The sequence below is a fragment of the Lathyrus oleraceus genome, chromosome 5 (genome assembly GCF_024323335.1).
Source record: "Lathyrus oleraceus cultivar Zhongwan6 chromosome 5, CAAS_Psat_ZW6_1.0, whole genome shotgun sequence".
Classification (NCBI taxonomy): Eukaryota; Viridiplantae; Streptophyta; class Magnoliopsida; order Fabales; family Fabaceae; genus Lathyrus; species Lathyrus oleraceus.
Window position 1 is genome coordinate 124,610,728 of NC_066583.1, and position 72,089 is coordinate 124,682,816.

The following is a 72,089-nucleotide window of genomic DNA, read 5'->3' on the forward strand; positions in this document are numbered from 1 at the left end:
GAATTAAGTCCTAAAATATGATATAATTTCATGTTATCAAACTCCCCCATACTTAGATCTTTGCTTGTCCTCAAGCAAAATACAGTATAAAACTTGTTAAGATTTTTTTTTTAGCCAGATGAAATTTCAAAACACACGTCAATTCGTATTAGGCTGCATGTAAACTTTGTTTAGAAGTAACTTGAGTTAAATCTTGACATCAACGACCACCGCCACAACCTAGATAACCCCACCTTATGCAAATCGGTTCAAGTACACTACGATAGCTATCCTAGTTCCTTCACTCTTATTTCACCCGTTTTCATTCAAGCGAAATCACATTAAGCCCTTTATCTTTTCGCGCACAAAGTGGAGTAACCGGTTAGTGATTCTGATTCCCTTTTATCTAGAAGTTCTGGTACATAAGTCGGATAACTTCGTTATTCAGTCCATTGCAAATTGCGGGGGATCGGACCGTAGTCCGCCCTACCAAGTTCAGTACCAGATACCTGCTGAACCAACTCGTAATGGATCTTTCATCTTATGCTTTTGTATGATCTGCAACCTTTAGATTAAATGATCTGGTAGGGATCACCTAACTTAATTAGTGCATTTCCTGATATATATATATATATATATATATATATATATATATATATATATATATATATATATATATATATATATATATATATATATATATATATATATATATATATTTATTTATTTATTTTTTAATGTTACTTTGGGAATCATTCACTTATATTCATCGGCTCTCCACGTAGTTTGCTATTAGGATGGTGCTGACTTCTTGTATAAACTACTCGGGGTTACTATAAAACTAAAAGTTCAAGGGATTGGTATAATAGGTACTTATCTGATCTAACATGTTGAGGTTCGTTTAGAGTGTTTGGCGGTAGTGGTCTTTGTCTTAATTCGTCTCAAGATCGATAAGGTGAGCAACCTTTATACTTATTGGGTGTTGAATTTTTGTTGTGGCTCATGGAAATTTGAGGGAATAGATAATAGAAATTTGTTCACACTCGGGACTTAACTTAAAATAATAGATTTTTTTTTATATAATTAAAATAACAATGAAGGGAAAAGTACATACTTGAAAAATGGAAATAGAAAGAACATGGTTCCCCCCCCCCCCCCCCCCCCCCCCATACTTAAACTAAACATTGTCCCCAATGTTTTAAGGAAATGAAATACAATATGGAAAGGAAAAAGAAACTACAACTAAGGCTGCCTTCCGCCTCTGGTTCTTGGGCCAGGTGATCTCTGACGTAAGTCTAAGTTGTCGAACCTGCTGAACAACTCAGTAAACCGCTGGTCGGTAATGGCATTCCTAGCATCCTGTTGTTGTTGCATTTGACGCATCATCTGCATCATCTCGACATTCTGTGTCTGCATACCATCAATAGCATCCATGATGTCGTCGTTGGTTGCAGGCCTTCTTCGTCGACGACGGTGGGAGGATGGGCCAGTTGCATTATCGGAAGGGTTGAGCGGGACAGATTGTTGTGCGGGAGGCTGATCACCTTGCTCCATTTCCTCAAACTCGTCTGTGGGCGGGTTTGCTTGTGAAGGCTCGGTGGCTTCGGGAGCATGTAGATCATAGAGGAGGCGGTTGCGGTTTGTGACATCGGTCAGGGCCATGTTGGGTAGGACAACGCTTGGGATGGCCTGGTTGTTCACCATAAGATAATATCCTCCTCCTACTATATTCTTAATCATGCGGCTGGATCGACAGTAGTTAATGTCCATAAATAGGGGAGGTAGGGATTCTAAGGTTTGGAGTCGGTCCCCTAAGTTTAAGCCAAGTGCAATGGTGGTGATTAATCCACCAATTACAAAGGGTTGGCGGCCTCTAGCACATAAGGTGCGGATATGATGAAGTAGAAAAGAGGCAGCGTTTACCTTAGCAGTCGGTTCAAAGACGCATTCGAGGAAGAATAGTTCTTTTGCGTTGACCTTACTGTTGTTTGGTCTTCCAAAAACTGTGTTTTGTAGGATCCGGAGAAAATATCGGATGGTTGGGTTATGTATGTGGGAAAGAAGGAGTTCTTCCCAGTTGTAGGCATCTAGACCGGATATTTTCTTAAAAAGGGTGGAAATGGCAACTGTGCTCCAGTTTATTTCGGGAGGGATTCTGGGGTAGACTTGACCTTCTGTGGGAAATTGTAGCATGGTACTCAATTGGTTTTGGGTTAAGGAGTACTCGGTGTTGAACATTCGGAAGGTTGCGGTGCCGGTTAAAAACTCATCTTCACCGGCGGAAGTGGTGTATGCGTATGAACTTAAGAATTCTAAGGTTAGGGAGGGGTATGTTGGTTGGTTATGGGTGCATAGAAAGGTTAAGTCGGCTTGACGGAGCATCCATTCGATACCTTGGAGTAATCCTAATTGGTGTAAACAAGTAAAATCAGGGTACCTAGGGGAGACGACGCCTCGCTGTTGGAAACGCTCGAATTGCTCCCTTTGATAATTTTCGTCTTCGGATCGGAAGATGATATTTCCGAAATTCTGATTTCCCGCCATAGTGATGAATGAATTTGAAGGAGTAATTTGGAGAGAAAAGAAATGTATTGGATGGGAGAGAATGGTTTGTGGTGAATGAAGGGAGGTTTTGATGGGTATTTATAGGAAAAGAATTTGGAAGTTGGAAAAAAAAGTGGTTGAAAAGTAAATGTGGGTAAATGTGAATGAATGGGGAAGATAAAAATTTGAAGGGTGTAACGTTCGTCTCCAACGGCTATGTAACGTTCACCTAGTCAGAAAGGTGTTACGCTCGTCACAGGGGTGTGACGGTCGTAACAGGCTCTTGGCGTGTCGTTCGTCATAGATTGTGTGACGCTCGTCACACATTCTTTTTGGCAAGGCTTCAGTAGCGTTCTACAGAATTACTTTGGTAATGGATTTATTTTTATTATTTTGTTTTGTTTTTAGATTATTTTATCTTGCTAATTAATTTATCTTGCATGCTATTCTACTTTGCATAATAGTGCATGAATAATTCAATAAGTTATAGGTAGCAACAGTAGAGAATATAATAGCTATTGCATAATAAAATTAAATAAATAGCTTCAATAAAATGATCATAATGTAATATTGGAAAGAAAAAAAAAACAAAAGAAATGTGAAAAGGAAACAAATGCGAACATGAATTCAAATAACATTAATGAATAATCTTAAAACTGAATAACTAAGAAAAATAAATAAATTCTATCCATCTGCACGATCTCTGGCCGGAGGAGCAAAAGAGTTAACACGGTGTAGCAACTCGTGAAACTGATCTGTCATACTGCTCATGTATCCTAGAACTTCGTGTCTCATGTCAGTAAATTCTTCTTTGAGGGCGTCTTGTTCTGACATCAAAGCTTCAATGGCGGTGTTATAATCAGTTCCGGGCATATGATGCCGGAGGTCGGATATTGCTGATTCTTCGGTCTGAACAGGCTGAGGAGGAGGGTCAATATCATAATAGCCAGATGGTGTCTGAGGGTCAGATTCAGCATAAGGGATCTGGTCATTATAAATCTCATAGTCTTCACAAATCTCATAATCCTGGATGGATTCAGTGGATCTAGCAGGAGTGGGGGTTTCGTTCAGATTGTAGAGCCAGTTGTTGCGGTCATGAATACTAGTCCTAGGATCGGGTAAGGTAAATAGGCAAAGAACCTGGTTATTAATAATAAGCTCAAACTCATCAGATCCTAGGTTTGCTATAAACAAGGTGTTGAAGAGGAAGGGTATACTCATAGTAGTAATGCCACAAAAAGGGCTTAGGTCGAGAATCGACTGACGTAACCCGATAGCGTTACCAATCATGGTTATCAAACCGCCTATTCTAATGGATGCTCGCTCATCTTGGATAAGGTGGTCTAAATTTGCTAGCATAAAGGTGGCACCGTTTACTGGACGGTTCTGAGAAGCACAGAATAGGATGAAGAGTTCATCACGTGAAACTGAAGTGCTGTTTGGCTTCTTTCCAAATAAGGTGTGGGTGAGGATCCCATGGAAATAACGGAAGGCCGGGTTATGAATGTTTCCCGGGAGATACTCATGGTCCTCGGGTTCATCTTTTCCAGTCAAACTACCCCAAAAGTGTTCAAGTTCTCTATATTCAAGAAGTTCTTCCTGGCTTATTGTGAATGTGTCGAAGGAGGTAGGAAAACCCAATAGGTTTGTAAAGTCTCTAATATTAAATTGGTACTCCATGTTGAACATTCTGAACTGGATAAAGCCTCTGCTAATTCCTTTTCCATGGCTGGGTAGATAGATTAATGAGCTAAGGAATTCTAGTGTGAGTCTCCGGTAGGTGGCGAAATGTCTTAGGATAGGGGATGTCTCCCATCCTATCTGATTCAGCAAATACAGGACACTTTCTCTTAGTCCAAGGGCAGTCATAGCCCAATCATCAGTATATAAACTAGGTAGCATCTCTCTAGTGGCTAGTTCGTCAATCTTTTATTTCTGAGCCATTCCTCTGAATTTGATACCCATACGATCAATATGTCCCATCTGGTTAGTGTTAGCTAGAGAAAAGAAAACATGAGTTTTAGTTAGGATTTGGCCAAATGCCGAAAGAAGAAAAAGGTTTTTTTTTTTTTTTAAGTTAACATAAATTGAGAATGAATACTAAACGGAAATTAAAAGAATAAAGGAAGAAATAGGAAAATGATAATAATAAAATAAGAAAATAATAAAATAATTGTGGGTTGTCTCCCACTAAGCGCTTTGTTTAAATGTCGCAAGCTCGACAAAGAAACTGTTAAGTATTATCTATTGATCCTGGAGGCATTTCGTCTAAGTGTAGGATTTGCGAATCTTCGTTGGTTTCCGCATAGTGATAGTGTTTTAGACGTTGCCCGTTTATAGTGAACGGTTATGTGGATTTGCCTTTAATTTCTATCGCTCCACTGGGAAAGATGTTAGTGATATGAAAAGGACCTGACTATCTGGATCGTAGTTTTCCCGGGAATAGCTTTAGTCTAGAGTTAAATAAAAGGACTGCGTCGCCTTGCTTGAAGGTTTTCCTTGATATACGCTTGTCATGCCATTGTTTTGTTCTTTCTTTGTAGATTTTGGCATTTTCATAGGTGTCTCTTCTGAGTTCCTCTAATTCGTTTATGTCAAGGATTCTCTTTTCGCCGGCGACCTTATAGTTTAAATTCAGATTTCTAATAGCCCAATAGGCCTTATGCTCTAACTCTACCGGGAGGTGACAGGATTTTCCATAAATGAGTTTAAATGGGGTCGTCCCTATGGGGGTTTTATAAGCAGTTCGGTATGCCCACAAAGCTTCTGGTAATTTTAATGACCAATCTTTCCTTGAAGTGGCGACTATTTTCTCTAATATTTGTTTAATCTCTCTATTGGACACTTCCACTTGCCCACTGGTCTGAGGGTGGTAAGGTGTCGCTATCCTATGTCTCACGCCGTATTTAAACAATAGTTTTTCGAGTACCTTGGATATAAAGTGCGATCCACCATCACTGACTACTATTCTTGGGATGCCAAATCTCGGAAATATTATATTCTTAAAGAGTCTAGTTACTACTCGGGTGTCATTTGTTGGAGAAGCTATAGCTTCGATCCATTTTGATACGTAGTCAACTGCCACGAGTATGTATTTGTTATCGAAAGAGGATGGAAAAGGTCCCATGAAGTCTATTCCCCACACGTCGAAAATCTCTACTTCCAAAATACCCTTTTGTGGCATCTCGTCACGTCTAGATATGTTTCCTGTGCGTTGGCATCTGTCACATTCCTTAATAGCCGCATGTACGTCCTTCCATATAGTTGGCCAATAAAAGCCGGCTTGTAGGATTTTAGAGCAGGTCTTGGATGTACTTGTGTGTCCACCATAAGGAGCGGAGTGGCAGTGTTGGATTATATTTTCTACCCCTTCTTCGGGTATACATCGACGGAAGATACCATCGGGGCCTCTTTTGAAAAGTAAGGGATCATCCCAGTAATAGTGTTTTATGTCGTAGAAGAATCGTTTCTTCTGCTGGTAGGATAAAGTAGGTGGAACTATTCCGGTGACTAAATAATTGACGAGATCAGCGTACCATGGTGTGACAGATATAGCTAAGGTGGTTTCTACTGGCTTGTCAGAGTTATTCTCTTCCAAAGTAGCTATAAGTTTTCGTACGAGAAATCATCATTAATTGATGTTCTTTCCGGTTCAAGGTTCTCAAGTCTAGAAAGGTGGTCTGCTACTACGTTTTCAGTTCCTTTCTTGTCTTTTATTTCTAAATCGAACTCTTGTAGCAACAAGATCCATCTTAGGAGTCTAGGTTTAGCATCCTTTTTTGTTAAGAGGTACTTGATAGCGGCGTGATCAGTGTAAACTATTATTTTGGCTCCGACCAAGTAGGAACGAAATTTATCTAGCGCAAATACCACTGCTAGGAGTTCTTTCTCGGTAGTGGCGTAATTCATCTGCGCTTCATCTAAGGTCCTACTTGCGTAATATATAACGTGAAGCTTTTTATCCTTTCGTTGTCCTAAAACAGCACCTACAGCATAATCGCTGGCATCACACATTATTTTGAATGGTTCATTCCAGTCGGGTGTCTGCATTATGGGTGCGGAGATCAATGCTTGCTTAAGCGTTTGAAATGCTTTTAAACAGTTATCGTCGAATATGAATTCAGCATCTTTCATCAATAGTCCGGTTAAAGGTTTAGTTATCTTAGAGAAGTCTTTGATGAATCGTCGGTAAAAACCGGCGTGTCCTAAAAAGCTTCGTACTTCTCTCACGGTTCTTGGGGGTTGAAGATTTTCGATTACCTCTATTTTGGCTTTGTCTACTTCGATTCCTCTGTTCGAGATGTGTGTCCTAAAACAATTCCTTCTTGTACCATAAAGTGGCACTTCTCCCAGTTAAGTACTAAGTTTACTTTTACACATCGCTCAAGAACTCTTTCTAGGTTTTCAAGGCATTCTTCAAAACTTTGTCCGTATACGGAAAAGTCATCCATAAATACTTCCATGATGTTTTCGAGAAAGTCGGCGAAAATTGCCATCATGCATCTTTGAAAAGTTGCAGGAGCATTACACAGGCCAAACGGCATTCGTCTATAAGCGAAGGTACCAAAAGGGCACGTGAACGTTGTCTTTTCTTGGTCATCAGGGTGAATTGGTATTTGAAAGAAGCCTGAATAACCGTCTAGATAACAGAAATGTGAATGTTTTGCTAATCGTTCTAACATCTGGTCAATGAATGGTAAAGGGAAATGATCTTTTCGGGTTGCTTTGTTTAGTTTCCTATAGTCGATGCACATTCTCCATCCCGATTCGATTCGTTTAGTTATAGTTTCCCCTTTTTCGTTTTCAATAACGGTTATGCCTCCTTTCTTTGGTACTACGTGTACAGGACTAACCCATTTGCTATCAGATATAGGATATATAATGCCTGCTTCTAATAACTTGGTTATTTCCTTCTTTACTACCTCACTCAGGATCGGATTTAATCTCCTCTGGTGTTCTCTAGAGGTTTTACAGTCTTCTTCTAGCATGATGTGGTGCATACAAATAGAAGGACTTATTCCTTTAAGATCGGTGATGTGGTAACCTAGTGCGGTTGGATACTTTCTTAAGATATGTAGGAGTTTTTCTGTTTCGAGTCTTCCTAGGTCTGCATTGACTATCACAGGTCGTTCAAGTTCTGAGTCTAGGAATTCATATCTCAGATTTTTGGGAAGTGTTTTCAGGTCAAGGGTTGGTTTGTTAAGACATTGCGTAGGGTCCGGTGTTATTGCTAAACATTGGTTAGATTTGTCTTCTACAAGGTAGTCGGATGATTTGTCTTCTTCTAACTCTGCTTCTTTTATGCATTCATCGATGATATCCATGAAGTAACATGTATCTTCTATTGCAGGTGCTTTCAAGAATTGGGAAAGAATGAACTCAATTTTCTCTTCACCTACTTCGAAGGTGAGTCGTCCTCGTTTTACGTCTATGATTGCACCGGCAGTTGCTAAGAACGGTCTTCCCAGTATAATGGGTGTAATATCATCTTCTCTAATGTCCATAATTGTAAAATCAGTTGGAATGTAGAATTGACCTATGCGTACGGGAACGTTTTCAAGAATTCCTACAGGATATTTTATGGAACGATCTTCTAGTTGCACAGACATTTTGGTTGGTCTTAATTCTCCCATTTCCAGTTTCTTACATATGGATAAAGGCATAACGCTAATTCCGGCTCCTAAATCGCATAAGGCTTTGTCGATGACAAATTTTCCTATGTGACAGGGTATAGAGAAACTACCCGGATCCTTGAGTTTAGGAGGCATATTTTGGATTATAGCGCTACATTCGGCAGGGAGTGTAACGGTTTCGCTATCTTCAAGTTTCCTCTTATTAGAAAGAATTTCTTTTAAGAATTTAGCATATGAGGGCATCTGCGTAATAGCTTCGGTGAACGGAATTGTAACGTTTAATTGTTTAAGGAGATCAACAAATTTTCTAAATTGGCCCGCATCTTTGGTTTTAACAAGCCTTTAAGGGTAAGGGATAGGTGGTTTATAAGGTGGTGGAGGTACATAAGGTTCCTTCTTTTCTATGGTTTCCTTATTACTCTCTTCCTTTTCCTTAGGTTCACTTTCCTCAGTTGATTTTTTAGGGTTTTGGTTTTCTATCCTTGGATCAGACGGTCCTTCCACTTCCGTTCCACTTCTTAATATGATTGCATGAGCGTGGCTTCTCGGGTTAGGTTGGGGCTGTCCAGGGAATGTACCAGTTGGGGCAGCAGTAGGCGCTTGTTGTTGAGCTACTTGTGATATTTGTGTTTCCAGCATTTTGTTATGGGTAGCCAGGGCATCTACTTTGCTTGCTAGTTGTTTAAGTTGTTCGCCAGTGTGTACATTCTGGTTTAAGAAATCTTTATTGGTTTGTTGTTGGGAAGCTATAAAGTTTTCCATCATGATTTCCAAGTTGGATTTCCTAGGGGCGTTATTGTTAGGCATGGATGGGTTCGGTTTCTGATATCCCGGAGGTATAGTTGGGGCTTGATTTGGAGATTGTCCAGGTGCGTACAAAGCATTATTACTTTTATATGAAAAGTTTGGATGGTTCTTCCAATTTGAGTTATAGGTATGCGAGTAGGGGCTTCCTTGAGCGTAGTTTACTTGCTCTGCTTGGATTCCTGTTAAGAGTTGATAATCCGTAGGAGTGTGACCTTGGATTCCACAAACCTCGCAATTCTGAGTTATAGCAACCACGGCGGCTGGAGGTGATACATTTAAACTTTCAATTTTCTGGACCAAAGCATCCACTTTTGCATTGACGTGATCAAGGTTACTTATCTCGTACATGCCAGTTTTCGTTTGAGGTTTTTCCACCATTGTTCGTTCGGTTCCCCACTGATAGTGGTTTTGGGCCATGCTCTCGATAAGCTGGTAAGCATCAGCATAAGGTTTGTTCATTAGTGCACCACCTGCAGCGGCGTCTATTGTTAACCTTGTGTTGTACAAGAGACCATTATAAAATGTGTGAATTACTAACCAGTCTTCCAAACCATGGTGTGGGCAAAGTCTCATCATGTCTTTGTATCTTTCCCATGCTTCGAAAAGAGACTCGTTGTCTTTCTGTTTAAATCCGTTTATCTGGGCTCTTAACATAGCTGTTTTGCTTGGCGGAAAGTATCAGGCAAGAAAAACTTTCTTCAACTCGTTCCATGTGGTGACAGAGTTGGAAGGGAGGGACTGAAGCCATCTTCTAGCGCTATCTCTTAATGAGAAAGGAAAAAGACGAAGTCGAATTGCCTCTGAAGTGACACCATTAGCTTTAACAGTATCAGCGTATTGGACAAATACGGATAAATGAAGGTTTGGATCCTCGGTAGGATTTCCAGAGAATTGGTTCTGTTGCATAGCCTGCAACAGCGAAGGTTTAAGTTCGAAGTTGTTTGCTTCGATTGCGGGTGGAGCAATACTTGAATGCGGTTCATCTTGCGATGGGGCGGCGTAATCTCTAAGAGCACGAGCTGGTTCTGCCATCTCGGGTATCGAAGGAAAAATGTTTTTGAAATCAGGAAGTTCTACAGGGGGAGATTGTTTGCAACACGATATTCCCGAATTCGTCGTAGGACTCGGAGATATAGTTCGATATCGTTGATTCGTAAATAGAGCGGTTCGCCTTGTGAGCGAGTGCGTGGCATACAAATCAACGAAAGAAAGAACAGAAGAAAAAGAAACCTTAGTCTCTACAGCGTAACGGAAGAGTTACGATATCGATTAAATAAAAGTCCCCGGCAACGGCGCCAAAAACTTGATCGCTCGACTTCGTGAGTCGAATTTGGGGTACAAACTGTAAGTGCACAGTTCTATCGCGTAGTTTTAAAAGATATCGATCCCACAGGGACTTATGAATCGATATACCGTTATCTAAGGTTATTTCGTAAAGCTAAGGTGGATAATGTTCGATTGTTTGGGGGAAAAGCTAAAACTAAAAATAGAATCTAAATTAAATATTAATAAAGCGGATATCGGTATGTAGTTCGTCGTAATTAGGGAATCAATTCTTTGTCGGTTTCTTGGTTTTAAAATAAATCTTTTCAGTTGACTTTATTGATTAAAAGTTTTATCTCAAACTCTCGCTCTGTTGAATAAACCATGATTTTATGTTAATGTAGCTGTCACTTATTATTAAGTCAAAAAACCATTTTTTGAAAGCAATACAGTCCATAGAAACTCTTTTCAAGAAAACACTGACCGTTTAAACACCCTTATCTCAAACTCTCGCTCTGTTGACTTAGGTTATATAATTAAATTCGAATGCTTAACTCTCGTCCTCACATTCAATCTTTAAAAATACTTTTTGGAAAAGATCGGAATTTAATTAACTCTAAAACTTGCTCTCGCCCTGATCTAGAATTAATGTCTAATTTACACTGTCCAGTTAAAACCTCAAACTCTCGCTCTATTGGTTTTAACTTCTTTATGTCTTTTACTTTCGTAAAAAAAAACCTTTGTTATTAACCCTGTAAATTGAGACCGTAAAAAGAGTGATTTTAATTTTAAATTTAATTAAACCGACTTAGATTTTGATTCCTTATTCCGCTTACTTTACATACCGATATCTAAGCGAATTAGCCAGACATGCTAAACAAACTTAAATACTTATCATGCATAAACAGACTCATCCCAGGCAGATAATATAAATAAATAATAAAACAAAGCATTAAATAATAATTAAAGAACCTGAATAAGTTAAATAGTAGTCTTGAATAAGTTAAATAGTAGTCTTGAACACTCCACCACAAGCCGGTAGGATTTGTTCTTGGATTCTTCAATTAAACAACAAATTAAAACGAAGGAAATAAAAACTGGATTCTAACCTAAGGTTAGATCCGATAAAAAGGTACACAATAGTTTCCGGTGTAGAAACTATTGTGCGAAAAGAATTAACTAAATGCTAAAAAGGAAATAGAAATTGCAAGGGAAATAGTGTAAAACTCGTAAAAGCAATGCTGTAAAAATAATGCTTAAGTTGCTGGAAGAGAAAAAGGCAAACGCGAAAACGGCAAAAGGAAAAATATGGAAAAAGCGTGGAACCCTTTTAGGTTTGGCAAGTGGCTATTTATATTGGTGCCTTGAGTAACTGCTTCCGCTTCCAAAAGTCTTCAACGTGCAAAGTACTTAGGCGCGGATATCGGCTTCAACTCTCCCTCAACGTCTCTGAAGCGTTCCTTGCGCCAAAAATGTAGGGGACTGGTGTGACGCTCGTCACACCATGTGTGACGTTCGTCACAGGAGTGTGCAAGGCGTGACGCTCGTCACAGCCTCTGTTACGTCCGTCACAGGCACAACACCTGTGTTCTTGTACTTTGGGCTGGGCTTTGATATTCGGTTCATTTTCTCTCCTTTTTGCACCTCCTTTTCTTCCATTTTTACTTGTGCTTCGAAATAAGCCACCCGAGACAAATAGGAAGAAAATACCGCGTAATATCTAATAAAATGAAGTGAACTGAAATAAATAATGATAAAATTTAATTGAATTAAGTCCTAAAATATGATATAATTTCATGTTATCAGTGATCTTGATAGGGCACAGGCGGATGCACACACTACCTACAAAAGAAACAAAGTTATACAAGGACATATTTTTAGTATTTTGGTTATTAAACAAAGAAAAATAAAGTATGATACAATCAAATATGCTTGGTGATCTCTCCCAATGCAATCCCAATGAATGAGGGGTAAGGAGGATGCCAAGGTGTGATCCCAAAGCCAATGCAAATGATGAGATAGCATGAGGGATATTAGGGTCAAAATTGGGGTCTTACACAAGTCCTTCAACATTTATTGCAATTGAAATTTGTTAATTTGAGGGGCATGCCACCTCCTCCTAAAAGGCTCCCTGCAGGTTATAATCCTAATGCCCAATGCGAGTTTTATTTTGGCGGCATAGGCCATGATGTGGAGAATTTTTGGGCTCTTAAGTACAAAGTGCAATGGATTCTAAGGACATTCAGTTCACCCCGGATAATGGACCTAATGTTACCCAAAACCCGATGCCAGCTCACGCCGGACCTACTTTCAATGTTGTGGAAGATGGTGAGAACTTGAATTTGATAATGGATGTGAACCTGTTGTCTACTCCGTTGCTATGTGTTAAAATTTATCTGATAAAAAATGGTGTTTTTCCTGGGTGCTCCCCAGATTGTTGTGAGTTCCATAATCAACCAGAGGGTTGCATTAGTCTGAAGACTGGGATTCATAATTTAATTGATGAAGGTTTCTTACAGTGTGATAGAATGGTGAAAGACGAGAAAGTTGAATAGAAAGATGTGGCGGTGATTTCCATTTTGTATACTCCTGCAAATATTCCAGCGCCTGGTAGGCCTACTCAATTGAAAATCATGTTGCCTGGTCCTATTCCTTACTCCAACGAGAGTGTTGTGCCTTGGCATTATGGGTCATATGTTTATTATCATGGAATGAAGCGAGAAGGGAGACTTTCTGAAGACAAACCAAGTGAAGACGCAAGTTTGAATGTTGAGAATTTCGCCGGTACGGGGAGAATTACAAGGAGTGGTAGGATATATTCTCCGTAAAGCGCTCAAGATAATGTTGATGCCTTGGAGAAAGCTAAGGGTAAACAAGTGGTGGGTGATAACTCAGAATCTGTGTCATCTAATGCTCAAAATGCAGTGCCTGGAACTTCTTCGTCTCAAGAAGTTGAAGAGTTATTGAGATTAATCAGGAAAAGTGACTACAAAGTGATAGATCATCTGAGTCAGACACCATCTAAAATTTTAATCTTGTCCTTGTTGATATGTTTCGAAGCTCATAGAAATGCCCTGATAAAATTGTTGAGTTCCGCTTTTGTGCCGCAAAACATCATTGTCAACCAGTTAGAAAGGGTTGTGGCCAGTATTTCAGCTGACAATGGTTTGGGTTTTACGGACTTTGATCTCCCTCCTGAAGGACGCAATCATAATAAAGTTATGCACATCTCTATGGAATGCAAAGGAACCACATTATCCCATGTGTTGGTGGACACCGGATCATCCTTGAATGTGCTACCCAAGTCCGCTCTAATGAAGATTGACTATGCAGGAGTTGAATTGCGCCCAAGCGACTTGATAGTCAGGGCTTTTGATGGATCCCGAAGATCTATTTTTGGTGAAGTGGATCTACCTGTTAAAATTGGACCACAAGTTTTTGGTACGACATTCTTCTTCATGGATATACAGCCTGCATATTGTTGTTTGCTAGGATGCCTGTGGATTCATGGGGAAGGCGCTATAATATCCACCCTGCGCCAGAAAATGAAGTTCCTAATTGGTAGTAAGATTGTTACTGTTTGCGGTGAGGAAAAGTACATGGTGAGTCATTTGACATCTTTCCGGTATATAGAGTTTGAGAGGGAAGTACATGAAACTTCTTTTCAGGCATTTGAAGAAGTTCAGATGATCAAGACTCCTCTTTCTGAGGGTAAGAAGCCTGAAGTTTCTATGTCTTTGTTGAAGGATGCTAGAGTAGTGGTTGAGAATGGTCACCCCAAAGGTTGGGGTCGTTTATTAGATCTTCCTCTAAAATTTGACAAGTTGGGTCTCGGTTTCAGTTATTCCCAGCAGGGTTTATCCCCTGAAGCTCCCAAAGCTCCAGGTGTTCTCACTCTGGTAAAGTTTACAAGTGTCGGATTTATCAGTAACGATCAGGCCAATACCGTCGGTGATGATGATGACATTGATTATGACATTGACAACTGGATTAGACCAAGTGTTCCAGGTGAAAGACTCTGCAACTGGACTATAGAGCATGTCATCCAAGTCACGCTCAATCAAGAGTAATTTTCTTTTGTTTCTTTTATCATGCAATAATTCTTGCGCTCTGCCCAAGGCGTAGTGAATCATGTAGGGCCACCTTGTTTCACTTTCAATTTTTATCATAAAATAAAGGACGTTTTGCATTCAAATCTTTTGATCCATGTCTTCCTATTTTTACTTTTATCTTTCCTTTTAAAATGGAAATATTTTCTTTTCACCACACACTCCCTAAAAAAGCATAAAAAACATCATTAACACAGATTTGCATCCACCTCGGCTTCCGTGGACAACGATTATGCTATTGCTCACTATGACTTTGACAATCCGATCTACCAAGCTGAAGAAGAAGGTGATGAAGATTGTGAACTCCCTGAAGAGTTGATAAGGTTATTAAGGCAAGAAGAAAAGGTCATCCAACTGCATCAAAAAGTCGTTGAGGTTGTGAATCTTGGATCTAAGGAAGATGTAAAAGAGGTCATTGTTGGGGCTTCTCTAGAGGAAAGTGTGAAGGCAAGCTTGATTGATCTATTGCAAGAATTTGTTGACATATTTGCCTGGTCTTGTCAGGACATGCCTGGGCTTGACACAAATATTGTGGTACATAGGCTACCTTTGAAAGAATAGTGTCCACCTGTTAAGCAGAAGCTTCGAAGGACGCGCCCATACATGTCTAAAAAGATCAAAGATGAAGTGAAAAAGCAATTTGATGCAGGTTTCCTGGCAGTTACTTCTTATCCTCTGTGGGTAGCTAACCTTTTGTTACAAAGTCATGCCTTTTGGTTTGAAGAACGTATGGGCAACTTACCAGCGTGCAATGGTAACCCTATTCCATGACATGATCGATAAGAAGATTGAGTGCTATGTGGATGATATGATTGCAAAATCCCATACAGAGGAGGAACATTTAGTCAACTTGTAGAAATTGTTTGAGAGATTGAGGAAGTTCAGATTGAGGCTGAATTCCAAGAAATGTACTTTTGACGTGAGATCCGGTAAATTACTTAGCTTTCTGATTAGTGAAAGGGGAATTGAGGTTGATCCTGCAAAGATAAAGGCAATTCAAGAGATGCCTGAACCAAGAACTGAAAGAGAAGTGTGTGGTTTCTTAGGGAGGTTAAATTATATTGCTAGATTCATCTCCAATTTAATAGCCACATGTGAACCGATGTTTAAACTATTGAGAAAATATCAGACAGTGATGTGGAACGACAATTGTCAAAGAGTGTTCGAAACAATGAAATAGTACTTGCAGGAACCCCCGGTTCTCCTGCCTCCGGTAGAGGGAAGACCTTTGATCATGTATCTCACTGTCCTCGACGAGTCAATGGGGTGTGTATTAGGCCAACTTGACGAGTCGGGCCGAAAAGAGCACGTGATATACTACCTGAGCAAGAAGTTTACCAATTGTGAAATCAAATATTCACTGCTTGAGAAAACTTGTTGCACTCTAGCGTGGGTTGCTCGTCGGATGAGACAATATATGTTGACCCACACTACTTTGTTGATCTCGAAGATGGACCCGATCAAGTATATTTTTGAGAAGCCTGCTATCACGGGAAGGGTTTCCCGTTGGCAAATGATTTTAATAGAATGTGCTATCCAGTATACAACTCAAAAAGCCATCAAGAGTAGTATAATTGCTGACTATTTAGCTCATCAGCCTGTGGAAGATTACCAGCCAATGAAGTTTGAGTTCCCTGATGAAGATGTGATGTTTCTCAAAGAATATTACAACCGACCGGATCCAGATGAAGGCCCAGAACCAGGATCGCGATGGACGCTCGTGTTCGATGGTGCTTCAAATTCTTTGGGAAACGGTGTAGGAGTTGTCATTACTTCTCCCACAGGTTTTCATATTCCTTTCACTGCTAGAATCTCTTTCGACTGCACAAATAACATGGCTGAATATGAAGCTTGCATCTATGGTATTGAAGCTGCTATTGATTTGAGAATCAAGTATCTTGAAGTATATAGGGATTCTGCTCTGGTCATCAGCCAAATCAATGGAGATTGGGAGTCTCGCCACCCAAATTTGATTCCATACCGAGAGGACGTGTTGAAGTTGATTCCATATGTTGAGGAGATCACGTTTGATCATATTCCAAGAGAAGAGAGTCATTTAGCCGATGCACTGGCCACTCTGGCATCCATGTCCAAAGTCAAATGGGCGAATAAGGCCCCCTCAGTCAGCATTATGAGGTTGGATGAGCCATCTTTTTGCTACATTAATAATGAAGCACAAGATGATAAGCCTTGGTTTCATGATATCAAAAGATACCTTGAGAAATAGGAATACCCGAAGGATGCATCTATCCCTAATAAGAAAACACTAAGGAAGATGTCTTCCAGGTTTTTCTTAAGTGGTGATGTGTTGTATAAGAGTAATCATGATTCTGTCCTGCTTAGATGTGTGGATAGACACGAAGCAGACAAAATTATTAAGGAGATTCACGAGGGTTCATTTGGAATACACTCCAGTGGTCATGCCATGGCGAAAAATATTCTGAGAGTAGGTTATTATTGGATGACCATGGAAACCAACTGCCACATTCATGCCAGATCATGTCACAAGTGCCAAATTTATGCTGATAAAGTGTATGTTCCTCACATGCCTTTGAATGTTTTGACTTCTTCGTGGCCCTTCACAATGTGGGGTATCAATATAATCGGGCGCATTGAGCCCACTACTTCAAACGGATACTATTTCATCTTAGTGGCTATTGATTACTTCACCAAGTGGGTGGAAGCTACTTCCTACGCCAACATGACTAATCAGGTGGTTGCTCGTTTTATCAAGCAGAATATCATTTTTCGTTATGGAATCCCTGAGAAGATAATAACAGAAAATGGGTCCAATCTCAACAACAAGATGATAACAGAGTTGTGCAAGAGTTTCAAGATTCAACATCACAATTCCTCTCCCTACCGCCCGAAGATGAATGGGCCAGTGGAGGCATCCAATAAGAACATAAAGAAGATAGTACAAAAGATGGTTGTTACCTACAAGGACTGGCACGAAATGCTTCCTTTCGCCTTACATGGTTACCATACTTCAGTACGTACCTCAATCGGGGCAACCCCATTTTCGTTGGTATATGGCATGGAGGCAGTTTTGCCTGTCAAGGTTAAATTCCCTTCCTTAAGGTTGATGACAGATGTGAAACTCGATGAGGCCGAGTGGATACTGAATAGATTTTATCAGTTGAACCTCATCGAAGAGAAAAGAATGGATGTTATCTGCCATGGCCAGTTATATCAAAAGTGGATGAAGAAGGCGTTCGATCGAAGAGTTCGTCCTCAGAATTACAAAGTTGGTGACCTTGTCTTAAAAAGAATTATTCTTCCTCAGTCTGATCCCAGGGGCAAGTGGACTCCGAATTATGAAGGGTCGTACATTATAAGGAAAATTTTCTCAGGCGGAGCCATGATGCTCACCACCATGGACGGTGAAGACTTCCCACTCCCTGTGAATGCAGATGTAGTCAAAAAATACTTCGCATAAAAGGACCCGTTAAGTCGACGTCTTAGGAAAAAAAATGGGCATCTCGACAAACCAATATATATATATATATATATATATATATATATATATATATATATATATATATATATATATATATATGTATATATATATATACATATATATATATATATATATATATATATATATATATATATATATATATATATATATATATATATATAAAAGGTTCAAGCGAAAATTAGGGATAAGAAAATAAAAAATAAGTACACCCGCTAAGTTGAAAACCTGAAAGGGCAGCTTAGGCAAAAAAGGGTATCTCGGTGGATTGAAAATCTGAAAGGACAATCCAGGCAAAAGTTAGGGGTTTAACGTGAACGACTATGTCTTGCATTGGGCTAAGATTTCATCGTACTACTACAGTTAGAAACCCCTAAGGGTAGGAATCAGTTCAATCATTTTCTTTGGAAAGCAAAGGGATGAGAACGTCAAGGTCATATGAGTTATAGTCGAATCAGAACCTGATGGAAATTCGTTTTCACATTGTCAATCTTGTAATAATCTTTTATTTTTGCTTTTTTGCAATCACCTCTTCCTAGGAATTTCCTCCTGATGTAAATGCCTATTTACAGGAAAATTCCAATCAATAAAAGTTTCTTTTCATTCAAAAGTTTGTTCTCTATTTTTTTCTTTTATCTGTTTTGTTTGCAAAAACATCCGAATTTTTGGTAATCCTTGCATTTGAAAATTTTGGGCTTTACGTGACATGATAAAAAGACATTTGAATATGCTTGTGATTCTGTGTGTGGTCGGGTTGGTAGACAAATTGGTCATGCTACACCTGAAGCATTTTGGGTGTGTTTTGTGTTGCAGGAGTGATGTTCACTCGCAGATGTACGATGTGCCAGCACGAAAGCAAGAATCATTGGGATGACTTTTAATATTGCTTTGTTCCCCCAGCAAGTTTTCTAAGAGCTGAGCCTTGGTTGAGAATTTTCTTATTCCCCAGCAGTGGTGCTTATCGGATGATGTTTATTACCAGAACAGAGTTTCATCCATAGTTGTGAGAAATGTCTCTTTCCCAGTCGAGCCTTGGTTGAGATTTTTCTTATTCCTTAGTAGAGTTGCATTGTTGAGAATTATTATTCAAGAGTTTCTCACATCTCCAGCAGGAGAGGTGGATTTTTGAGTTTCTTATGCAAAGTTCACCACATTCCCAGTGAGAATCCATTGGTAATCTAACTCAGCAATGTCCAATCTTCATTGGCATCCCCGCCCAGAGTTTGCATTAAAATTTGAGTTTCTTCAGCAGAGTTTGCAACTTATTTTTTTGAAAATTCCTCCGGAGATTGTGGCCTGTGGTTATCGGTCACTCTATTTGTTACTCCCCACAAAGTTTCAGATATTTCATGGACTTTTCTTCAGCAGTTCCTTATATTTCAGTATTCCCCTGCAAAATCATGCATCATTATACCGCATACATAAAATTGCATAGCATTTCCGTCTTACATGGAGCATTACGCCATAGAAAAATTCAAACATGCATCAAAGCATAAGCTAATGGTGTTTCCTTGCTTCCCCAGTGAAGTTATCAGTCCTTTGGTATATCTCCGTATCCTTTTTATCCTCACGAGATTCATTTGTTTTTACCTACGAGTATCCATGGAGCCTTTGGTTTTCCTTGGTACCATTTTTTCAAATCCAGTTCTATCCTGGTACCTTTGTTGGTGATCTAGTTCTTTCCTGGCGCAACATTGTTTTGTTCACAGAGGTGCCCGATTAGATTGGTAGTCTTTGTGATTGTTAAATCCAGTTCTATCCCGATACCTTTGTTGGTGATCCAGTTCTTTCCTAGTGCAACATTGTTTTATTCATATATGTTCCCAATTAGATTGATAGTCTTTGTGATTGTCAAATCCAGTTCTATCCCAGTACCTTTGTTGGTGATCCAATTCTTTCTTGGAGCAACATTGTTTTGTTCACATACGTGCCCGATTAGATTGGTAATCTTCGTGATTGTTAAATCTAGTTCTATCCTGGTACCTTTGTTGGTGATCCAGTGCTTTCCTAGCGCAACATTATTTTGTTCATAGACGTGCCCGATTAGATTAGTAGTCTTTGTGATTGTTAAATCCAATTTTATCCTGGTACCTTTGTTGGTGATCCAGTTCTTTCCTGGAGCAACATTGTTTTGTTCACAGACGTGCCCGGTTAGATTGGTAGTCTTTGTGATTGTTAGATCCAGTTCTTTCTTGGCGTAACATGTTTTGTTCACAGACGTGCCCGTATAGATTGGTAGTCTTTGAGATGGGATATTTTGCTCGAATACCCCGTAAAACATCAAAACATGCATACTAACCTCTTTCCCTCTTCTCCATAGTGCATATTTTTGGGTTCTTTTGGTATTCAATCCTCTCCCACCTTGGACGGTTGAAAGTTCTCGCTTTTTCAACCTCTCGGGTGCAAGAAGCTTGAATAGGGGCAGCTGTTGTACCCCAAAATTTACCTTCTTATTTTAACACTAATAATTGGCTTATGTTTTGTCATCATATACATTCATGTGTATCATTGTCTCTGTGGTTATGGGATCAAGGCACCTCTCCTATGACCTTCTTCAAGCTTTAGAAGAAAGAGAAGTGACAATCAGTGCAAGGAGTATGGGATATCCTTAACTTCATGACCCCTAAAGCTAAAAGGGTTTTCTTATGGCCTAAGATATCTCACATGGTCCATTCTTTCATCAATTGATTGAGAATGGAAGTTGATCACACCCTCATAGTCTTTTGGTACTTGAGCTAGGAATGTTGATTACCTCAATGTATGGCATATCCATGGACCAAATTTTTAAATCATCTTCATCATATAATTATACAATACATTTTGTTCAAAATTTTCTCCACTTTCCTCAGAGGAATGAGGGTTGTGAAGTAGTGCACTCATCTCTTGTCTTTTTGGGCTGAAATTAGGGTTTGTAATAAAATCAGTTTATTTCTATTTTTAGAAAAAGACTTGATTCCATGATATTCTATGTGTCCCTAAGTTTCTACATTTAGAATATTAGCCATAAATTCTATTCAGAATAAGTTCAATTGCTCAGATGATCAATGGTTTGATTCAATTGGGGAAAAAGTCAATTGAGCGGCTGGAAAAGTCAACTCTTGATTTTTTTGGTCAAAATTATATTCCACATGTCAAATATGGTCTATGGTTGAAATTTGTTCAAGAAAAGTCAAGAGATTAATCAAAAATCAAGAATTATAAAAACTTACCTAAATTGAAAATTAAGGTTTTAGAAACTTTCTATTTTTGGCAAGTTTGGTGTTAATAAGCAGCTACCTTCATGGCCAATGTTCTATATGATCAAGACTCCAAATCAAATTGGCCTTAACATGAAATTTCTTCTCCTTTTTCCAAGTTTTAAGGAGATACCAAGTTTGAAGCATTTGGAGCATCATGTCTCAAGATATGCTCATTGGAAGTTTGGCATTTCAAATTCATCAATTATCCAACACTTAGAAAATTTCTAAGTGTTTCAAGTCAGGATTTCCAAGCATGTTTGTAACATTTTTAAGGAATGTTAGAGGCTTAATTTCAAGTTGCTTTCAACATAAGAAATGTTCCTTGGTCCTCCCTCTTTCCATTGGTACCAAGCTTGTGAATTTTGGTTGAGCAAATACCAAGTTACATTTGTGTCAAGTTAACTGCATAGCCATGTTTGTGCTCAAGTTGAATCATGCAATTAACTAAGTCTTGCACACTTTTCCCCAAGTATCTCAGCAGGGTTCACTCCATCACGCGTAACACCTTCTTTTCCTTTCCCTAAATGGCCCAAACAAACCTTCTCCATGCACATTCTTGCTCGTATGCATTTGGTAAAGAAGAAACGCTTCAAGCAAGCAAACATGTTGGGTTTGTCCTCCCTCACGTGCCAATCCCATGCTGATGTTTTCCACCCCTTTTCCCATTCCAAATGCAGCAAGCATAACCATAAAACATTCCAAAATGCAGCCTTGCACGCCACTTCTCAATTTTTGCACAAACTTCTAATCATGCTCTCCAACGGTTCTTTCACATTGGGAAACATCACACCTCATCACAGACACCATATATAATAGGTACATGGCCTAATTTTGAGCAGGAGGCCATTGAAGAGAGAGAACCTGAATCTGCACTTTTTGAAGCTTGTAAACATTTTCTCATTTGGAAGCTTTATCTCACCATTTGTTCTACTTCATCACTTCCATTAGAAGATTACCAAGCTTTGTTGGAAGGATTTATGAAGATCAAACAAGCTCAAGAGGTAGTAGATCTTCTCCACTAGGTAAATTTCTTCCCACTTCATCTCCTCCATTTTTCATCTACACATGTCATGAACATCTTGATTATGCTACATATAGTTGGTTTAACATGTTGGTTTTGATTGATTGTTTGAATATTAGATGATTGAGTTGCTGAAACTTTTTGAAACTGTTTGTTTTGCTTGACTTTCGTGTTATTTTTCTCCATGATTAATCCATATTTTTGAGGTTTGCTTGACATGATGTTATTCTACTCCATGAGATTTGTATCTTTGCTTTTGATTTCATTCATTTTTGTGAACTATGGACGAAGTTATGTGCATGAGAAGATGTTGTTTGAGTTTGCATGGGATTAGGGCTTTGGATCGTGTTTCATTTTGACCTGAGGTTGAAGACGGAGTGTTGCCAGCGTGTGATTGGTTGTTTTGTTTTTTTCCTTTTGCATTTAAAAAATGCGACCAGTTGATTTGTAGTGTACCACATGAAATAAAACGTGGCTGTAGCGGTAAATTCATGACTATCAAGCTATGGATAAACTTGACGTCAATAAAACCAGAGTCACCACCGTACTTTTATTATTTCCAAATTAAAAGGGAAAAGTACGAACAAAACCCAAAGATAAGAAGTTTTCAAATCAAAACTAATAATATGCCAGAGATTACAGGTAAGGGGGTTGGTTACACAAAGGGAAGGTGTTAGCATCCAAAGTGTCATAGGTACTCCTAGGGAGCCCTTTTTTGTGTGCATATGTTTTTGGTGTAAATGATGTTTGATAAAATATAGAGTGTGGGGATGAGAAAAGAATTCATTGATTATATTTTTGTGTTTGACAAGACCTTCGGTCTTATGCCTACGTACCAACATAAAAATGAGGGATCAAAATCCTGTAGTTCTGGGTAAAAAATTTAAACAAGTTGGTGAATTAATTTTAACAAAAAGTTTAACAAGAAAAGGGCACAAAAAGGCCAAACATTTGAATGAGGTTGTTAGTTCTTTTTGTCTTTTGAAATTTAAGTCAATATGGTTAAGTTTATTTACAAATTTAATTTAAGAAAAAGTTTAAAAATTCAATGGCATAAGGCCAAAGTTTCTAATCCTTAAAACATGTTTAAGTTGGAAAGCACAAGCAAATGAAGTTTTTGAAAAGAGGGAGAATTTTTGAAATTTAAGAAGTGGGAGGAGATGAAGAGACTATCCTAAGCAAAAACTTAAAAGTTAAGAGTTGAAAAGATTTGGAAAATGGAATGCAATCCAACAGACAAGAATGTCATATAGAAACCCATTTTCTTTTGGACTTTGATCAAGCAAAAGCAATAGTAATGAGAAATATCCAGACATCACAAAGATCCATGCATCAAATAAAGATAGCCATATCCAATCAAGCATTCCAATAGCTAGCAGTCTTTAGTGTCTTCCAATGTATCAGATGAAATATTCCTTGATCAACTCAGAATAAAACATTAGACATAGACAATAACCCAAAATAATAATTACGCACAAATACAAATTAACAGATGAATCAAAGAGATCCAAGGTCTTGTATCATATGAAAGTCATTGTCAAAGATAGCTCGGTCTCAGACGTTGGCATTGGCCAAGTCCTTTAGCATAGGGAATGTTGCCTAATTCTAAGTCCAAACCTCAAATCAAGTTCCAACAGTCCACCAAATGTTTTTTAGGGGTTTTGTTGTTATTAGGTGTTTTAGGGCCCTAAGACCACAAACAAAATCAAAACACACAAACAAATATATACAATCACAAGGTATGGCTCAAGTGAGCAAAGTAAAAAAAGGACTTAAACATAAACAAGTTGTATGAAATGTAAATGGCAATGAATGATAAATGACTGAAATTTAAATTGCATAAAGTAAATGACTTGAAAGTAAAAGCATAATGAATAAGAGTTAGTCAATGGTTAGTCAAATGTTAGTGTTGAGTTTTAATTTATTAAGTCATTCTTTGGAGAACACTCAACCATTTATTCACAAGTATGAGTCCTTAAACCAAGACATCTTCCATGAGAAGGGGTCCAACTTGGATAATTCAACAGGTATGCCACTAGCTCTCATGAAAGGAAAAAAGGTCAAGTTTCCACACAATTCTATGAAGAATGGGAGACTTACAATCTCACTTACTAGATTGATATGCCTTCTTGATCAAATCCAGCTCTATGTTAAGCAATCGTAATTGGACTTATGTAGAAGTCACAACTATCTGAGGCAGGGCAATAAAAATATAGGTGTTAATGCATGTTAGAGACTTGGTACAAAGAACCAAACTCCTAAAACATACCACACACTAAAAGAAAATGGGAGGGACCTATCTCAATCAGACTTATATTGATTCATCTAACACAAGGTCATTGATGAATCAATTAGCATTTAGACATTAGAGATTTCATTTGTCAAGTGAGGGAATGGGGAAGAATAGGGAAGAAGATGAATAGGGAGGGGGGAAATAGAAACACAAATTGATCATGAGAGTAATTTCATCTGAACAATACCATCCATTTATTTTGGGAGTTAAAATGTACATTTCATCAATCCCCTATATCCAATGGTTTTGATCAAACAAAAGTCAAATCAACCATGACCAAGTCCTAAATAGAAAGTCAAACATCACAAGACCATAAAAATGGCTCAACATAATTTTTAAACATTTAATCAATTAAAAATGAATTTAAAAGTGAATTAAAATGCATTTTAATTTGGACAAAACCTCAAATCCCTTCAAAACACCAAATAAATGACCAATGAATTTATCCTAGGTCAAACAAGGTCAAAGGACCTTAGACAAAAAATTTCACAATTTTTAGAAAGTCAGAAGCATTTTAAAACAATTAAAAATATGCACAAAAACATTTAATTTATGAAAAATACCAAAATTAATCCAAAAAATAATTTTAATTCAAAATATGAAAGAGAAAAATAGTTGAAGATTTTTGGTGAAAGTCCCATATTTTTTGGATTAAAAATGAAATTTTTATGAATTAAATAAAATAAGTGGATTAAATGAAAACTCAGAAAATACAAAAAAATAAAGGCCATCAGATCTCCCTCATTAATTGAGGTGGCAGATCTGATGGTCAATCGCGCGCTTCACACCATACACCTCAGTCAACGCGTCATAGGGATGGTGATCACAAGGAGGGGTCAAGATTAAAATATTTCAAATGAATCAGAAGGTTGGGAGAGTGCCAACGCACCGCCGGAGCCCTTGCTCCAGTCTTCTTCTCCGGTGGACCTCACCGGACTGGTCCACCACCAACCTTCACCAAAATAAAAAGTGTGGACATGATTTTTGTTGGTTCTAAATGTTGGCAGCAATTTTGGTAAAACAAAGAGTGTTCACAAGATGTTATATGTGATGTCTTAACATGAGATATCCTATGTACCTGCTGGAGTTCAAGAACATAATCATGCAGGATTGTTTCAGAATGTCATACATAAGGTCATGGCATCTGATATGTGTGTACCTGCTGGAGTTCAAATGGAAGACATGATCATGCAGGATTGTTTCAAGATGTCATACACAATGTCATGGCATCTGATATGTTTGTACCTGCTGGAAGTTATAAATGGAATTATGGAATTATGCAGGAATTGTTCTAGGATGTCAGACCCGATGTCATGACATCCTGTACACAGAACATTCAGTATGAATGTCTGGTGTTTTGTGATTGCACAATTAATGGCAATCTATGTATGATTGAAGATTTGATTTGCAGGCGCATTCAATCATGGATTACAACCTGATTTACTTATTTTCCAAAGAGATCTAACCAGCTGTCATGAGAAGATTTAATTGGAAAATAGATTTAGGGTTTTCAAGATGTCCAAGCCAAGCTGAAAGCTTCTATAAAAAGGGACTTGGAAAACCTGATTGAACACACAACCAATACTGAGCGAAATACAAAGAGAGAGAGAGAGAGAGCTAGGGTTTGTGTCTTGTTTAGTCGTAAGACTTGTAAGCCATTCAAGTCATCTTTTGATGATTGAATTGGTCTGATTTGTGGTTGTAATTTGTCACTCTAAAGTTGTTAAGCAAGAGTGTGTGTCTACTTGATCAAAGCTGTGAAGCAAGATCAAGTGTGTGTCTTCTTGATTGAAATTGTGAAGTAAAATCAAGAGTGTGTTATTGAAAAGTGTTTTCTTTTCTCAAGGGATTGTTGTTTAAAATCACATGTATGATTGTAGGGAAGTGAGTGGGTTCTCATATCTAAGAGTGCTTAGGTAGAAATTGCACAGGTAGAGATTAGGTGAGAAAGATTGTAACTTGTTGAAGTGTACGGAGAGTCTTTGAACTGATTCTATTTTAGTGAATTTCCTTCCTGGCTTGGTAGCCCCCAAATGTAGGTGAGTTGGACCGAACTGGGTTAACAATTGCTTATGTCTCTTGCATTACTATTCTCTATCTTTATTCTGTTTGCATTACTCAGATATTAGTGTCGTGACATTACCTTCGACATCTCATATCTGATACCAGAATTTCAATTGGTATCAGAGCGGGCATCCTGCTCTGGTTCTGGGTGAGATCTAGGGGCAACACTTTCTGGTACAATGGAGAGAGATAGAGGATCTATTCACAGGCCACCAATTTTGGATGGATCTAACTATGACTACTAGAAACCTAGAATGGTAGCCTTCCTAAAAACTCTTGATAATAAGGCGTGGAAGACTGTGTTAACAGGCTGGGAACATCCAGTAATTACTAAGGAAGGAGAAGCCACTGCTGATAAGAAGCCTGAAGAACAATGGTCCAAGGAGGAGGATGATCTAGCCCTTGGAAATTCTAAAGCATTGAATGCCATCTTCAATGGAGTAGACAAGAACATCTTCAGATTAGTAAATAACTGTGAAGTGGCTAAAGATGCTTGGGACATTCTTAAAACCACTCATGAAGGCACCTCTATAGTGAAAATGTCTAGACTACAACTGCTCACCACCAAGTTTGAAAACTTAAGGATGAAAGAAGATGAAAATATTCATGAATTTCACATGAGTATCCTTGAAATTGCCAATGCCTCTAGAGCTTTGGGAGAGAAGATGTCAGATGAAAAGTTAGTAAGGAAAATACTCAGATCACTCCCTAAGAGATTTGCTATGAAAGTAACAGCCATAGAAGAATCTCAAGACATTTCAAATATGAGAGTTGATGAGCTAATTGGATCCCTCCAAACATTTGAGATGGGAATATGTGATGGATCTGAAAAGAAAGCCAAGAGCATAGCCTTCATGTCAAACACTGAAGAGGAAGATGAGGAAGGTGGTCAAGATATTGTGGAAGATCTGGCAAAAGAGGTAGCAATGCTGGGAAGACAGTTCAACATACTGATGAAAAAGATTGATGTGAGATCTAATGTCAAGAACATCGCATCTGACATCAGTAAATCCAATAGTTCTGGTAGAAGAACAAGGTCTGAAGAAAAGCCCAAAGAAGTTCATTGCTATGAGTGTAATGGGTATGGTCATATTAAAACTGAATGTGGGACCTACCTCAAGAAACAAAAGAGGAGTCTTGCTGCTTCTTGGTCTGATGGAAGTGAAACAGAAGAAGCTGTAAATCATGTGACTGCATTGACAGGAAGATGGGGTTCTGATGAAGAGTCAGGAGATGATGAAGTAACCTTTGAAGAGTTGGCCACTACCTACAAAGAGTTATGCCACAAAAGTGCAGGAGTGTGCAGACAAGTTGAAACTCAGAGGAAAGTGATTGCTCAGCTGGAAAATGAAAAGGAAGAATATGTGGAAACCATCTCCAAGTTGAAAACTGAAGCAATACTCTTAAATTCCAAACTAGATGAGATGACCAAGTATGTAAGAATGCTTAACAATGGATCTGACATCTTAGACAAGATTCTCCAGACTGGTCAAATAACATGGGACAAATCTGGCATTGGATTCAATGAATCTAAGGCTGAGTGCAGTTATACTGGTTGTAAACCAAAATCCAAACCTAAGTACAGCCATGCTAAAAACAAACCTGAGATGTCACATCATATGTCTCAACATCAGAAGGGAAAACAGCAGAAAGGGAAGCATAAAAAATGGAGATGCCATTACTGTGGAAAATTTGGCCATCTGAAGCCCTTCTGCTATAAGCTATATGGTTATCCTACCCCTGAGCAGACTCAATATCAATCAAGATCTAAACCTCACAGGCCTGTCAACAAAAAGCAATGGGTTCCTAGGACAAAGGTTACAAGTCTAATAGCTCACACTTCCTTCAGAGTTTCAGCCAAAGAAGATTGGTATTTTGACAGTGGTTGCTCCAGACATATAACTGGAAACAAAAATCTGCTAACTGACCTTCACCCTCATGCCATGAGTTATGTTACCTTTGGTGATGGAGCAAAGGGTGAAACCAAGGGAATGGGTAAGCTGGATTGCCCTGGAGTTCCTGACCTTGACAATGTCCTACTTGTTAAGGGATTAACTGTTAATCTAATAAGCATCAGTCAACTGTGTGATCAAGGTCTAAACGTAAACTTCACTAGAACTAAATGTCTGATTACTAACAAGGAAAATGAAGTAATCATGAAAGGAGTTAGGTCCAAAGACAACTGCTACATGTGGAGCTCTCAAGAAATTGGTTACTCTTCAATGTGTACCTTAGCCAAAGAGGAAGAAGTGAAGATATGGCATCAAAGATTGGGCCACATGCATCTTAAAGGTATGAAAAGGATCATATGTGTTGAAGTTATTAGAGGAATTCCCAACTTAAAGATTGATGAAGGAAAAATCTGTGGAGAATGTCATATTGGTAAACAGACAAGGATGTCACACCAGAAGCTCAGACATGACACCACTACCAAAGTTTTGGAACTCCTCCATATGGATTTGATGGGACCCATGCAAGTAGAAAGTCTTGGTGGGAAGAAGTATGCATATGTGGTGGTGGATGATTTCTCCAGATACACCTAGATCAATTTCATAAGAGAAAAATCTGATGTGTTTGAAGTCTTCAAGGAGCTTTGTCTAAAACTACAAAGAGAAAAGGAAAACCCTGTCATCAAAATTAGAAGTGATCATGGGAAGGAATTTAAGAACAACAAATTTGCTGAATTCTGCTCTTCAGAAAGAATTCATCATGAGTTCTCATCTCCCATTACTCATCAGCAAAATGGTGTGGTGGAAAGAAAAAATAGAACTCTTCAAGAATCAGCCAGAGCTACGATACATGCTAAGAAGTTGCCCTACCATTTTTGGACTGAAGCCATGAACACAGCCTGCTATGTTCACAACAGAGTGACATTAAAGAAAGGGACTCCCACAACCCTATAAGAAGTATGGAAAAGAAGAAAACCTACAGTCAAATACTTCCATGTATTTGGTAGTAAATGATATATCTTGGCTGATCGTAAGTAGAGAAGGAAGATGGATCCCAAAAGTGATGAGGGAATATTTCTGGGTTACTCTACAAACAACAGAGCTTACAGGGTCTTTAACTCCAGAACTAATGTATTGATGGAATCCATTAATGTTGTGGTTGATGACCAACAGACTGATGTCACAGACGATGTCGAGACATCTCTGAATGATTCCCCAGCTGACTTCTCAGACAAAAATAAGGAAAGTGAACCTCCTCAAACTGAACCTAAAGATGACAAACTCAACAAAGGACCCTCTATCAGAATTCAAAAGGATCATCCCAAAGATCTTATCATAGGAGATCCAACTAAAGGAGTCACTACTAGATCAAGGGAAGTGATCTCACATGGCTGCTTTGTGTCAAAGATTGAACCTAGGAATGTCAAGGAAGCCTTGACTGATGAGTTCTGGATCAATGCCATACAGGAGGAATTAGGTCAATTCAAGAGGAATGAAGTATGGGAACTGGTTCCTAGGCCTGAAGGAGTAAATGTCATAGGTACAAAGTGGGTATATAAGAATAAATCTGATGAACAAGGGGTTGTTACTAAGAACAAAGCAAGATTAGTAGCTCAAGGATATACTCAAGTTGAAGGGGTAGACTTTGATGAAACTTTTGCTCTTGTAGCTCGCCTTGAGTCCATTAGATTATTGCTTGGAGTGGCGTGTACTCTGAAATTCAAACTGTTCCAAATGGATGTAAAAAGTGCCTTCTTGAATGGTTACTTAAATGAAGAAGTGTATGTTGAACAGCCTAAAGGATTCACAAATCCAAATCTTCCACAACATGTGTACATATTGAAGAAAGCCCTCTATGGGTTGAAGCAAGCTCCCAGAGCTTGGTATGAGAGACTCACAGTGTTTCTCACTAACAATGGATACAGGAAAGGAGGTATTGACAAAACTCTATTTATGAAGAATGAAGGAGGGAAGCTCATGGTGGCACAAATATATGTAGATGACATTGTATTTGGTGGGATGTCAGATCAGATGGTTGAACATTTTGTTAGACAAATGCAATCTGAGTTTGAGATGAGCCTTGTTGGAGAACTGGCCTACTTTCTTGGGCTACAAGTCAAACAGATGGAAGACTCTATCTTTCTATCTCAAAGCAAGTATGCCAAGAACATTGTGAAGAAGTTTGGCATGGAGAATGCAAGCCATAAAAGGACACCTGCTCCTACACATGTGAAAATCTCCAAAGATGAAAATGGTGTCAGTGTAGATCAAAGTCTATACAGAAGCATGATAGGCAGTCTGCTATATCTCACAGCAAGCAGACCTGACATTGCATTTGCTATTGGTGTTTGTGCTAGATATCAAGCTGAACCAAAAGTCAGTCACATAAACCAAGTGAAGAGAATACTCAAATATGTCAATGGCACCAGTGACTATGGGATGTTATATACTCATGGACCTGGATCTATACTGACTGGGTACTGTGATGCTGACTGGGCTGGGAGTGTTGATGATAGGAAGAGCACATCAGGAGGATGTTTCTTCTTAGGGAACAATCGGATATCATGGTTTAGCAAGAAACAGAATTGTGTATCTCTATCCACTGCTGAAGCTGAATACATAGCAGCTGGGAGTAGTTGTTCTCAACTGGTCTAGATGAAACAAATGTTGTCTGAATACAATGTCACACAAGAAGTCATGACATTATACTGTGATAACCTGAGTGCTATAAATATCTCCAAAAATCCTATTCAGCACAGTAGGACAAAGCACATTGATATTCGGCATCACTTCATTAGAGAACTTGTGGGAGAGAAAATCACAGCGCTGGAGCATGTTACTACTGAAAAGCAATTAGCTGACATTTTCACTAAAGCTTTGGATGCCAATCAATTTGAATGTTTAAGAGGGAAGTTGGGGATCTGTATTCATGAGAACCTATAGCAAGCAAAGGAGTTTGTGGTTAATATCCCAGAGGATATTTCTGAGTTGTGTGAGGTATGATGTGGTGAAGTCTGTGATGTGTGTGCTGTGTTTGAAGACTGTTCTGTTATGGTTGATGTTATGGAAGTTGTTCCCCCCTGTTGTTTGGATGCTGAAGGTTTTATTTTATTTTTTTAAATGTGTAATTTGTGGCAGTCCTTATTGATGCCTTTATGTAATATTTTGGGCTCTTAATGAGTTCCATGGATTTGTCATTATCTCAGCTATCACAGCTGTGTATAATGTTGGTATGTATCTCCTGAACAATTATGTTTTAACATGTTATATGTTATGACATATGTGGTGACATTCTCTGCTAGGCTAATTGACATTTATTTTGTCTCATTGGTCACCTTTGGTCAATTTTGACTAAAAAGGGGGAGAAGTGTTTATGTGGAGCCGGGGCTGTGAGGAGATGTATGTAGCTGAACAGATGAACAACTATTATTGGAGAAGATGTGCTTGTTGTAAAACAGAATGCTGTTCTGTTTACAGATGTCACAGAGGTGATGTCTGATGTGGTGCACAGGTGATGTTGAAGCAATGCACAGGTGATGTTGAAGCAGATGTCAGAATGACATTTTGATTGTTACAGGTGATGTGGTAACAGGTGCTATTATTATCAAAGGAGATGTTTGTGATGCACAGATTTAGGGGGAGAAGAAGTACCCTTGTGCATTTGTGTGTCTTACTAGTTGCATCCGTAACTAGTAATTCGGTTTGTGTTGCACAGATTTAGGGGGAGGAGAAGTACCCTTGTGCATGTGTGTATTACTAGTAGCTATAACTAGTAATTGTATTTGCTTCTGCTGCTGTTTAAACTATTGTTTAACTGCTGATAGTTTCTTTTATGAACAAAAAGGACAGATATATGTTTTAGCCAAAATTTGTCAAAGGGGGAGTTTGTTGGTTCTAAGTGTTGGCAGCAATTTTGGTAAAACAAAGAGTGTTCACAAGATGTTATGTGTGATGTCTTAACATAAGATATCATATGTACCTGCTGGAGTTCAAGAACATAATCATGCAGGATTGTTTCAGAATGTCATACACAAGGTCCTGGCATCTGATATGTGTGTACCTGCTGGAGTTCAAATGGAAGACATGATCATGTAGGATTGTTTTAAGATGTCATACACAATGTCATGGCATCTGATATGTTTGTACCTGCTGGAAGTTATAAATGGAATTATGGAATTATGCAGGAATTATTCTAGGATGTCAGACCCGATGTCATGACATCTTGTACACAGAATATTCAGTATGAATGTCTGGTGTTTTGTGATTGCACAATTAATGGCAATCTATGTATGATTGAAGATCTGATTTGCATGCACATTCAATCATGGATTACAACCTGATTTACTTATTTTCCAAAGAGATCTAACCAGCTGTCATGAGAAGATTTAATTGGAAAATAGATTTAGGGTTTTCAAGATGTCCAAGCCAAGCTGAAAGCTTCTATAAAAAGGGACTTGGAAAACCTGATTGAACACACAACCAATACTGAGCGAAATACAGAGAGAGAGAGCTAGGGTTTGTGTCTTGTTTAGTCGTAAGACTTGTAAGCCATTCAAGTCATCTTTTGATGATTGAATTGGTCTGATTTGTGGTTGTAATTTGTCACTCTAAAGCTGTTAAGCAAGAGTGTGTGTCTACATGATCAAAGCTGTGAAGCAAGATCAAGTGTGTGTCTTCTTGATTGAAACTGTGAAGTAAAATCAAGAGTGTGTTATTGAAAAGTGTTTTCTTTTCTCAAGGGATTGTTGTTTAAAATCACAGGTGTGATTGTAGGGAAGTGAGTGGGTTCTCATATCTAAGAGTGCTTAGGTAGAAATTGCACGGGTAAAGATTAGGTGAGAAAGATTGTAACTTGTTGAAGTGTACGGAGAGTCTTTGAACTGATTCTATTTTAGTGAATTTCCTTCCTGGCTTGGTAGCCCCCAGATGTAGGTGAGTTGGACCGAACTGGGTTAACAATTGCTTGTGTCTCTTGCATTACTATTCTCTATCTTTATTCTGTTTGCATTACTCAGATATTAGTGTCGTGACATTACCTTCGACATCTCATATCTAATACCAGAATTTCAATTTTAAAGGAAAAATACTCAGGAGCTCGAATCTGACCTCCATTTCATCCAATACCAAGTATATTGAAAGATATATGGATTTGAAATTTGAGGTTCATGATCTAAGTTGCTTCGATTTGATCTCAAAGCAACTCAATTTTGTTGCCTACATTGGTAGGACTTCAGACAACCAATAATCAAGCAAAATAGTTGAGAAATAAGGGAGGATCGAATAAGAGAAGTTTGAGAAAAATCACCTTCGGGTAGCTTCAATTCAGCTTGATCTTACTTTTAATTTGCCTTGGCTCGACTCTAGAAGCTTGCCGGAAGTAAAAAGGATCAATGAGAGACTTAGATTCTTGGAATTTCAATCTCAAAACAGAAGGGGAATTGAAACTCGATTTCATGTCAAATATTCAATTTTATCTTTTAATGGAGGCTAGGGATGAAAGGGTTCAAATCTTGGGCCAAAGGGATCTGAAGGTGAGAAAAACAAGAAAGGGGGGTTTGAATTGTTTTTGGAAAATAAGCGCTTTTTCATAATAAAATCACACAAGGAATTTATACTGGTTCGCTTATAACACAAAGCTACTCCAGTCCACCCGGCCAAGGTGATTTCTCCTTTAACAGGGACTTAATCCACTAATCTTGAAAGATAGTTTACAACCAACGCCTAAGAGAGGGATCTCTTAGTCCCCTCAAGTATACAGACTGCACAGAGTCACTTGAGGAATTAAAACAACTTAGATAAAACAAAGTTTGTAATCTAGAGTGCTTCTAGGATAAAGAAAATATTACAATGGTAATAGCAAATAGAATGTTTCACGTATGAGCAAAAGCTCGTGAAAAATTGAGAGAGAGAGAGAGAATGTTTCAGTGTGTACTTGCGCGCCCCTCAATGTTTGTTTGCTGTCCTTTATATAGGAGTGAAAGGACCGTTTGAAATTGATGGCAGATAATTTGTCTTGAATAGGAATTAATGCCATAACTCCTGTTGTTTCTTGCCAAAACAACTTTGTCTCCCTGAATAACTTCTTTCCAAATATAGTTCCTTTCCATTTGAATTTGAAATTGATGTTACTCTTTATGCATTAGGAAATCCATTATCAAAGTCTTCGTGACTCTGGGAATCTTGGAATCTTGCTATGTGGATTCAGAGCTTCTGATGTTGATCTCATAGAGTTCTGATGATGTCTTCGGATAACGCTGAGAGCTTCTGGAAATGATATACCAGTTTCAGAGTCAGATCTTCTAGAGAGCACTTCTTCTTCATATGCTTCTGATATCCTGATCCGCTTTTGCTTGGACTCAGATCTTCTAGAGCGTGTTTCTACTTCAGATACTTCTGATCTTTTGATATTTTGTATCTGATTTGATTCTGTATCTGATGATGTCATCAGATCTCTTTCTTCTTTCCTTAGAACCCTGCACACTTAGAAACTTTTCGTTAGGGTGCCATTTTTGGTTTCATCTTTTGTTATCATCAAAATTCTGGAATCTGTTGTAGAACAATTTTTGTTCTTACAATCTCCCCCTTTTTGATGATGACAAAACAAACTCAGATGATAGATGAAATATGAAAAGATTAGAGTTTATCAGATCAGATAGAAAAATGCTCCCCCTGAGAAAGACTTGGGAGTTCAGAAGTTCTTACCAGAGCTTCTAAGAGTTGCGGTTTCTTGATACCTTCTGCAATTTCTTAAGTCCAGTGTTAGATGAATTTATTTTTAATGAATAGTATGTCTGCAGAGTGCTTAAGAATTAGGCAATTTTTCATCATCAGAGCTATATGATTTCTCCCCCTTTTTGTCAGAATCAAAAAGACTTTAAAAAAATCAAGAAAAAACATTATATTCAGATAATAGAGCAACAGAGACAATGACAAGAAAAAAAAAAACAAACAAACAAAAGAAAACAGGGAAGCAAGGCAACAAGCAAAAAAGATTCTAAGTGCCTAAGGGTTGGGAGGAGGAGGCATTCTCTAAAGCAGTTGAGTCAGCAGGCTCTGGATAGTGACGTTCACTGAGTCCTGTTGATCCATTCTGGCACGGAGTTCCTTCTGGTATTTCTGAACTTCTTCAAGCGTCTTGAGAACCAGAGGGATAACGGTCGAGGACTCCCCCTGAGTCAGAGCATTCTGTGCTTCAGCAGCGGCCTTCGCTTCAGCTTCAGCAGCAGCTTGTGCTTCAACTTCAGCAGCAGCAGCAGCATCGGCAAGTGCTTTGGCTTCAACTTCCCTTGCCCTTTGGATTTCTTCTTGTCTAGCTCTCTCTTCTTCTTGTCTTCTGGCTTCTTCTTCAGCTTCTCTGGCAAGTCTCTCCTGTAGTCTTGCCTCAGCATCTCTGATGGTCGTTTCTGACTTGCTCAGAGATGTGCTTCAGTTTGAAAGCCTCAGAGGTCATCCAGTCAATGACTTTGTTCCAGTGTGTCCTTACGGAGTCAGGATCATCACTGATGCCAGAGTTAATGGTCAGAGACTTGACCTTTTGTACCGAAGCCCCTGCGAACAGCATTATGGCTTCCTCTAGGGTAGGCAGGGAATGTTCAGGTTCAGATGTTTGGGGTGGAGAGGTTGGAGGGCTTAGGTTAAGTGTTAAAGGTTCAGGTTCAGCGGAAGTGTTTTGAGGGGTGATGTCAGAGGGTTGTAGGTCAGAGGGTTGAGCTTCAGAAGGTGTGTTGGTTGGTTGTTCTGGGGGTGGTGAAGTTACTTCAGGTTCTGGTGGAGGTTGTTGTGGTTGTTGTGTGTTATGGTTTAGAGAATAGAGGTGGGCTAGAGTGGGAGAAGCGGGGTCAGAAGGTTCTGGGTCAGAGGAGCAGATAAGGTAGGGAGGTGATTCTGGGGCTGAAGATGAAGAGGTGGTTTGATTGAGTTTTTCAGCTTCGGATATAGGTAGGGATGTATGGGCGAGATTAAATTTGGGTAGAGGTTGTGAGGTTCTGGTTGTAGAAGGTGGGGTGTCAGAGGAGGTGTAGATAGGTGTTGGGAGAGGAGTAGAGGAAGCCAACAGTGGTTCAGAGGGAATAGTAGGGGCAGACTTACTAGAGGTTTCTTGCAGAGGCGCTGAAGGTCTTGATTCAGAAGGTTCTCCTAGCCTTGCTTTCTTCGCTCTTGAAGACTTCTTTTCAGATGGACCTCTTTTGAACTTAACGAAGTCTGATTCTGAATCTAGCATATCGTCTAGTCTGAAGTCTGAGATGTCTACTCCTTCATCCTTCAGACGTTGGAGATAGTGGAGGATTGCCTCTCTGGGTTCATTCTTGTAGAACCTTGCGAGACCATGTGGCAGCTTCCTCTGATCTTTTAAAGCGTCCCAAGAGGTGTCCAGCATAGGTTTGACTTGAATCTTCTTCAGAGTTCCCATGCTCTTCAGATTTTTGGAGTTCAGAGGCCTTCCAGTATCTATTGCCAAATCTTCCATGAGTTTGTTCTTCTCCAGATGGTCTACGAGCCCATTTTCTATTAATACGTCAGAGAGAAGTCTTCCCAGAGGGATGTAGGCTCTGGGTTTCATGTTGTTTCTGGTCTCCCGTACAAAGTCTCTGAGATATTTGAAGAGTAGTGCTGGGAGGCAGAGCTTCAAACCCTTGTGAATGCAATACAGAATGCACTTCTGATCTGTATTGATGTAGTCAGAGGAGTTTGATGCTGAGCGGTGATGAATGGTTCCCAGAATGATCTTGAGCCATACCCGGAGGTTCTGATGAAGTTCTTTGTTCTTTGATGGATTTCCTTATGTGTTGAGTTTGAAGATAGTGGGGTTGATTTCCTGAGCAATGCTCCTTGACCTAGGGTTGATGTCGTAGATCCTTCTTCCTCCAACTTTCTCCATGTTCAGTAATGAGGCAATTGACTTTTCAGTAATCACTATCTTGACCCCCAATACATAGGAGACTATGAAGTGGTCGTCAGCGTCAGCAAATCTCCAGAATTCTTTGATGAGGTTTGGGTAAACAGGGCCATAGAGCCGTTGAAAGTAGTTTTCCAAACCTTGTTGACGGAGTTCTTCAGTTAGGTCTACTCCATTCCTCTTCATGTTGTTGAAATCCACAAGTGATTCACACAACACATCCAGTTTATCAAAGGGAGTTGCCAGGTTGATATGAGGCTCACGATCAAGAACATGGGGTTCCTTGTATACTGGAGTGATGGTTACGCCTGTAACGATTGGAGTGGGAATGCTTGTGTTTTGGGCTGTGTTGCTGGATTCCATTTGTTGAGAATAGTTGAAAACTGATTGTTGTTGAGCATCCATTGTTGAGGAAGAACGAGATGAAGATGAAATGCTTGCAGAAATGCTTCAGAGAACTGGTTTGAGAAAGTGAGTGAGAGTGAAAAGTGTGTGAAGTGTGAGAGGAGTGTTTAAATACCCTAAACAAAAATGCATGCAAAACGACACATAAAACAACGTTAGCACAAAAATCAAGTTAGCACGCTTAGAGGGAGAAATGATTATGGCTCATTAATGAATGTCTAATCCCAACAGTATGCACACTGCTCAAGGAGATCTCAAACGTCTGCCCTTTGAATTTCTTCTGGACAGCTGTCTAGAAGTTCCAAGGTTAGACGCTACGTGCTCCACGTGGTTTGATGTATCTGATCTTCAGGAATACCAAGGGATTGGTTCCTGGAGATTTCTAACTCAGATATCTTCTTAACTTGATAGAAGTATCAGAGTCAGAGGCAGAAGCTCATTTGTTTATGTCAGAGTCTCATTTTACATCTTCAGAGGCACAATTTATTCAGGGCAATTTTGAATGTTCAGATTTTCTAAGATAAAAAGAAATCTATCTTCAGCTAAAGGCTTAGTAAATATATCTGCCCATTGATGATCTGTATCAATGAACTTCAATGTTACTATTCCTTTCTGAACATAGTCTCTGATAAAATGATGTTTTATTTCAATGTGCTTAGCTCTGGAGTGTAAAATGGGATTCTTACTTAAACAAATGGCAGCAGTATTATCACAAAAGATAGGAATGTTACTCTCGAAGACTTGTAGATCTTCTAGCTGATTCTTCATCCAGAGCATCTGAGTTGTGCACAGTGATGCTGAGATATATTCTGCTTCTGTAGTTGATAGAGCGATAGTTGACTGTCTTTTACTGGCCCAGGATATCAGATTGTTTCCTAGGAGCTGACAATTTCCAGAGGTGCTCTTTCGTTCCAATCTATCTCCTGCGTAATTTGCATCACAGTAACCCGAAAGTCTATACTCTGATGTTTTCTCATACATCAGGCCCAGGTTAGGAGTTCCTTTCAGATATTTGAAAATTCTCTTAACTGCTGCTAAGTGAGTTTCTCTAGGATCTGATTGGAATCTGGCACAGAGACAGACACTAAAGAGAATATCAGGTCGAGTAGCAGTCAGATAGAGAAGGGAGCCTATCATACCACGATAGAGCTTCTGACAAACCTTTTTACTGACTTCTTCCTTTTCAAGAATGCATGTTGGATGCATGGGAGTCTTTGCAGAGTTGCATTCAGCCATGTCAAATTTCTTCAGAACATCTTTTATGTATTTGCTTTGATGAACGTACGTGACTTCTGAAGTTTGGTTAATTTGAATTCCTAGAAAGAACTTTAGTTCTTGCATTAAGCTCATTTCAAATTCTGCCTGCATTAACTCAGAGAATTCTTGACAGACAGAGGCGTTAGCAGAACCAAAAATAATATCATCAACGTATATCTGACATATCATGAGATCATTGTTAAGGTTCTTACAGAAGAGTGTGGAGTCAACTTTCCCTCTGATAAAATTGTGTTCCAGAAGAAAGTTACTTAAACGTTCATACCAAGCTCTGGGAGCTTGTTTAAGTCCATATAAAGATTTTTTAAGTTTAAAAACATGTTCTGGAAAATTTGGATTTTCAAAACCTGGAGGTTGGTTGACGTACACTTCTTCTGATATATAACCATTAAGAAATGCGCTCTTGACATCCATTTGATATAATTTAATAGAATGGTTAATAGCAAAAGATACAAGAAGACGAATAGATTCTAACCTTGCGACTGGAGCAAAGGTTTCATTGTAGTCAATACCTTCTTGTTGACTGTAACCTTGAGCTACCAGTCGAGCTTTGTTTCTGACGACTTCTCCTTTCTCATTCAGCTTGTTTCTGAATACCCATCTGGTTCCAATAACGTGAGTGCTTCTGGGCTTGGGAACAAGATCCCAGACATCATTCTTTGTGAATTGATCTAACTCTTCTTGCATAGCTGAAACCCAGTCGTTATCTTGAAGTGCTTCATCACAGGACGTAGGCTCGATCAGAGACACTAGTCCCAAAGGAGTCTCTTCAGAGGTCCTGAAGGTAGATCTGGTTCTGACAGATTCGTCTTTGTTGCCCAGAATCAAATCTTCAAATACGTTGATACGACTTTTAGCTTTCTTTGGGATTACTGGGGAATTAATTTCCTCAGAGTTTTGAGTGGCAGTTTCTTCTGGAGCTTTATCAGATCCTGCAAGAGTGATTTCTAAATCTGCAAAATTTTCAACTAGCTTTGACTTTTCAGGGTCAAGCTTATCGTCAAATCTGACATGAATTGATTCTTCCACAATTTTGGTTTCTGTATTGTATACTCTGTAGCCTTTAGAGCGTTCTGAGTATCCTAACATAATACCTTTCTGTGCTTTGGAATCAAACTTGTTCAGATGTTCTTTAGTGTTTAAAATAAAGCAAGAACATCCAAATGGATGAAAATATGAAATGTTTGGTTTCCTTCCTTTACACAGTTGATAGGGAGTCTTTTCCAGAATAGGTCTTATTGAGATTCTATTCTGAATGTAACACACTGTATTTACAGCTTCTGCCCAAAAGTGCTTAGCCACATTAGTTTCGTTGATCATAGTTCTGGCCATCTCTTGGAGTGTCCTATTCTTCCTCTCTACAACTCCATTTTGTTGTGGAGTTCTAGGGCAGGAGAAATCATGGGATATTCCATTAGAGTCAAATAATTCCTCAAAGGATTTATTTTCGAATTCCCCACCATGATCACTTCTGACTCTGATGATTTTAGAGTCAAATTCTTTTTGCACTTTGGAGCAGAAACTAGTGAATACAGAGTGAGACTCACTCTTGTGTTTTAGGAATTTCACCCATGTCCAGCGACTGAAATCATCAACAATGACTAGTCCATACTTCTTTCCATTGACTGATGCTGTTTTCACAGGACCAAATAAGTCAATGTGGAGAAGTTCCAGAGGCTTAGAGGTAGTAACAATAGTTTTCTTTTTGAAAGATGTTTTTGAAAATTTTCCTTTCTGACATGCTTCACATAGAGCATCTGAAGAAAACTTCAGTTTAGGTAGGCCTCTGACTAACTCGAGTTTATTTAGCTGAGATAGTTTTCTCATGCTAATGTGGCCCAAGCGTCTATGCCATGCCCATTGCTCTTCGTGAACAGACATCAGACATTTCACATTTTGTTCTTTTAAATCAGAAAGATTAATTTTATAAATATTGTTTTTCCTCTTGCCTGTGAATAGGACAGAACCATTGTTTTGATTTATGGCTTTACATGTTTTTTGATTAAAGATCACGTCATAACCGTTATCACTTAATTGACTTATGGATAACAAGTTATGCATTAATCCTTCTACGTAAAGGACATCAGATATAGAGGGAAGAGTACCATTACCAATAGTTCAGGAGCCTCTGATCCTTCCTTTCTGATCTCCTCCGAAGCCTACGAATCCAGTGTCTTTAAGTTCCAGGCTTTGGAACATAGACTTTCTTCCCGTCATGTGTCGTGAGCATCCAGAGTCCAGGTACCATGACTGGTGTCTGAACTTTGCTGCATAGGATATCTGCAACATAAACAATCTTATCTTTTGGTACCCAGAGTATCTTGGGTCCTTTCTGATTAGTTTTCCCAGAGTGTCTTATAACTTTGGGTTTTCTAGCATTTTCAAATTTTTGTTCTTGTGTGTGCGTGTAGTGATATGAAAATGGAGATTAGAGTTGGTCACTAGTAGAAGTTTTATCTTCCTTAGGATCGTACCCAATTCCCTTTTTATTGTTTTGACTGACTCCATAAATCATGGATGCCATAACACTCCTTCCTATCCCATTTTTCAGAAATTCTTTAAAGGCTTCTTCGTATTTATAAATTATCGTATTTGAAGTCTGTGGAGCTTGAGATAACGCTTCTTCCAGTTCTAAACGATGTTTAATTGCTCCATCTCTTTGTAATGTTAAAGATCTGATTTCATCTTCTCGTTTTAGAATTGTCATCTCAAGTTTGCCACATTCTTCAAATTTTGCTTCAAGACAGCCTTTTATTGCTTTAAACTTTTGTTTTAATTTCTGATATGAGCTAAGAGTTTCTGACAAGCATGATTCTAGATCAGATCGAGAGAGTTCAGAAAATACCTCTTCATATTCTTCATCTGAACAATTCCTGGATGTGGTAGCCATAAATGCCACATTGGCGTGTTCATCAGAGTCAGATTCTGATGAGCCAGATTCGCTATCATCCCAGGTAGCCATTAGTCCTTTCTTTGTCCTGAAGGTATTTTTCTTGAAACTTTCTTTTCTGGAATTGTCTTTCTTTAGCTTGGGGCATTCATTCCTGTAGTGACCTGTTTCTTTACATTCATAACAAGTAATATCTTTGTTAGTTTTACCTTTTGAGGTTGATTCTGATCGATCCCCTCTGGGTCTTGGTCTTCTGAAGTTGTTGTTCCTCTTTTTCCAGAGTTGTTTAACTCTTCTGGTTAGGAGGGACAATTCTTCTTCATCATCAGAATCTTCTGGTTCAGAGTCATCAGCATCTTCAGTTTTTGCCTGGAATGCTTTAGTTCTGTCAGATTTGCGTCTTTCAGATCTGGACTTTAATGCTACAGACTTGTTCTTTTTCTGAGGCTCATCTTCCTCTAGTTCTATCTCATGGCTTCTGAGGGAACTGACAAGCTCTTCAAGACTGATATTGTTCAGATCCTTTGACAGCTTCAGGGCAGTAACCATGGGTCTCCACTTCTTTGGCAAACTTCTGACTATCTTTTTGACGTGGTCTGCAGTTGTGTATCCTTTGTCTAGAACCTTGAGACCTTCAATTAGAGTTTGGAATCTAGAGAACATTACCTCTATGGCTTCGTCATCTTCCATTTTGAAAGCTTCATATTTCTGGATAAGCGCCAGAGCCTTTGTCTCTTTGACCTGAGAGTTTCCTTCATGAGTCATCCTCAGAGAGTCAAGGATGTCTTTTGCTGTTTCTCTGTTGGTGATCTTTTCATACTCGTTGTAAGATATAGCGTTGAGAAGAATGGTTCTGGCCTTGTGATGATTTTTGAAGACACGCTTCTGATCTTCTGACATCTTACTTCTGGGAACTTCAACTCCATTTTCTGAGACGGGAGGTTTGTATCCATCTGTGACAATGTCCCAGAGATCAGCATCATAGCCTAGAAAGAAACTTTCAATTCTAACTTTCCAGTAATCGAATTTCTCTCCATCAAAAACAGGAGGCTTAGCATTGTAACTGTCTCTTTCATTTGTGTGGGCCATAGTTTTTCTCGTTCTGGATCTCTCTACACTGTTAAGTGTTTGATTAGAAAATCAATAATAGAGCCGAAGCTCTGATACCAATTGAAGGTGAGAAAAACAAGAAAGGGGGGTTTGAATTGTTTTTGGAACATAAGCGCTTTTTCAGAATAAAACCACACAAGGAATTTATACTGGTTCGCTTATAACACAAAGCTACTCCAGTCCACCCGGCCAAGGTGATTTCGCCTTTAACAAGGACTTAATCCACTAATCTTGAAAGATAGTTTACAACCAACGTCTAAGAGAGGGATCTCTTAGTCCTCTCAAGTATACAGACTGCGCAGAGTCACTTGAGGAATTAAAACAACTTAGATAAAACAAAGTTTGTAATCTACAGTGCTTCTAGGATAAAGCAAATATTACAATGGTAATAGCAAATAGAATGTTTCACGTATGAGCAAAAGCTCGTGAAAGATTGAGAGAGAGAGAGAGAATGTTTCAGTGTGTACTTGCGCGCCCCTCAATGTTTGTTTACTGTCCTTTATATAGGAGTGAAAGGACCGTTTGAAATTGATGGCAGATAATTTGTCTTGAATAGAAATTAATGCCATAACTCCTGTTGTTTCTTGCCAAAACAACTTTGTCTCCCTGAATAACTTCTTTCCAAATATAGTTCCTTTCCATTTGAATTTGAAATTGATGTTACTCTTTATGCATTAGGAAATCCATTATCAAAGTCTTCGTGTCTCTGGGAATCTTGGAATCTTGCTATGTGGATTCGGAGCTTCTGATGTTGATCTCATAGAGTTCTGATGATGTCTTCGGATAACGCTGAGAGCTTCTGGAAATGATATACCAGTTTCAGAGTCAGATCTTCTAGAGAGCACTTCTTCTTCAGATGCTTCTGATATCCTGATCCGCTTTTGCTTGGACTCAGATCTTCTAGAGCGTGTTTCTACTTCAGATACTTCTGATCTTTTGATATTTTGTATCTGATTTGATTCTGTATCTGATGACGTTATCAGATCTCTTTCTTCTTTCCTTAGAACCCTGCACACTTAGAAACTTTTCGTTAGGGTGCCATTTTTGGTTTCATCTTTTGTTATCATCAAAATTCTGGAATCTGTTGTAGAACAATTTTTGTTCTTACAGGATCCTCATTCTGATCACAATGGTCATGTATATATAGCATAGCAAGTTGCTTTTCACACACTTTGGAATTTTGTAAATTTTAGCAACTTTGGTGCATGGAAGCATGTGAAATGGTTTGGGCCCAATTCATGATGTGACCTCACTCCAATTTGTGAGACAATGGATCCTGAAACAATAACATGTAAGCATGCAAAAGGAAATGGTCAATTGAATTCAAATCTTTCCAAAACAAATCTATGAAAGGAACCATGCACAAGTCCCTTAAATCATGTCCAAATAAAGTGATCTTGGACTTTTTGGAAAAGTGACATCAAGAGGAACAACTTTGATGTTGAACACTTTCCCATTTTAAGTTTGGATCATGATGAATTTTGAGGTGGAAGTTTGAGAAATCAAACATAATTGAAATTTTTCTAAGTACCAAGTTAAATAACCACTTCTTCCACCTTGAATAACTTTTTCTATGAGATTAGAATGGAGATAGTTCCTTTACCAAAGGTGTATCTCTTACAATACTCTTTAATTTAGTCACAAATTTGTCCTAATTTGGATTTTGCATGAGGGAGTTATGAATTTTAGAAGTTGAGGAAAATTGTTTGTTCAATGGTAATGGCCCAAAATGACCTATAATGTTTCCTCTTGGCACATGCCCTTGCAAGTTGAATTTGAAATTTCTCAAGGTATATAAGTTGTAAAGTACATCTTGAAGTTGATCATGAAACTTGGATGGACTTCATCTCATAAAAATTGAGCAAGTTATGGTCCTTGGAAGTTGACCTCCTAACTAGGGCACATACAAAATGACCTATAATATTTCACCATAAAAATGACTTTCCAAGCAAATATAGCTCTGGATGTCAACATGAAAGTTGTTTATAATGTCATAAAGAGTAACATTTATCTTGTAATCATTTTCATATGACAAATATTGTAGGAGATAGGGTCTAGGGAACCCCAGTTTTGACCAGTTGACTTTCTCTGGTCAACCTCTTTGAACCAACTTGAAAACTTGAAGTTCTTTTGATCTTTAGGAGTCATGGAGGATCATATATGTATAATTTGGAGTTAAATGAAGTATATCTTGAAATATTTGACCATTAGGGACCTCTTTCCCATTCTCTCTTGACCTCATCATCATCATTTAGGATTCCTAAATCCACCCATGTGAACCATTTTGGGCATCTCCATTTGATGTTTTTTTGCTTGCTTGTCTTGAGTACTTCTTGCTTGAGTTTGAGACCATAGTTGGATTTTGTCTTGTGCATTCCAATTTGAGTATTATGAGTCCAATTGAACTTGTTTCCTCTTTTTTTTACATCTGATTTCCTTGGTCTTGGTATCCTTATACCTTGATCTTATGATTCTTTGAATGGTATTCCATTGCTACTTCATCATGATGACACATTAAGAGCTACACTCTTCTTTTCTTGACCTAGTTTTGAGTTTAGTGGACGGTGAAGCTCTTAGGAGTTTGTGATACATATTTGAGTAGTCTGATGTTGTTCTCATTTTATCTCTTCACGTCTCATCTACATTGCTCATTTATTTTGATTGGACAAAGGACTCCTTATTTGGATGATGACCATCTTTTGACTTGCTAGTTATATTTGATTTTAAGATATTGATACCTCTTGAAGTTTAGGGGTTATGTTTGACGCTTTGAATAGGACTCTTTTGTTATACCATGACTTATAAGTACCCCTATTTTGATTTTTGTTAATCTTGTTGAATTTGGATAAAGGATTCCTTTTCTAGGATGATATCTTTACTTGTTTACCAAGCTACTTGACCTTGATGTATGTGTGAAGTTTGGATGACTTCCCTTGTTACTCTTGAACCTCATCTTGAGTTAACTTATTGCATAAGCCATACATCCATTGATTTAATGTGTATGCTTCATTGTTTGTTTACTACTTGTTTAAATTTATTTGAACTTGTGTGATTGTTTGCCCATCTTCTGGCCTATCTTTGAACATAGCTTGTGTAATTCATTCATGATGTTTGAGTGACTTATATGTGGAGTTTAATATGCCATCTACTTCTGAATTATGTGGTTTGATACCATTTTCCCCATAATTATATTTCATCTATACTTGCTTGAAATTCATTTTCTTTTAGGAGCATAATTAGGGTTTTGACTTTAATCATTACTTGTCTCAACCTTTGAGTGTGTTTTGGTATGATGCATTTTTTATGTTTTAACTTTTATTATGTATATTGACACTATGTATATTCTTATGGTCTCATTCATTTTTATGTACTTTGACATGTTCAATTGCTCACATTTGTGTTCACTTCCCTTTACAACTTTGAATGATGCTTGTGTACTTTGTTGTTTATACCATGGATTCAATGCCTATGTGAACTTCTTATTGATCTTGAGACTTTTTCTAATTGAACAACATGTCTATGTTTGTCTCTTAATTCTTCCACAAGTCCCTTCTCTTTACTTGTCTTACTTATTAGCATTGCATAAGGACTTATGTCCATTTATGGTTATATGGTTTCCTCTCCTTGTATCTTTTGCTTGAGAATTTTTATCAAGTATGCTTAGGTGATAATGATAGGTATTTGATGTGTTTGTTACTGCCTTTTATGACTCCTCATCTCTTTTCCTTAATTTCACTCTTCTCATGTTATATTTGTTTGAATACTTGACACATTAGGATTGTTGCTTGTTAGTATGCCTATTTGTATGCTTTACTTGAACCCTTTTGAAGGTGAGAAAAACAAGAAAGGGGGGGGGGGGTTTGAATTGTTTGGAAAATAAGCGCTTTTTCTAAATAAAAATCACACAAGGAATTTATACTGGTTCGCTTATAACACAAAGCTACTTCAGTCCACCCGGCCAAGGTGATTTCGCCTTCAACAAGGACTTAATCCACTAATCTTGAAAGATTGATTACAAACAACGTCTAAGAGAAAGATCTCTTAGTCCTCTCAAGTATACAGACTGCGCAGAGTCACTTGAGGAAATAAAAACAAGGATAAAGACTTATGTAATTTAGAGTGCTTCTAAGATAAGCAAATATTACAACAGCAAGAACAAAGTGTTTCACGTTCTAAGCAAAAGCTTCGTGAAGATTGAGAGAATAAAACGTGTTTATGTGTGTTGATGTTTCAGTATATGCTTGTTATTTTAATGTTGATTTGCAGTCCTGTATATATAGGAGTGAAGTAGTCGTTGAAAGTGATGGCCAATAATTTGAATTAATGCCATAACTTATATAGCTTCTTGCCAAGACAACTTTCTCTCCTCGAATGACTACTTTCCAAATATAGTTCCTTTTCATTTGAATTTGGAGTTTAACGTCTCTTTCTGTATTAGGAAATCCATTTCCAAGCCTTTATTTGAAGTTAACGTTACTCTTTCTTTATTAGGAAATCCAAGATCTGAGTCTTCGTGTTTCTGGGATTCTTGGAATCTTGCTATCTAACTTCTGATGTTGATCTCTTTGAGTTCTGATGGTTTCTTCAGATAGCGCTGAGAGCTTCTGGATTTTGACATACCGTTGTTTAGAGTCAGAACTTCTAGAGCGTACTTCTTGTTCAGATGCTTCTGATATTTTGCTGTTTTGCTCAGAGTTAGACTTTCTTGAACGTGTTTCTACTTCAGATGCTCCTGGTCTTCTGATAATTTGTATCTGATATGATTTTGTATCTGATGATTTCTTCCTTCTTTCCTTAGAACCCTGCACACTTAGAAACTTTTCGTTAGGGTGCCATTTTTGGTTTCATCCTTTGTTATCATCAAAATCATGGAATCTGTTGTAGAACAATTTTTGTTCTTATAATCTCCCCCTTTTTGATGATGACAAAACAAACTTAATTAGCAGATGAAACATAAACAATATCAGATCAGATAGACAAGAGCTCCCCCTGAGATAGGCTAGGGAGTTCAGAAGTTCTTACCAGAGCTTCCAAGCAATGAGGTTTCTTGATACCTTCTGCAATTTCTTAAGTCTAGTGTTAGATAAATTTATTTTTAAGAAAAATATGTTGCAGAGTGCTTAAGGTATTTAGACAGTATTTTCATCAGAGCTATTAATGACTTCTCCCCCTTTTTGTCAGAATCAAAAAGACATAGCAAAAAAAAAATAATTCAAGAGAAAAACATTGTATTCAGATAAAAAGGCAACAGAGACAAGGTCAAAAAGAACAAGTAAACATCAGAAACAAAACAAGCAAACAAAATCCTAAGTGCCTAGGGGTTGGGAGGCGGAGGCATTCTCTGAAGCAATTGAGCTAGCATGTTCTGAATGTTGTCGTTGACAGTGTCTTGTTTATCCATTCTGGCACGGAGTTCCTTTTGATCTTTCTTCAGTTCTTCCAGCGTCTGGAGAACCATAGGAACAACAGATGAGGACTCCCCCTGAGTCAGAGCCTGCTGTGCTTCAGCAACGGCCTTTGCTTCAGCTTCAGCAGCAGCCTGTGCTTCAGCTTCGGCAGTAGCAGCAGCATCGGCCAGAGCTTTAGCTTCAGCTTCCTTTGCCCTTAGGATTTCAGCTTCCCTTGCTTTTTCTTCCTCCAGCCTTCTGGCTTCCTCTTCAGCTTCTCTAGCAAGTCTCTCCTGTAGTCTTGCCTCAGCATCTCTGATGTAGCCATTTCTGACTTGCTCAGAGATGTTCTTCAGTTTAAAAGCCTCAGAGGTCATCCAGCCAATGACTCTGTTCTAGTGTGTCCTTACAGAGTCAGGATCATCACTGACTTCAGAGTTAATGGTCAGAGACTTGACCTTTTGTACTGAAGCCCCTGCGACCAGCATTATGGCTTCCTCAAGGGTAGGTACGGAAAGGTTAGTTTCAGAGGTTTGAGGTGAAGAGGTTGGAGGGCTGAGGTTTAATGTTAGAGGTTCAGGTTCAGCTTCAGGTTTAGGTTCAGCAGAGGTGTTTGGAGGGGTGATATCAGAGGTGTGGAGGTCAGAGGGTTGAGTTTCAGAAGGTTGGTCTTCAAAAGGGATGTTGGTTGTTTGTTCTGGGGGAGGTGAAGTTACTTCAGATTGTGTTGGTTGTTGTGAAGCGAGGTTTTGAGCCTGAATTTGGGCTAGGGTTGGAGAGTTAGGGTCAGAGTATTATGGGTCAGAGGAGAGGTTAAGGTATGGAGGTGATTCTGGGGCTGAAGATGATGAAGAGGAAGTGGTAGTGTGAGCAAGATTAAAATTGGGTAGAGGTTGTGAGGTTCTGGTTGTAGAAGGTGGGGTTTCAGAGGTTGTGTATATAGGTGGTGTTGGGGGAGGATTAGAAGAAGCCATAAGATGTTCAGAGGGAATAGAGGGAGCAGACGTACCAGTAGTTACTTGCAGAGGCGCTGGAGATCTGGTTCCAGAAGTTTCTCCTAGCCTTGCTCTCTTTGCCTTTGAAGACTTATTTGAAGAGGGACCTCTTTTGAACCTAACAAAATCTTCTTCTGAATCTAGACAATCATCCAGTCTGAAGTCAGAGATGTCGACTCCTTCATCCTTCAGACGCTGCATATAGAAGAGGATAGCGTCTCTGGGTTCATTCTTATAGAACCTTGCAAGACCATGGGGCAGCTTCCTCTGATCTTTCAAGGCGTCCCAGGAGGTGTCCAGCGTGGGTCTGACTTGAATCTTTTTCAAGATTCCCATACTCTTCAGATTTCTGGCGTTCAGAGGCTTTCCAGTATCTATTGCCAGATCTTCCATAAGCTTGTTCTTCTCCAGATGATCTACAAGCCCATTTTCGATGAAGACATCAGACAGAAGTCTTCCCAGAGGGATGTAAGATCTGGGTTTCATGTTGTTTCTTGTCTCCCTTACAGAGTCTCTGAGATATCTGAAGAGTAGTGCATGAAGGCAAAGCTTCAAGCCCTTGTGAATGCAATACAAAATGCACTTCTGATCTGTATTGATGTAGTCAGAGGAGTTTGATGCTGGGCGATGATGAATGGTTCCCAGAATGATCTTGAGCCATACTCTGAGGTTCTGATGAAGCTCTTTGTTCTTTGAAGGATTGCCTTCAGTGTTGAGTTTGAAAATGGTTGGATTTATTTCCTGAGTAACGCGCCTTGACCTAGGGTTGATGTTGTAGATCCTTATTCCTCCATCTTTCTCCATGTTCAGTAAAGAAGCAATTGACTTTTCAGTAATCACTATCTTTACCCCCAATACGTAGGAGACGATGAAATGGTCATCAGCGTCAGCAAATCTCCAGAATTCTTTGATGAGATTTGGGTAAACAGGGCCATAAAGCCTTTGGAAGTAGTTTTCCCACCCTTGTAGACGGAGTTCTTCAGTAAGATCTACTCCATTTCTCTTCATATTGTTGAAGTCCACTAGAGTTTCACACAAAACTTCCAGTCCCTCAAAGGGAGTTGCTAGGTTTATGTGGGGTTCACGATCAAGAACATGGGGTTCCTTGTACACTGGAGTAATGGAAACACCTGTAACTGTTGGAGTGGAAATGCTTGAACTATGGGCTGTGGCGTTGGATTCCATTTGTTGAGAAAAATTGAAAACTTGTTGTTGTTGAGCATCCATAGTTGATGAAGAAAAAGATGAAGATGAAGAGTTTGTAGAAATGCTTCAGAGAGGGTTTGAGAGTGAGTGAGAGTGATAAGTGTGTGAATTGTGAGAGGAGTGTTTAAATACCCTAAACGAAAAACACATGCAAAACGACACACAATTCAGCGTTGGCACAAAACACAAGTTAGCACGCTTAGGGGGAAAATGATTAAGGCTCATTAATGAATGTCTAATCCCAACAGTATGCACACTGCTCGAGGAGATCTTAAACGTTTGCCCTTGATTTTTCTTCTAGACAGCTGTCTAGAAGTTCTAGGGTTAGACGCTAAGTGCTCCACGTGTTTTGATGTATCTGATCTTCAGGAATACCAAAGGATTGGTTCCTGGAGATTTCTAACTCAGATATCTTCTTAACTGGTAGAAGTATCAGAGTCAAAGGCAGAAGCACATTTGTTTATGTTAGAGTCTCATTTTACATCTTCAGAGCCATACTTCATTCGGGGCAATTTTGAATGTTCAGATTTTCTAAGATAAAAAGAAATCTATCTTCAGCTAGAGGCTTAGTAAAGATATCTGCCCATTGATGATCTGTATCAATGAACTTCAATGTTACTATCCCTTTCTGAACATAGTCTCTGATAAAATGATGTTTTATTTCAATGTGTTTAGCTCTGGAATGTAGAATGGGATTCTTACTTAGACAAATGGCAGCAGTATTATCACAGAAGATAGGAATGTTACTCTCGAAGATTTGCAGATCTTCTAACTGATTCTTCATCCAGAGCATCTGAGTTGTGCACAGTGATGCTGAGATATATTCTGCTTCTGCAGTAGATAGAGCAATAGTTGACTGTCTCTTGCTAGCCCAGGATATCAGATTGTTTCCCAGAAGCTGGAAATTTCCAGATGTGCTTTTTCGTTCTAATCTATCTCCTGCATAATCTGCATCACAGTAACCCGAAAGTCTATACTCTGATGTTTTCTCATACATCAGGCCCAGGTTAGGAGTTCCTTTCAGATACTTGAGAATTCTCTTAACTGCTGTTAAATGAGATTCTCTAGGATCTGATTGGAATCTGGCACAGAGACAGACACTAAAGAGAATATCAGGACGAGTAGCAGTCAGATAGAGAAGAGAGCCTATCATACCTCGATAGAGCTTCTGACAAACCTTTTTGCTTACTTCTTCCTTTTCAAGAATGCACGTCGGATGCATGGGAGTTTTTGCAGAGTTGCAGTCAGCCATATCAAATTTATTTAGAACATCTTTAATGTATTTGCTTTGATGAACGTATGTAACTTCTGAAGTTTGGTTAATTTGAATTCCCAGAAAGAACTTTAGTTCTTGCATTAAGCTCATTTCAAATTCTGCCTGCATTAACTCAGAGAATTCTTGACAAACAGAGGCGTTAACTGAACCAAAAATAATATCATCAACGTATATCTGGCATATCATGAGATCATTGTTAAGGTTCTTACAAAAGAGTGTGGAGTCAACTTTCCCTCTGATAAAATTGTGTTCCAGAAGAAAATTGCTTAAACGTTCATACCATGCTCTGGGAGCTTGTTTAAGTCCATATAAAGATTTTTTAAGTTTAAAAACATGTTCTGGAAAATTTGGATTTTCAAAACCTGGAGGTTGGTTGACATACACTTCTTCTGAAATATAACCATTAAGGAATGCACTCTTGACATCCATTTGATATAATTTGATAGAGTGGTTTATAGCAAAAGATACAAGAAGACGAATAGACTCTAACCTTGCGACTGGAGCAAAGGTTTCATTATAGTCAATACCTTCTTGTTGACTATAACCTTGAGCTACCAGTCGAGCTTTATTTCTGACGACTTCTCCTTTCTCATTCAGCTTGTTTCTGAATACCCATCTGGTTCCAATAACGTGAGTGCCTCTGGGCTTTGGAACAAGATCCCAGACATCATTCTTAGTGAATTGATCTAATTCTTCTTGCATGGCTGAAACCCAGTCGTTATCTTGAAGTGCTGCATCACAGGACGTAGGCTCAATCAGAGACACCAGTCCCAGAGGAGTATCTTCAGAGGTCCTAAAGGTAGATCTGGTTCTGACAGGTTCGTCCTTGTTTCCCAGAATCAAATCTTAAGATACGTTGATACGACTTTTGACTTTCTTTGGGATTTCTGGAGATTTAATTTCTTCAGAGTTCTGAGTGACAGTTGCTTCTGGAGTTTTATCAGATCCTGCAAGAGTGATTTCTAAATCTGCAAAATTTTCAACTAGCTTTGACTTTTCAGGGTCAAGCTTATCATCAAATCTGACATGAATTGATTCTTCCACAATTTTGGTTTCTGTGTTGTATACTCTGTAGCCATTAGAGCGTTCTGAGTATCCTAACATAATACCCTTCTGTGCTTTGGAATCGAACTTGTTCAGATGTTCTTTAGTGTTTAAGATAAAGCAAGAACATCCAAAAGGATGAAAATATGAAATGTTTGGTTTTCTTCCTTTACATAGTTCATAGGGAGTCTTTTCCAGAATAGGTCTTATAGAGATTCTATTCTGAATGTAACACGCTGTATTTACAGCTTCTGCCCAAAAGTGCTTTGCCACATTAGTTTCATTGATCATGGTTCTGGCCATCTCTTGGAGTGTCCTATTCTTTCTCTCTACAACTCCATTTTGTTGTGGAGTTCTAGGACAGGAGAAATCATGGGATATTCCATTAGAGTCAAATAATTCCTCAAAATCTTTGTTTTCAAATTCCCCACCATGATCACTTCTGACTCTAATAATTTTAGAGTCAAGTTCTTTTTGCACTTTGGAGCAGAAATTAGTGAATACAGAGTGAGACTCACTCTTGTGCTTTAGGAATTTCACCCATGTCCAGCGGCTATAATCATCAACAATGACTAGTCCATACTTCTTTCCATTTACTGATGCTGTTTTCACAGGACCAAATAAGTCAATGTGGAGAAGTTCCAGAGGCTTAGAGGTAGAAACAACATTTTTCTTTTTGAAAGACGTTTTTGAAAATTTTCCTTTCTGACATGCCTCACATAGAGCATCTGAAGAAAACTTTAGTTTAGGTAGGCCTCTGACTAACTCGAGTTTATTTAGCTGAGAAAGTTTCCTCATGCTAATGTGGCCCAAGCGTCTATGCCATACCCATTGCTCTTTATGAACCGACATCAGACATTTAACATTTTGTTCTTTTAAATCAGAAAGATTAATTTTATAAATGTTGTTTTTCCTCTTGCCTGTGAAAAGGACAGAGCCATCGTTCTGATTAATGGCTTTACATATTTTTTGATTAAAGATTACATCATAACCGTTATCACTTAATTGACTTATGGATAACAAGTTATGCATTAATCCTTCTACGTAAAGGACATCAGATATAGAGGGAAGAGTACCATTACCAATAGTTCCGGAGCCTCTGATCCTTCCTTTCTGATCTCCTCCGAAGCCTACAAACCCAGCGTCTTTAAGTTCCAGACTTTGGAACATAGACTTTCTTCCTGTCATGTGTCGCGAGCATCCAGAGTCCAGGTACCATGACTGGTGTCTGAACTTTGCTGCATAGGATATCTGCAACATAAACAATCTTATCTTTCGGTACCCAGAATCTCTTGGGTCCTTTCTGATTAGTTTTCCCAGAGTTTCTTATAACTTTGGGTTTTCTAGCATTTTCAAATTTTTGTTCTTGTGTGTGTGTATAGTGATACGAAAATGGAGATTTAAATTGGTCACTAGTAGAAGTTTTATCTTCCTTAAGATCATACCCAATTCCCTTTTTATTGTTCTGACTAACTCCATAAATCATGGATGCCATAATACTCCTACCTATTCCATTTTTCAGAAATTCTTGAAAGGCTTCTTCGTATTCATAAATTAATTTATTTGAAGTTTGTGGTGCTTGAGACAACGCTTCTTCTAATTCTAAGCTTTTTCTTTTTGCTCCATCTCTTTCTAATGTTAAAGATCTGATTGTATCTTCCCGCGCTAAAATTGTCATCTCAAGCTTGCCACATTCTTCAAATTTTGCTTTAAGACAGTCTTTTATGTTTTTAAGCTTTTGTTTTAATTTCTGATATGAGCTAAGAGTTTCTGACAAGCATGATTCTAGATCAGATCGAGAGAGTTCAGAAAATACCTCTTCAGATTCTTCATCTGAGCTGCTCCTGGATGTGGTAGCCATAAGTGCCACGTTAGCCTGTTCATCAGAGTCAGATTCTGATGACCCAGATTCACTATCATCCCAGGTAGCCATTAATCCTTTCTTTGTCCTGAAGGTATTTTTCTTGAAGCTTTCTTTTCTAGAATTTTCTTTCTTTAGCTTGGGGCATTCATTCCTGTAGTGACCTGTTTCTTTACATTCATAACAAGTAATATCTTTGTTAGTTTTACCTTTTGAGGTTGATTCTGATCGATCCCCTCTGGGTCTTGGTCTTCTGAAGTTGTTGTTCCTCTTTTTCCAGAGTTGTTTAACTCTTCTGGTCAGGAGCGACAATTCTTCTTCATCATCAGAATCTTCTGGTTCAGAGTCATCAGTATCTTCAGTTTCTGCCTGGAGAGCTTTGGTTCTGTCAGGTTTGCGTCTTTCAGATCTGGACTTTAATGCTACAGACTTGTTCCTTTTCTGAGGCTCATCTTCCTCTAGTTCTATCTCATGGCTTCTGAGGGAACTGACAAGTTCTTCAAGACTGATATTGTTCAGATCCTTTGACAGCTTCAGAGCAGTAACCATGGGTCTCCATTTCTTTGGCAAACTTCTGACTATCTTTTTGACGTGGTCTGCAGTTGTGTATCCTTTGTCTAGAACCTTGAGACCTGCAATCAGAGTTTGGAATCTAGAGAGCATTGCCTCTATGGCTTCATCATCTTCCATTTTGAAAGCTTCATATTTCTGGATAAGCGCCAGAGCCTTTGTCTCTTTGACTTGAGAGTTTCCTTCATGAGTCATCCTTAGAGAGTCAAGTATGTCTTTGGTTGTTTCTCTGTTGGTGATCTTTTCATACTCGTTGTAAGATATAGCATTGAGGAGTATGGTTCTGGCCTTGTGATGATTTTTGAAAACTCGTTTCTGATCATCTGACATCTTACTTCTGGGAACTTCAGCTCCATCCTCTGTGACAGGAGGTTTGTATCCATCTGTGACAATGTCCCAGAGATCAGCGTCATAGCCTAGAAAGAAACTTTCAATTCTATCTTTCCAGTAATCGAATTTCTCTCCATCAAAGACAGGAGGCTTAGCATTGTAACTATCCTTTTCATTTGTGTGGGCCATAGTTTTTCTCGTTCTGGATCTCTCTACATTGTTAAGTGTTTGATTAGAAAATCAATAACAGAGCCGGAGCTCTGATACCAATTGAAGGTGAGAAAAACAAGAAAGGGGGGTTTGAATTGTTTGGAAAATAAGCGCTTTTTCTAAATAAAAATCACACAAGGAATTTATACTGGTTCGCTTATAACACAAAGCTACTCCAGTCCACCCGGCCAAGGTGATTTCGCCTTCAACAAGGACTTAATCCACTAATCTTGAAAGATTGATTACAAACAACGTCTAAGAGAAAGATCTCTTAGTCCTCTCAAGTATACAGACTGCGCAGAGTCACTTGAGGAAATAAAAACAAGGATAAAGACTTATGTAATTTAGAGTGCTTCTAAGATAAGCAAATATTACAACAGCAAGAACAAAGTGTTTCACGTTCTAAGCAAAAGCTTCGTGAAGATTGAGAGAATAAAACGTGTTTATGTGTGTTGATGTTTCAGTATATGCTTGTTATTTTAATGTTGATTTGCAGTCCTGTATATATAGGAGTGAAGTAGTCGTTGAAAGTGATGGCCAATAATTTGAATTAATGCCATAACTTATATAGCTTCTTGCCAAGACAACTTTCTCTCCTCGAATGACTACTTTCCAAATATAGTTCCTTTTCATTTGAATTTGGAGTTTAACGTCTCTTTCTGTATTAGGAAATCCATTTCCAAGCCTTTATTTGAAGTTAACGTTACTCTTTCTTTATTAGGAAATCCAAGATCTGAGTCTTCGTGTTTCTGGGATTCTTGGAATCTTGCTATCTAACTTCTGATGTTGATCTCTTTGAGTTCTGATGGTTTCTTCAGATAGCGCTGAGAGCTTCTGGATTTTGACATACCGTTGTTTAGAGTCAGAACTTCTAGAGCGTACTTCTTGTTCAGATGCTTCTGATATTTTACTGTTTTGCTCAGAGTTAGACTTTCTTGAACGTGTTTCTACTTCAGATGCTCCTGGTCTTCTGATAATTTGTATCTGATATGATTTTGTATCTGACGATTTCTTCCTTCTTTCCTTAGAACCCTGCACACTTAGAAACTTTTCGTTAGGGTGCCATTTTTGGTTTCATCCTTTGTTATCATCAAAATCATGGAATCTGTTGTAGAACAATTTTTGTTCTTACACCTTTGATGTTTAAACCATTTATGCATGGCCTTTAGGAGTTAGATAACATGTAATCATGTTTATTTTAATGTGATGTTGCTGCCCATTTTGGTTTGGTAACTTGTTGCTTGCTTAAGTTGTTTCCTCAACCTATTTGAGTTTTGCCTCCCTCTTTCATGACTAGTTTGATTGAGTAGTCGTTATTTGTTAACATGTGACATTTTGGTGATAGTTTGTGATGTCCTAAAGCATGTTTAAACTTTGGAATTAACCTCTTATAGTTTGCTTTCTTGATTTTCTTTTATTTTCTTCCATGACTTGATATGGACTATTTTCTCTCTTTCATGACTTGATATGGATTGTTATTGTTATTACCTTATCTTTCTTCCATGAATTGATATGGGTTGTTATTACTATTACCTTATCTTTCTTCCATGGCTTGATATGAATTGCTATTGCTTTATCTTTCTTCCAAAACTTGATATGGATTGATATTGCTTTATTTCTCTTCCATGACTTGATATGGATTAATATTGTTTTATTTCTCTTCCATGACTTGATATGGATTGCTATTGCTTTATTTATCTTCCATGAATTGATATTGTATTGCTTTCTCTTTTCTTCCATGAATTGATATGGATTACTTTGTCTTTTATCTGTTCTTCCATGACTTGATATGGATTACTTTACCTTTTCTTCCATGACTTGATATGGATTTGTCTTCTTCTTTAGCTCGTTTCCTTGTGTGGATATCATGTTCCCCATAAGATTTCTTTGGTTCATTCTTGGTTAAGATTGAAATAAAATAAACCTTAGGTTTGTTAACCAAGCATGACAACATTAGGTAGACCCTTGGATCCTTAACCCTAGGTCAATCTTTGCATGTTAATTTAGATAGATGTGCCCATTTTATCCTAACTTTAGGACCACTATTGCATGCCAACATTAGGGCTCTCTCTAGAATTTCCTTAGATTTTTATTTCCTATTTTGCATTCATTCTAAAACAAAATCGTTTTCTCAATCAAAATCCAAAAACATTCTAAATACCACTTGAACTCTTTCAACAATAAGAGAGAAGTACTCAGATACCTCCTGCCTTGGGTGAATCATTTGATGTATTCTTTCAACAAAAATACTCAACCAATCAAACTTCTTTTGCCGCTTGGCTTTTCTTATGAAATTTTTTAATAAGGGTGGTTACCCATAAAAAGCACCAACAAATCAAAAAAATTGAGAAGAACTATGGTGCTTTGATTCTTTATTGATACATAGGCATTGGGTTGCAAAACCTAAGCGGACGCAATAATAAAAAAATTCTTTTTGTTTGTAAATAATTCAATCTTTTTGCATGCATTCCCTTTTAGTTGGTAAGTTTTAGAATAAACACACCCTTTTGATTAGAATAACAAGAGTGGATCCTGTAGAGTACTACAGACGTGAGGGGTGCTAATACCTTCCCCTCGCGTAATCGACTCCCTTACCCATCTCTTGGTTGCGAGACCATTAAATCCATCCTTTTGTAGGTTTACTCAGTGTTTCCTTTCCCTCTCTTGGGATAAATAACACTGGTGGCGACTCTATTTTATGTGTGCGTTCTTTCGAGATACGACAACTATCACACCGTAGCTTTTAGGATTTTTATTGTAAGCTTGGATCAAAGTAATTGTGCCGACATTAGAAGTTATTTTTCGTTCCGCTTTGTTTCCTCGAAGTTATTTCCGCATTAATTCCAGTTTTACAAGTTCTTTATATAACTGCTTTAATTTAATTATATTTGTTTCAAATCTATTTACTTGCAAGTTAATTTCCATTACCATGAATTGCATGTTTATGTTTAATATCATGTTCGTTAAATTTATTTGAGTCTGGTATGTGAGGACCGTTGTTCCGACAGGACTCGGTAATAAGTTGGCATAAACCTTTTTATAACTTATTTTTTTAGTTTTGGTTTTTAATTTTAAGTCTGAAAAGTTTTGCACGAGAGTGAAAATATTAAGATATCGAGTCAATACAATGAGAGTGTGAGGCTTGAACCGGATAGTAAAAATCAGACATTAATCCTAAATACAGTGAGAGCACTTTAGGATTAATTAGAACTTATTGGTTTTTAAAAAGTATTTCCTGATTCAGTTGGGTTAGCGAGAGCAAACACATGGTCTAGAAGTATAGCTAGAGTCAATAACACGAGAGTGTGAGATAAAGATTTTTAAATTAATATTTTTCTACTGAAAAGTGATTTAATACATTAACAAGCGCCAATAAATTTTTGAGTCTCTGAGGTACACCGGGATCCACATTTCGGTCTCTCCTTTCTGATATATTTTCTAAACTTTATTCTAATTTTAGTTTTAATTTCCCCTAAATCCATTTTTCGTAAGTCTTAGATTTACATAGCACAAATAGATAACAATAAGTTTGATTATTGGTCCCTTTGAATTCGAGATCTTTTAAAACTATGTGATATAACTATGCACTTGCAGTTAGATATTCCGATAGACTCACTAAGACGCGATCATTGTCCAAGAGGCGTGATAGAAATCTGGCCTCAGAGGCTTAGTCATAAGTCTTGTCTAAGGGCCTGATAGAAGTCTCACCTGAAGGATCGCCTCACTTGAGCGACTTATAGTCTCATCAGTCAGACTACATATGATTTTTCCTGAGGGACTTAGATCTCTCAGGCTATCTAAACTCTTGTCAGAGGGACTTCGAGTTTCCTCAGGCGGGACTGAACACAGAAATCTCGCCCAAGAGGCACGAACGAAGTCTGGCATAAGAGACTTACTCACAAGTCTTGTCTGAGGGTCTGATAAAAGTCTCACTCAAATGGTCAAACGCCTTGTCCGAGGGACTTACAATATCATTAGTCAAGCTATGTGTAACTTTGCCTGAGGGACTTAGATTTTCCAGATTATTTAAACTTCTTCTGAGGGACTTAGAGTTTCCTCACACATCAAAAAACAATATAAGTCCTCCAAAAAACCTTGAGCCTAATAGGCCCAACGTGTCACACATTTCAAGAAACTTACGGCCTCGATATACTCCCATGTATCATGGTTTAAAACACGTTGTCCTCTATCAAAGACCCCGTGCTTGAGAGATTGTGTAGTGTTATATTTGTAAAATACCTTACATCGGTGATAACCATATGTCGCCCTCAGGAAAGGTGACGACCATGTGTACCCCTCATGGAGGTATCACCTCGTCCCCAATGTTTTCCTCTCGCCCAACCGTTGAAAACATAGGATAAGACGTTCATTGGGCAGAGAGAAGTCAAGGTCAGTAGTTGACTCATCTCTTCCTTGAAAGTAGGGATTCAACGGTCCACCATTGACTAAGTAGACGGCGACCTTTCCCAAGAAAACCCTAGGAACAAAGTCTCTATAAATACTTCTCCCTCAACGAGAGTGACATGTCATAATTCATACGCTTATACTTAAGCATCAGATAAATAGACAGAGGGTCTCACCTCACTTGAGCATGTCCTCTAAGCCATCATAAACACCACCATATAAGACTTTTTATCGTCTTAGACAAATTCTAACCACCATACATCGTAATATACCTACTAAGAACTCTGAGTATTCATGTCCTTGCAGGGGTAACATACACACCTGCACTTTTTACTAGTACAAAAGTCTTACGCCACTTTTTAAAACATGATATATATATATATATATATATATATATATAAAGAGAGAGAGAGAGGGTAGTGAAAGAAGTAGGGATTAATTGTTATGCATTGTTAGTGTAAAAAAGATTTACGCGTCAATTCATTACCATTACCTGTTTGCATTACTTTATAGATTTTTAAAATAAAAGTCAAACTTCTTTCAATATCCAACATTTATAATTAACTGATGATGGAAAATCTTTTTACACTGTGAATGTATTTCAATTATATATATATATATATATATATATATATATATATATATATATATATATATATATATATATATATATATATAGAGAGAGAGAGAGAGAGAGAGAGAGATTAATTACTATGCACTATCAGTGTAAAAAATTTACACTATCGATTCATCACCATTACCTGATTGCATTATTTTATAGGTTTTTATAAAAGTCAAACTTGTTTCAATATACAACATCTATAATTAACTGACGGTGGAAAATCTTTTTATATTGTCAGTGTATTTTAATTAAATTTAAATATATATATATATATATATATATATATATATATATATATATATATATATATATATATATATATATATATATATATATATATATATATATATATATATATATATATTAAAAACGGTTTAAAAATAAATACATATAAATAAATACAAAAACAAAAAGATAAAATATTGCACCAATCTATTTCTTAGATATTATCATAGTTATCCTTTTCAAAACACAGTATACTAGAGATAGGAAGTTATAATTAACTTCTCTTAACCGGGTTCAATTTCATTGCACTGCAACATATACATGCTAAAATGCAGTTAGGTAGACGAAACTTCATGGCCATGGAGTGTTAAACTGAACTCATTTATTCAGATGATAGAACAATTATTATACGTTATTAATGAGAAAAACAAACAAACATAGTGTAATAACACAGAGACAAGGAAATGTGAGGTGGATAGACAGCAGAATTAACGTGGTTTAGTACAGTGTTATTCATGAAAATCAGAAAAAGTCTGCATGTCTGATCTGCAACACTGTGAAGCTACAGTACTTGTAAACAGTCTGCGAGTTTGCCGCGTGAAGTAACCACTCATAATCCTAGTTGATTCATTGTTACTGTTTTCTGATTATTACTTTCACTTTTCGGTTTTTCACTTCACACACATACGGTAACGGGATTAAGATGCATAAGTAATCATGTTGAACAAAAATACCAGAAATAAACGGTGTAAGTAAGTTTGGTTCATCATGAATGCATAGTCATTGAATTTTGAGTAGCGTACCCTCAAGTGTGTCTAGAATGCTGAGACAGTACTCTAATGGAAACATTAATTAATAGCGGTGATAAGGAGAAAAAACAGGAAAAGATGACAGATGTGAATGATCACAAACAAAGTACTACTTGAAAACATTTTTGTCTTTGCATGTCATGTACCTTGTGTTGTCTTCAATTCGAATTATTTTGGAATTTATTATTCTATGTGCTCATCTCCATACTTCACTTCCATACTCATCTGGTTCTAGTAGTTAAATTTCATCATATATGAGAATTAAATGAAATGAAGAAATTAAAGATTAATTGGGAAAAGTATGAACTATGGAGTAAGAACCCTAGCTAGCTAGATCTCCATTAAATAAATAAAATTTTCCATTACAAATTAAGTTGTTCCTTTCTACGATGTCCCACAGTTGTCCTATTGACACTGAAATCCATAATTAATTAATGTTCTCAAAATTACAGAAAGATAGAGAAAAAGGAACAAAATTAGGGTTTCTTACCAAGAGTGTGCTTGTTATTGTGCATCCAAACCTTAAGCACATTTCTCTTGATGTAATTCTCAGCACAGAATTGTTCAATTGCAGCTTCGTCTTCTTTCTGGATTCTCCATCCAATTCCCTCCGCAAATGCTAGCATCTTATCTTTCTGCTCCTGTGTGAACTTCGTCCTAAACCTTTTCTTCGTTCCACTCCCGCCGCCGCCGCTGCTGCTTGGAATTGACACGTCGTCGTCTTCTCTACTGAATCCTCCACTGGATGCGACAGGAGGAAGAGCTAACGGACGATGATGTGAAACCGGCGGTGGAGTTAATAATTGGTGGTATCCTGGTGGAGGAGGTAGCGCTGCACGGTGGTAGTAAGGAGATAACTGATGGTGGTGGTACTGAGTCTGAGAGTGAGACCGCGGTTGATGATTATGGGAAATGACCTCGCCGTCGATCTCTTTGCGGTGGAAGTTACGGTGACAGTTACAAGCTGCGCAAATTACGGCTTCCAGTGTTCCTTCTTCACCTGCAGCTAAAAACTCGCAACAACCGTCAACGGCGTGACCACCTATACTCACGGCGTGATTCTTTTGACATTCTCTGTATCTGACTGTCCCTTTGGGCCCGTTTTTCAGAACACCGCCTGTAGGAATGACTGCTGCTCCATCGGTTTCCATAGTCCCGCCGCTCATTTTAGACCGTACGCCGGAGTTTCCAAGCGAGTCGTAACCTGCAACCGGCGTAACCGGGAACCCCATTTCTTCTTCTTCCTCTTCCTCCTCCTCTTGATCTTCTTCGTGTTCGTCAAATTCCATTTCGCTTTTCACCTTTATAAAATCAAGTAATTATTAAATAAAGTTAATAAAAAATATATATAAAAATTAACAAATTTCCTATTTTATTTGGATTTGGGGTAGGTTAAGCTTTTTGGTTGCTTGAGATTTGAAAGAAGATCTACATACCAAATAAAAAAAAGTGTAAGACTTGAGAAATGAGGTGAGTCAGTTGAATGATGAAGTCATAATAATAATTTCACCGATAGGAGGATAATAACTAGGTAAGATTGTGTATTTATTTATATTGGTTGTCTTAATAATTAATAATAAATAATTTAAATAATAAAATTATTAATTTGTTTGAATAAGCATTGAAGATAAGAAAGAGGAAGAGGATGTGGTCATCAATAACCCTTGTTCTGCGAAAAAAAGATATGTCAGTTTCACTGAGGAAAGCATTTAAATTAGTTGCCATTACAATAAAATTGCATTCGAATTTTATGTTGGCATATTTACTTTTTACTTTAACTGAGGATTCCTGTACTTTTTCAATACTTTATGTACTGTAAAACATTATTGTATTTTAAGAAAAGTTTATAATGCATAGACAAGTTAATAATGCTGTAATTGCATGAAGAGAAAAACATGAATGGGAGAAAGAAGCATAAACTTCGGTACACCGACTTATTATTATTATTATTATTATCGGAAAAATTAAGCTGTCGGCACTTATGGGGCTGCTACGTGCCCTCCTATTCCGACATGATATGACGTCACTCACCTGCAACCATTTCTCTATTTTCTTTACTGTATCATAAAATCTATAGCAAATTAATATTATTTTCTTTACTGTATCATAAAATCTATAGCAAATTAATATTATTGGTAAAATAATTAGCCTTGATTTCATAAAACTCTCTGTCTCAAAAGTTAAATGTTTGTTAATTGTGTATATTTTTTAAAATAAGTTAATTTTATTGATTTTAATGATAAAGTAAGTTTTAGTTCACATTGTTAATTGTTCAGAGTATTTACTAACATACTCTTCATAAAATATTATTGGAGGGAAAAAATTTGATAAAAAAATCTTATTAAACTTACTCAATTGATAATTATATAAAAATATTAAATGTATTTAATTTTATCGGATGTCTCATATTTTTACTCCAATTTTATTAAATGTCTTTCAAATAGGGCGAGAATAGATCTAACATGCTTATTAAAAATATTAAACTTAGTTTTTTTAATAATTCTTTTTAATTAAATAGATTAAATTTAAATTTTTAAATCTTCAAGATCTTTATTTGATATTGAGTATGTCTGATCTCTGAATCAAAGTTAGTTTTAAAATTCTATTTGCTTCCGTTATCTCTCAATTCTTTCAAAGTTTCTACTGAAGAATAATAGAAACTTTGAAACTTCATCAGCAATTGCCTTCACACGATTGTATCGAATTTTTATTAAAGAAAAAATTATTATTTTTCTTTGCTGGAAGTCGGTCTCTTTACCATAATCACATTGGTTTTTTAATATGATACACACAAAAGGCTTCACAAAAAAATAGATTCTCTAAGATACCTTGCAATTACCACTCACATTTAGAATTGAGTAATTGAGGAATCCGTACAATAGTTTTTTGGATAAAGGTTGAAGATAATTGATTATCAGAAGAATCTCACACAACTCCTAATGAGAACTCACGAAATCAACACCTTATGAAGTTTTTCTTTTAGTTTGACTTGAGAGAGAAAGGAACACTCTAGATTTTTCAAGGGTTGTGAAAATTATGGACATCAACATATTGCATCCTAGAGAGAGAAAGAAAATTGAATTTATGTGTTAGAGATTAAGCACAAAATAGAAGAGAAACTAACAATATGATTTGAGTCGGGATTCATTCAATCTTATGATTTGAATCGAATGAAAAAGTAACTTGAATCAAGATGATAAAATTTAATTTTCCTTGTTTGATTCAGATCATGATTTTAATCATGTGATTTAAGTCAAGCAATCATGTGATTTGAATCATACAATCAGAGGTGATTTTTAAATAATTTATTAAAGCATGATTCGAATCAACCATGGTTGTGATTCACATCAAGGTGTCTTTGATTCGAATCAAATAAAACCTTGATTTGAATCAAACTCACGGTGTCGAATACCAAATTTCACTTTTACTCTTGATTTGAATCACCAAAGATGTGATTCGAATCAAGCTTTAAAAAATCATGTTTTAAGATTTCTAACTTGTGACTCAAGTCAAATATTGTTGACTTTGAATTTTGATCAATTGCTTAGAGAAAAATATTGTAAAAAGGTTTCAACTTAAGAGTGAATTAGGGATAATAGAGATGCATATCAGCTATGATAAAATGATAAATCGATACATAAAAAATATCAAAAATGTGACAAAAAGATCAAAAAACAAATGAACTTTCATTGTTATCGACGAAGTAATTTCAACCTCCCCCTTTTTTATGTTTGGAAATTTTGAAATATTGTGTTCCTCGTAGAGCATCACACAAGTTGGCTTAAGCTCTTAAGCTAAGCTTCATATGCATTAAACACATAAATCACGCAAAATATTAATGTATCTTATAAACTTCTTCCCCTTTGACAAATATAAAAAAGTGAGTAGCATAAATAAGATGAAAACTGTACATAATAGCATAAGCATCATGAAGTTACATGTCTCTACTACATTAAATGGGAGACTATGCATGTCTCTACTATATGGTTTTGTTGCTTTTCCTTTAAGCTTTGTTTTGGTTTTAGTTTTATATCATTGAGTCTTCTCTTCAATTGCACATTTCTAGATCGAATTTTAGATCTGTATTTTTAGCATGCATGATTCAAATTGTTTGTGTTTGAGTATGAGCAATGTGATTTAAGTCAATATGTCGAGTTTTCGAATCAAGAGCCATATTTGAGATTGATTGAAGTCATGACACAAGTGAAATCTCAAAACAACTTAAAAACTGTAAAAAAAAATTGAGATTTTAGGTGTGTGATTCGAATCATACACTCTGTGAGTCAAATTAGAATAAACAAAGGTGAATCGAGAATTTTGTGAGTCGAATCACATGTTGTACATAATTCAAATCATGGAAACCCGTGACTCAAATCACAAGTTGTCCCTTAGTCTAATCATGAAATGATGCTTTGCCACTGCCTTGCTTAAGTCGAATTACAAGTTATTCTTGATTCGAATCAAATTATGCATAACTTAATTACATGTTTACCTTGACTTAAATCATGGTTAAATAGGTTTCTCATGTAAGAACAAGTTTGGTTCTACGCCTACATACATTTATGTTTTGATGATAACAAAGTGTAGAAGAACAATTTTTTACACTAACTATTTGTTAAGGTGTGCAAATACTCAAAGATCATAATGGAATCAAAATGAAAATAGCAAATGCAAATTCTGATCTAGGAATATCAATTGTTTGTCTAGAGACAACTCTAATAGTTGAAGACTCTGAAAGAATCCAACTATGATTGTCAACTCAGAAGACAGCAAAGGTGAATGGAAAGCAAACTTCAAATTAAAGCAAAGTCTAAAGCAAGGTATGAACGACATCAAATTATAAAAGCCAGGCTCTGAAGATAGTTATGCCATTGTAGAAGTCAATATGTTTGAAGAAAGTAGATTGAAGAATGGAAAAACACATGTTGGACAAAGGAAGAATGCAAAGATGTGTTTTCACCAGGTTAAGCTTCAAGATTATCAAGTCAATATTTCTAAAAAGAAACCATCCAGACAAACTCTGATAAAGCTCTAACTACAAGTGTATGCAAGTCTCAGTACCTAGTACTCAAAGGACTCTAAAGTTTCTTAATATTCTGAAGGCAGCTTCTGAATTCTACTCAAGTTTCACCAAGTTATATTTGAAGCCTCTGACTAGAAGTTGGTAAGAAAAGGAAATATTCTCTTACAGTCAACATATCTGAGTTGAACAAATGCTTCTGCATTTCTTGTTCACATTAACTTTAGATTATAATACTTTCAAGCCTCACCCTGAATATACTTTGTAGTCTACATTATATAGGTTTTGGACTCTGAATAAGCTTCACTTTATCTATTATATGAAGCCTCTGATTATGATGAGAAATATGCTCAAGGAAAGTACAATTAAAAAGAGATTTCCTTATGAAGACATATTATAGTCTCTACTCATGCTTCAAACCATTTTCATAAGAAGCCTATGACTATAAGATTTGAATTAAAGGTCTCTATTGTTTGATATGAAAGAAGTTCAAAAAGCAAATCTACTTTTGAAGTAAAGAAGACTTCTCGCGTCCCATCATCAAACAACTCTCTACTGCAAGCGCCACTCAACTATTGCACATGAAACGACCATCATGCAATAGATACTTCAAAGGTAAAATTCTTATTCTACCCTCCAAAGGATCTATTCTCCAACGAATCTATTTATCCCCTATATATTCTAAAGAATATGGAAGGTGAAAGATGTTGAAGATAGCTGAAGAAAGCGAGCATAAATGAGAAATAAAGAAAGGAAGAAAGAGTGAGTGGAAGCAGGCATGCATGTGGATGTGTGTGAATCTTAGCATACGATGAAGCCACAACATCACAATATTGAAAAGAGATAAACACTTAGAAATTCATTGTATATCTTTTAAGTGTAAACATCTGAACTTCATCTTGTGTAATATGATTATCTAAGAAGCACATCTATAAACACAACTGCATTAAACCAGTCTGGTTATGTTCCTTAAGTGACCATGTTGGTCAGGCTCTTGAGAAGTCAATTATGTGTAGTCATTGAGGTAGAAATCTTCTTAAGAGACCAGGTAGGTCAAGTCTTAAGGAGTCAATGACCGTTGGGGTTTCTCAAGTGACCAGGTGGGTCAGGCTCTATAGGTAATCAAAAACATGTTGTCATTGCTTTGTAATAATTATTTGATTAGTGGATTAAGTCCTTTTATAAGGAAAATCACTTGATAGGTGGACTGGAGGTAGCCCAGTTAATGGTGAACTGAGATAAAATGCTTGTGTCTTTTATCATTATTCTTATTATTCTTGATGTTATTATTATATTTGTTTTGGGAAGTGAAAAGTTATCAAACTGGAAATCCAATCCCCCCCCCTCCTTTCTTGTGTCTCCTGCACCTTCAATTAGTATCAGAGCACCAGTTTTTTTATTGACTAGATTGTCAAACACTTAACCCTATCAGAAAAAGATCCAATCTTTTTAAAACACATTAAGGAAACGCAAGTTGTAACGATAGATTTTTTTATCCACCACAAGCACACATCACTCTGTTGCTAATGATATTGATGTGAAATAAGATGAAGATGAACAAGCAAAGAAATCCACGACGCGGACTTAGATTGAAGCTTGAGTCTTTCAAAATAGGATTGGTGAAACTTTTGAGAACATGTTGCTCAAAATATTCAAACTCTTGTTTTGATTTGAAAGAATTAGACAGGGGTTAATTCAAGTGACCTAGTTAAAAAGTTCATTTATAGCTAACCAATGAAGCAAATGGCTATGATGGTTACTCTCGGTGTATTCATATTCTTGATCTAAGGAGTTGTCTAAGTTCTCTAGGTAGTCGTAAGGTCTTGCTTGAAAATGAAGCTTCACATAAGGTGTTTGTGACTCCTAAAGACGCATCAACCAACACTGAAGCAAAAGTCAAATCAATTCCAGAAGCCAAAGATGAACAAGTGGACTTGTGAAGTCAACCTCTATACATAAGATGTCTAGAGCTATCTAGAAGGTCATCTACATCGCCCACAAGAAGCCATGTAAATTCAAATGTAAGTGTTCATTATTAAATGAATAGAAGCCATGGAAGAAACTCCTCAAGGACAGGGAGAAAGTTCTGATGGATGCAGAAGTAAACTCTAGAAGAAAACGATTCTTCTCAAAGGACAAGCAAACATTAAGTTATCATAAAAGACTCTAACTCCTAACAGGAAGAAGCTAAAGAATCGCAAATGCAAGCAGCACCCATGGACATCACTGTAGTCTTGGAAACAAACTCAGTTGCAAAAAAGGTACTCTCACTTAAACTCTTTATTCTTCTTTAGTTGAAATTTTTGAAAAGAATCTGAGGTTTAAGAAAAGTCTATTGAAACTAAGATAGATTCATATAGCTTTTTCTAAAGACCATTGTGATCCAATAAAAGAGAACTTCAGATTATTAAAGATCAAAATTGTTTTAGCTCTCAGTATCTAAAATGATAATCTAGAGAATGAAACTCTTTTAGAAGCTACCATGGACTCTGAGTGTGTGTTTAAGAAACACTACATATTCTTTTCAGGTATTTCAGTTAAGAGATTAGTATAAGTATATTGACTTCTATATGTTAAGTCTATTGACATGAAAAAGAGCTTTTTCTTTTAAATTTAAAAACTGATTTTTCATAAAGGTCAACATGTCTTTTGTTGATTTTATACTAACAAGAAATTAGACAAGTTTGATTCTTAAAAGTGTATCATGTTGAGATACTTTATATGGTCAAAAGACTACAAAGCATCTAACACTGAAACCAATATTGAAAATGAATCAATTCATGTTTAGTTTTAATTATAAAGCTTGGCTCTAAAAATTCAAAGCTAGCTGGAAAATTTGTAGGGTTGAAGAACTACCTATCAAACTTTTAAGGCATGGAATCTGAAGAAAGAGACTATGAGAATTGTTGAATGCATAAGTGTTCAGAATATGATGTAGATATCATTATAATAAACACTAAGGATACTTGAGTAAAGTCTGAATGTTTTCAAAATCAGAATCAATTTGGAAACACATGTCATCTGGACTCCATAGCTAAAATAATTAAACGTGTTATTATGGCACCATTGTAAAATGGCTATCATACAATGCCATTTGAATGGTTGAAGAAAGTTATTTGTTTGCATAAATTCTTGACTCAAGAGTTAATAACAAGAACAACAATTTGGGAATGAAAGATGAAAGCAATCAGAATCTGGATGCAGCACTCAGGTCCTTAGAACCTCTGGATAATAAGGTCATCAAAGAAATAAGGGTAAAACTTTCCTTTTCCCTTGTTAACTTATTTCCCTATGTTTATCTATGAATCATATTGTGCATTTGAAATTCTAACCATACTAAGATATGTAAGAACAAGATTTGGTTATGCATCTGACATTTAGTTTTAATGATAACAATGCATTTTTTTCTTAGAGAATAATGTTGTATCCTAATGGTTTTATCTAGTGTGTAGCTTTTGCTAACAGGTTCTGATTCTGAAGATTTGGCGTGTGACGTCACCAGATTCTGGACTCAACACACTTTGACTCTGAATAGATACATGATGACTTCTCAGCAAGTGTACTGGTAATGTTTCAGTAATAAATAAGATTGAATCCACAAGGACTGATTTTTAACAAGACAAATTTGTGCAATACGTAGAAAATAGTAAATTGGGGGTTTTCAAGTTTGTAATGTGAAAATAAAACAAGTGATCAGACAATAATAAGAATATGGTCAGGTTGTGTATAGAATCCCCTATTTCTCTATTGTTAATGTTTGATTACTTACATGAATAATCTTATCACTATAATCCCACGGAAAATTAACAAAACTGTTATAATCAATCCCTTGCGATATAGCTTACTATTCGGAGTTTCTTATCCCTAGTACACTAGCATAAGCATGATTAGGCGATGCAACAGAGCTTTAATGCACTAGTTGTTACTTGGGGGTCTCCTATTCTTATTCAACCAGCCTAAGTATAAAAATTGTCCTAGGTCCAACACATTGACTAATAATCAGTATTCCCTATGTGCCTAAAGTCAGATTAAAAGAGTATCTCACATAAAAAGCATTACGAATAAGAATCAATTGAATAAAATCATAGATCAAAGTATTCGTGCAAAGTGAAATAAACATATGTCCCAATAATATAGAAACAAGTTCATCAAACATAACCTAACCTAGAGAGAGTTAGCTACTCATAATTCAAATTACAATACCAAAAACAATTAAGAAGAATTGCATATGAGATCCCTTGAAGAATTGGCCTCCAATGGCTTCCAATGCTCTCCAAGTATGCCTTATGGTGTTGTAACTTGTCACTTAAGCCAATTCCTTTTTTATGTAAAGTACATAACCCCTAAAAAGTACCAAAATTCCCCTTTTAAAGCAATCAAAATGTGTCAGGAAAGTCTAGAAAACACACCATCACGCACGTGATACTTTTTCGTCGCGTGCTTGATTTTGAACATGTTGCATCGAGCATGATATTTTTCATCATGTGCATGATTATTCCATAATGTATATATTTATTTTAGCTTCATTTTTCAAAAAACTCCGTGTCAAAACGAGTTGCGGAACTCCATATATGATCAATTTACTGGACAGGCGTTAAGATGTAAATTATGTTGAAAATTGCTCGTTTCTTCACAATTTATTCCCGATTTCTTGTCTTTGCTCTGTTTCTTCGACTTCTTCATTTTCTTCATACTTGTTTATATTTAGATCATATTTAACTTGATATTTCATCGAATTCATCGCAAATACTCATAAAAATCATGTAACGATAAACTGTCATCACAATCCCAAACTTAATATGTTGCTAGTCCCAAGTAACTCGCCTGAAACTGCACATTTCAAACAGAAAAACAAATTGCAATAATAACTAATGAGCATCGTCAATTATGTTATCTCATCATCATTCTAGTTCTCGACTTCAATCGAGTAAATTTGGAAAAGTTCTTCCAGCACAACAAGTATTTAACCTGTCTCTCAGCTCACTAATTTTTTTCACTCGAGTTGACAGGGTAACCACACAATCAATGTACAAAAGTATGTTACTGTAAGTTTGTAAGATTTCTAATAAAATCAATCAAAGTAATCTAAACACACACTTTTAGAGGTCTTTCAAGGTTGTAATGGGGCTTATGTCAGGGTAGGATAATTTCAGATATTAGGCCTAAACCTTTGGA

At 37.4% G+C, this 72,089-nt stretch overlaps 3 protein-coding genes and 1 pseudogene across 3 annotated transcripts; 3 read left to right on the top strand and 1 right to left on the bottom strand.

Annotated features, from left to right (window-relative positions):
* The first annotated feature begins 9,510 nt into the window (after window positions 1–9,510).
* Window positions 9,511–9,610, top strand: LOC127089220 (uncharacterized; annotated as a pseudogene).
* A 3,249-nt stretch (window positions 9,611–12,859) lies between these two features.
* On the top strand, window positions 12,860–14,296 carry LOC127079174 (uncharacterized). Its single transcript, XM_051019595.1, has 2 exons — window positions 12,860–13,034; window positions 13,152–14,296. The coding sequence occupies exons 1-2, from the start codon at window positions 12,860–12,862 to the stop codon at window positions 14,294–14,296; spliced, it is 1,320 nt and encodes a 439-aa protein (XP_050875552.1).
* A 1,552-nt stretch (window positions 14,297–15,848) lies between these two features.
* LOC127079175 (uncharacterized) lies at window positions 15,849–16,562 on the top strand. The gene has a single exon (XM_051019596.1). It carries the CDS (start codon window positions 15,849–15,851, stop codon window positions 16,560–16,562), a length of 714 nt encoding a protein of 237 aa, XP_050875553.1.
* A 45,634-nt stretch (window positions 16,563–62,196) lies between these two features.
* LOC127088235 (zinc-finger homeodomain protein 2) lies at window positions 62,197–63,571 on the bottom strand. The gene is made up of 2 exons (XM_051029147.1): window positions 63,331–63,571; window positions 62,197–63,195 (listed from the first exon to the last, which is right to left on the bottom strand). Exon 2 carries the CDS (start codon window positions 63,181–63,183, stop codon window positions 62,371–62,373), a length of 813 nt encoding a protein of 270 aa, XP_050885104.1. The 5' UTR covers window positions 63,184–63,195; window positions 63,331–63,571; the 3' UTR covers window positions 62,197–62,370.
* Between the last annotated feature and the right edge of the window lie 8,518 nt (window positions 63,572–72,089).

Coding starts and splice junctions, on each gene's coding strand:
- LOC127079174 (XM_051019595.1), top strand. CDS start 12,860: ATGTTGCCTGGTCCTATTCCTTACTCCAACGAGAGTGTTGTGCCTTGG. Junction 13,035..13,151: donor GGGGAGAATTACAAGGAGTG/GTAGGATATATT, acceptor CTCAAAATGCAG/TGCCTGGAACTTCTTCGTCT.
- LOC127088235 (XM_051029147.1), bottom strand. CDS start 63,183: ATGGAATTTGACGAACACGAAGAAGATCAAGAGGAGGAGGAAGAGGAA.
- LOC127079175 (XM_051019596.1), top strand. CDS start 15,849: ATGATTTTAATAGAATGTGCTATCCAGTATACAACTCAAAAAGCCATC.